This window comes from Mytilus californianus, unplaced genomic scaffold (assembly GCF_021869535.1).
Source record: "Mytilus californianus isolate M0D057914Y unplaced genomic scaffold, xbMytCali1.0.p SCAF_12, whole genome shotgun sequence".
Lineage (NCBI taxonomy): Eukaryota > Metazoa > Mollusca > Bivalvia > Mytilida > Mytilidae > Mytilus > Mytilus californianus.
This window is the reverse complement of record NW_026262604.1, coordinates 52,361,141-52,422,088: the sequence shown is the minus strand read 5'-3', so window position 1 is coordinate 52,422,088 and position 60,948 is coordinate 52,361,141. Positions and strand designations below refer to the sequence as shown.

At 32.6% G+C, this 60,948-nt stretch overlaps 1 protein-coding gene across 2 annotated transcripts; it reads right to left on the bottom strand.

Annotated features, from left to right (window-relative positions):
- Nucleotides 1-663: 663 nt before the first annotated feature.
- On the bottom strand, nucleotides 664-25,800 carry LOC127721987 (putative histone-lysine N-methyltransferase 1). 2 transcript variants are annotated; one of them, XM_052228828.1, is made up of 6 exons: nucleotides 24,806-25,800; nucleotides 24,303-24,441; nucleotides 21,514-21,571; nucleotides 18,353-18,418; nucleotides 2,357-2,489; nucleotides 664-957 (listed from the first exon to the last, which is right to left on the bottom strand). In XM_052228828.1, the coding sequence occupies exons 1-6, from the start codon at nucleotides 25,453-25,455 to the stop codon at nucleotides 720-722; spliced, it is 1,284 nt and encodes a 427-aa protein (XP_052084788.1). In that variant the 5' UTR covers nucleotides 25,456-25,800; the 3' UTR covers nucleotides 664-719. The 2 variants fall into 2 exon arrangements, with proteins under 2 accessions (XP_052084788.1, XP_052084789.1); XM_052228829.1 differs by having other exon boundaries at nucleotides 24,357-24,441.
- Nucleotides 25,801-60,948: the final 35,148 nt, after the last annotated feature.

The following is a 60,948-nucleotide window of genomic DNA, read 5'->3' as shown; positions in this document are numbered from 1 at the left end:
TTTCTGTGTCATTTGGTCTCTTGTGGAGAGTTGTCTCATTGGCAATCATATCACATCTTCTTATTTATAATTATAACGTATTATTGGTTAACTAAAACGTGTGTGTTGTACCATTTGGAATTTTAAAATCTACCAGAAAGCAAATTGAGTTTCCATACTTGTGATCAGGGCTTGTTTTAACAAATGACCTTTTTCTAAACCTTTAATTCTTTGATTTGTTTTTTAAAATTGAACAAATAATGTTAGTATGCAATGGAGTACGACCTAGCTCTCCAATAACACATATATTACATGATTGTATCGTTAAAAGTGTCCACACAGATCAAATTTAGTCCATGATAGCGGACTGCATACATATACATTATACAAGTCAACGAAAATCAACCCAAAGATCTTCTGATTCTCAAGTGCTCCTTACATCTTGACTAAAACAATGCCTAACTAAATCTGCATTTAATTCGAGTGTACCGTCCATACAACGTTTGCTTTAAACATATAAATAATCGCATTGAACACATTCAATTGGTGGTAAAAGGGTTAAAAAATTAATGTATTAATGAATGAATAGGAATCAAATCGAAGTTAACAGCAGTGATCATTTGTATCTAATGTTATCTGTAGTATCTATCTTATCTCTGCTTGACCCCCCCCCCCCCCCCCCCACCCCTGGTGCTTAATTCCTGATCCGTGGTTTGAATAATTATGTACCAGAGTGTTCATTAAGACTTTAAAGCCTGCCTCATGTATTTTTCAGGATTAATGTTGGTTTGTAAGGCATATCTCCATGCCATGAAAGCCCTTTTCACTTGTTGTTTTGAATGGCGCTTAGGCTTTTTTGAAACACATTGAAAACATTTAGCGTAATGTTTGTTTGTCAGTCTGTTTATTTCTACTGTTGTTGACTTTGATGTGATGGTATCAGCTGCATGCTTTTTTATGTGAAGGAAAAAATGATATCTGAAAATAAAAGATATACATATGAGATGGCAATTTGTTGATCGTTTAGAGCGATCTAGTGCACATCATATTGCACAAGACACCTGTCTTTCCAAGTGAGTATGTCGACTTATACATACATTTTGGTTTGTTTTATGTTACTGTGTAAAATTGACGTACATGTAGACACCCCACATATATATGGCCTTACGTGTATATATTTTTTGAACGATCATTGATGAGGGTGTGGATGGGGGTGAACAGAATAGAGAATAATGGACAAAAAAAAATAAAGAATGGAGAATAATGAGGTGCTAAAATATAAAGAAGAGAAAGTAATAGGCAAAAAGTAGAAAGATTAGAGAAATATGACATAACAAATTAAAGAATACAGAAATAAAGGACCCCCATCCAAACCCTAATTGATATTTCTTGTGGTGAATATGACGGATATTGTGTCATATGTAAACAAGACGCTTCTTCAACATCCAAACATATATGTTTGCAATGAAGTGTGACAAGATTGTTTTATATACATTCAATTATAAATCTTCATATTTCTGTGTAACTACATGTATGAGTATGGAAAGAAAAAAACGAAACTTTGCGTTTAAAGAACCAAAGAATTTCTAACACATTTTGAATTTGGCAAAACTAAACAAGCCTTCAGCAAGTTCTGTCATGAATTTTTAGCAGCATGCTTTTCATCCTCATTTTGTAATTTTTCATAGACGTTTCTCGACCTCTGTCGATCGAAGGTTACTGACCATTAGTGACCAATATTAGGGAAGTGTTGAGCTCTCACAAAGGTGTTTAAAGCCGCCACAGTACATGTCTGACCGAAGCCAGCAATCAGTGTCTAATAGTTGTTGCTGGTTGCTGTCTGCTATGATAGATTTTTTTTTTATCATTGTTGTATTATAAATCAGGTTGTTGGTTTTCACTCCTCTCACAATATGGTGTCTTATATCTTACTATACGGTATGGAAAGGCAGTACGGTGTCCTGTAAGTGTTTACATCTTTTTCAAATGGTTTTTAAATGAAACATGTATATATATTTGTCTCATTGACAATCGAATTGACGTCTCCCTATTTTTGTATTCACAATTTATATACACGACGGATGCCACATGTGGAGCAGGATCGGTTTACCCTTGTGAAGTAATTGAGATCACCTCGGTTTCTTGCGGGGGTTCGTATTGCTCAGTCTTTAGTTTTCTATGTTGTATTTTGTATCATTTGTTTGTCTTTCCGTTTTTCCAATAGCGTTGTCAGTTTGTCTTGGACTTATGAGTTTGAATATCACTTTGATGTCTTCCGCTTCCCTTAAGTAATGAAACTCATTGTGTATTTATGTAACTTTTTTAAAGGATACGACCCTTTATGCCTTATATATCAAATATAGATTAACTTACTCACCTATAGTTTATAAACCATTTATTTACGGTTTGAATTGTCAATGTTTTTGTTAAAAGTCTTTTCTTGTCTTTCTCTTTTGGAAATATATTCGACTGGAACATTTGTTTGCTACATTTCAAGGCATTCTGCATATCTAAAGTAAGCAAAAGGTAAACATATTTAATGATTTTAACTTATTAAAATTTTAAATGATCTACATATATATACTATTATAAATCATAGTTTACCTCTAGATTGGTTCTCTTGACAAAAAGTATTAATTTTTTTTGCTGTGCTTTTTATATTTAATAATTAGAAGACGCTCACACAAACCATCTTTCTAACGCTACTGGTTCGTTCCCTCATGCAGCATCTGGGTTTTTGAACCATCTTAGTCCCCAAGATATAACTATGTAAGCCATCTTGGATCGTAAAATAGCTGTAAACTATCGGTCTGTATGTATATAGTTAATGAAATAAGCTAAGTTTGAGACAGAAATGCAATTCATTGCTCAGACTTTGTCTTGGACTCATGAGTTTGAATATCACTTTGATGTCTTCCGCTTTTGGTTTAAGACTTTTGGTTTAAATGAAAAACAATGAGTAAGTGTATCTTATTATTACAATGGGTTTTACAAATACAGATTATTTCTTGATTGATTCAAACTTTGTTAACTTAATTAAGGAAGAAAATTAAGATAATTTGTTTTTAAGTTCAGTAAATTTTCTGTTTTGTCTTATAGCAAGAAATAGCTCGTTGATCACTTTTCTTTTGATTTTCTTACAGTCCCTGTAACGTAAAAGTTAACACTTTTTTCATTCGGGAATCGTACGTACAGCGTTCGGGAATCGTTCGTATAGAGTTCGGTCATCGTTCGTACATCATTCGTATAGCGTTCGTACAACGTTCGGTCAGCGTTCGTTCATCGTTCGTTCATCGTATGGTAAATGTCATCGTTTAGGGTTTTGTATATCGTATGGTTCATGGTATCGTTAAGCGTTTTATTTGTCGTATGTAACATGGTATGGTTTAGCGTTTAGCGTTTCGTTTATCGTATGGTTTAGCGTTTAGCGTTTCGTTTATCGTCTGGTTTAGCGTTTAGTTTATCGTATGGTTTAGCGTTTCATCTATCGTATGGTATATCGTTTTGTTAGGCGTATGATATATGTTTTATTTCAGAAAGTTATTTCAATTATTATTTTGAGTTAAAATAATTTAACATAAAAAAAAGCGGGAAAAAAACAGTTATTAGATTGGATTGATTTATAGTTGGTTGCGTACTTGTATATCCCAAACAACCAAACGGATGCCCCACTTTGGCAAGGTTTTTTTTTACTGCCAGCCGAAAGAAGACTTGTAGTGACCATATTTATATCCCCTTGTCACCCTTTGGACTAAATTAGACTGGAAAGATTGGATTGGAGACATTTCACTTATTAATTAAAGCAAATAAGTTATCTTAATTATTATATTTTTTGTTTTATACAAATTGCGTAATTCTTGATGTCTTTTTGTAATTTTGAATCATTGTGTTAATTACATTTCAAATTTGATCTTATAAAATGTTAAAAAAAAAATAACCTAAACAATATCCTTAGTTCAATGGAACGAGAACTATCTATTTTACATAAACAAATTTAGTCGTAAAAATAGTATTGGTTGTAAACGTTTTATCTTGATTGAGAAACGTTTAGCAATGTAATAAACTTACTTTGAATGTATTATAACTTAATGTAGATTTGGAACTGTATACCATTTCTTACCGGTAGAAAAAAAATCTGCAACTAATATCATTACACTATGGAATACCCTGCTATATAAAACGAGGGGAAAACATTTCCTTCCATCAATACAGTAAATAAAAAACCCAGTTTTTATCAAGGTAATCGATATCATGCAAAAACAATATCTAGACTTAGGTTGGGTACTACTTTATTACCTGGTCAGCTAGGCCAGTACATCCGCAATGTACCTCCAATATGCAATACATGCGGCATTAAAGAGGATATAGAACACGTACTAGTTAACTGTATTAATCACTCACAAGCCAGACAAAATTTACAATCAAACTTGGATAAGGTTCAAATACAAAATGTTAATACCAAAATATTGCTAGATCCTCCTAAAGATAAACAACAATATGTCTGGTCGTGCTTGGTTCAATATTTAACAGAAATTGATAACCATAAATTTATATAAGTATTAAAAAAAATAAAAGTAATATAAATAAAATAAATAAAATACACTGCAAGCGTTATCTGGGTCAGTGACTCAAAATGGAGTCAGGCCGTAACCGGCAGTAATAAAACAATTTTTACAACAATAACAGGACGTACTAAAGAAAAGATCGTTAAGAATACCAATTACACTGCAAGAGTTATCCGGGTCAGTGACTCAGAAATGGAGTCAGGCTGTAACCGGCAGTACAGCAGGCTCTTCAAGACGGCTTAACAACACATCGGTAAGAAGACCAACTACACTGCAAGAGTTATCCGGGTCAGTGACTCAGAAATGGAGTCAGGCCGTAACCGGCAGTACAGCAAGCTCTTCAAGACGGCTTAACAACACATCGGTAAGAAGACCAACTGCACTGCAAGAGTTATCCGGGTCAGTGACTCAGAAATGGAGTCAGGCCGTAACCGGTAGTACAGCAGGCTCTTCAAGACGGCTCAACAAAACATCGTTAAGAAGATCAACTACACTGCAAGAGTTTTCCGGGTCAGTGACTCAGAAATGGAGTCAGGCCGTAACCGGCAGTACAGCAAGCTCTTCAAGACGAATTAAAATCGAAATAAATTTATAATCTAAAAAATTATATATTATACAATATAAAAAGTTAGAATGCATGTGCCATTCTTAAAAGAACTATGAGAGACTGTTATATACAATTATAAAACAACAGAATTAAAACATAATTTTGTTATTTACACAAAACATAAAAGTGCAATATCACCATGCACATTCAAGGATAAAACCTGTTACATGTACATAAAAAAATAACAATGATTTTTTAACAGTATAAGATACTATTTCGTCGCAATAAAATATTATGGCAGGTTTTGGCAACAGAACTACAAACATTTTCATTTTTGAACAAAAATATAAATTTTTCATCATCTGACAAAGTTAAAAACATATTATTATGTTGAATTATATCAATAAATAAAGACTGCCTTAAATCTTCATATAATGGACATGTTAACAGTACATGTTTTTCATCTTCTATATCATCACAATTGAAACATAATCTTTTATCCAAATCTAATCTTTCGTAACGACCAGTTTCAATTTTTAAAGGTGCTACTCCACATCTAACAATAAGGGTTTATCCTTCAGTATTATAAAATTGCTTCAGTCATTTAATATATTTTATTTTTGTTGGTCATGTATAATATTTTCAGAATGATAATATAATTGCATCATTTTGAAGCGTTATTTATATAATTATTTAATATTTATTTAACTTGCAAACCGATTTGATTGGCCAATAACTGTTGAAACACATGACGGCATAATAATATTATACATGAGCGTTTTGGAAAAATTCGGCAGATATTTAATCAACGGCTCCAAGGAAAGTTTTCTTGTAGGGTAAAAGAAGGGGGAAGATAGACCTCTAAGGAGTAAAGCTTTAAAATTTGTATAACCTTTAAATTGTTTAACTTTTCATATACAGACTTTCTCCTCAATTGCTAATATGGAGAATAGCGTTTTAATGCCTTATCATTGTTTCTGTTAAATCAAAGACATGTAATACATGTATTCTATTTTTTCTGAATAAAATTATTCACAATGATATATGGAAATTCGGGACGATTTAGAAATTGGCATGTTGTGTATACACCTTTCTATTGGTAAACACTATATATGTTGCCCACTCGATGTCCCTGTGTGTTTTTTGTTGTTTGATTGCTGTCTTATTGTCGTTAAACCCACCATGATCTCCTACTTTTTAAGTTCTGTTTAATGTACGTTTAAATCGGTTTAAAACAAACTGAGTTTTGCTCAGAGGAAGAGTAATAGAAGAGGTTTGTATATAAATGCTTAGTGCAAAGTAAACAATAAAAAAAAAGTTTCACTTTTCAATTTTCAACTCCCCAAAATTTTAAACTGTATTGATTTTGAAGACGTGTCTCATCTAAACGAAGTCTGAATGGTCTCCAACTTACCAGTTTATTGTTTACCTGTTTTGCACATACCTAAATATAAACCTCATCACATTTGATCCCAAAATTATCAATAAAATTGAATTTGTCGTAGTAAATTTCATTGAGCACAAAACAAATCCAAACCAGATTTGAATTATATGGATATTCATTTTTTTTTTTAAGAAATATGAAGAAAAATAATAATTATCTTGTTTGACTTTGAAACACGGAGTTAATACTTTAAATTGCATTGTGCACAAAATACCATAAAATCTTCCTAGGAATGAGAAACTCTTTCTTCATAGAAATGTATGAAATAGTTTACACTAGACATTAAACAACCAACAATCAATCAACTAAAATATATTCAAGGGATTATTATTATGCATGTATATGTATATAAATGCCAGGTACCGTATAAATATATTGAATAATCAACAAAATATAGTGCTGTCAAAAAGACACATTATCATTAGGATATCAAAATAATTCACGGTTTTTTTTTCAAAATGATTAGCAAACAATCCGCTTTCCGCATTTTTCAATTTCCGTGCTATCGCTCCGTGTCGGTTAATAATTTTTAGAATAAAGTTAAAAAATCGATCTACGTAACACACTATATAATATATATAGAAGTCACAGTAAACATTAAACTTATGCATGGCGGAAAAGAAATATACGAAAACAATGTGCATGCAGCCTCTCAAATAATATTTAAAAAAATGACATTTAATTTATAAAACTTAGGACTTTAATTTTTGTATTTTTGGTGGGATGTTGAAGTCTCTAGAATATAGAAAATACACGAGAAAACCTCTTAGTACACTATCAAAATGTGATTGGTGTCCATTGTACTATATATTGTTTAAGCATTTAGTGTATTCTTATTCATTTGGACATCTGTGTCCCTGGCTCTGAACAAGAAATTGCGAGGATGTTATGCTTTTACCTTTTTTTACCGTCAATTTACCTTTAAAAGATTTTTAAACAGAATGTTATATATATAATTTTTAAATTGGTGTTTTTCCTTGTGAAAACAAAATGGTCCTAAAGCTAAATGTCGTCGTCAGATGTCTAGTGTCTCATAAGTCTATCTAGTCTGGGTATTTGTCTTATTTTATTATTGTGAAATGTATATTACAAATTTATATAATTTGTATATAACTTGGTAGACAAGTATGTGACACTTGAATAAAATAAATTTTCTCTCTGTATAATGGAAGGCGCTAAACACTTTAGAATATACACCACTTGCTGTTTTCTTTACCTGGACACAGATCTTATTACGTAACAAGTACGAATAATGTAAAATTATCGATATGGTATATTCAGTAGAATAAACATGGTATCTCTGGACTGGGGTATTTAAGATAATTTGATCTGAAAATGGGTGTACATTTATTTGTGTTTTATGATAAAAAAAAAAATGCACATTACCATCGTATTTTCACAAAATCTTGAAAATGTGTTGACTTGGAGCATTTATATATATTTTCAAAACCTGAGACAAATCACTGATTTTCAATTATAGATCTATCTTATTATTATCAGCAGTGGGCAAAGTATTTGAAAGAATTGTATTTAAAAATGTATTTAGACGTTACGCACGTTCCCAATAAAACTATACGCTTTTGACGTTCTTCGAAAGAAAGTTTCAAACGTTAAAGCTTACAAACTGCTTATGTGAAAATGCCGCTTAAAAAGACCGTAGAATTTACATTCTTCCAACAAGTATTCATTTTGCCGAGATTTTCTAAGTTGCTTCTTTATATGTTTTCATTTTTTTAAGCTGGGCTTAGCATTAATAAATGCAAAATTTCATAGAATTAAAACAAAATTTCACACATGCAAATTTTTTAATTTTGCGATAAATTGTCTCCAACAATAATATGTAGCACTGAATAACAATTTGATTTCTTGTAATATGATTTAAAATCTGTTTTGTAAATTATTAAGCGTCTTTTATTTTCAACATTCAAAATGTTTTGAAACTTTAAAACTGAGTTTGACACTATGAGTGAAACAAATGCCGGAAAATCTGAGGCTACATGTACATCTAAGGACGAGCGTGCTTCCAGCATATCACATTGACTGTCTTTGCTTATAACCTTTCATGTCTTATTTTCTTAATTTTCTTTTTACTATTTGTGTATTATCAGTTTCTTCTCTTTCTTAAAATTTAGCAATGTTCTCTTTGCCAGAAGACGTCTCCAATTTTATTTATTTTTTAATAAAAAGTGGCTTATATACTAGTAGTATAATCCATAGTATTTATTTTATCAGTTAATACTCGAATAAGTCAACAATCTTAATATCAATTACAATTTTATGGAAAGTGTTAAAAAATGCATTTTTTTTAAAAACTTTATAAAATGTGCATTAAGTTTGAAAAAGAAATACGTGCTCTTATGATGATGCCATTGTCAACTTTCAATATTTCAAGGTTGGTCGGGGGTCTAATTTTTGTTTAAAAGAAAATGTTTTCATTGATTACAATTTTTAAATCAGGATTGTTCTATCGGGCAAATAATTAAGAAAAAATCAGTTTATGAAGGAATTTACACATTTTGTACAGTAAATCAGGCCGTTAGTTTTCTCGTTTGAATTGTTTTACATTTGTCATTTCGGGGCTTTTTATAGCTAACTATGAGGATAGGGTTTTGCTCATTGTTAACGTCTTTGTCATCTGGTCTTTGATGAAAGTTTGTCTCGTTTGCAATCATACGGCCACATCTTCTTTTAATAATTACAATAAATTGATCTATTCTGTGATTTATTAAGAAAACGAGGACGATGATTTCGTATTGTTTTTTGCTTTCGGAAAACATGTGTTCATCTGAAATATTTTTTTCACAAACAAAAGCTTAAAATAAGGGACGGCGATCCATACTTTTTTTTATTATATGTTTGAAATTATAGAATTTGGCAAAGTATGGAAAACTCTTTTTATATAGACCAATATCTACCTAACAGATTAACAGCAGGCCGAAATCTGATTTTTAAATATATAATTACTTTTAAGTGACCAGATGTGTATTTTTAAGTAACTGCAATATATACACATAGATGAATGTTTTCTGAAATGAACAAATATGGATCAGGAATGCATTTCATGCACTTTTTATACTATAAATTATTTTTGGTTTAGCGCTTCCATTTCTAGTCAAGATATTACTGAGTATCGGTTTACACTAAATCTTTTTTGAAATTTTTTTTAAAATCATTTCCAAATGGATACTTTTTCGATTTGAATGGTTTTGATTTTGTTTTTACATTGTTTTACAAGTATAAAAATCAATATTCACGCCATGTTGTGTTCTGCGAAAATAAAAAAAAAAATCTACTGTATTCAAAAATTGAAAATTTGCACGCAGTAGATTGATTGGTTTATTTATTTGGTGTCTAACGCCACATTCGTCACTATTGGCTATTTCGTGGCGGTTTTATTGGATGAGGAAGCCGGAGTGCTTGAGGTAACCACCGAGCCACACTGCAGGCTTTTTGAGGTTGATTTAATGATAAAGAAGAGGAAAATGGTATGTCAATTTGTTATCTATACAATCAAACCTGCCGAAGAAACCACCTGTATTCAGCAAAAAACTGTGTTATAAGACCATTAATTGTAGGTCCCTATGTAGTGCATTTCATATAGATTGAACGTGTAAAAAACCACCAGTCATATGAAACCACAATTTTGCTCTCCCTTTAGTGGTCTCTTAAGACAGTTTTCAATGTATATACACAGCGGATTCAATGTAGTCTATTTATTAGAATTTGAATTCTCTCTTCCTTTTTTTATAAATTGGATATTCATGTAAAAAAAATAAACTTCACGCAAAGTATACGCTTTGACAAAATAAGGAAATGAAGAAATTTTGGAAGATGTGGGGTCCAGTAAATGGGGAATTTTTTTCGAACGAGTTGGGAGTGTCTGTAAATTAATATACTGGAGCCCGCTACATGTTTGTGTGCAATCCATCATATTCGTCGGACAACTATACTCTCTCTCTCTCTCAAATAAATGTAAAAGAAAAGTTTCAATCTTAATATACTAGTCACATCGCATGCCTATGTAACAGGCAATTCTGTTGGAGATTCGAGAAAATAAACTCCATTCTGCCTTACTACTTCTAGATGTAATAAATTATAACCTTCTATTTCATACATATGACTAGCGATTTTTCTACTCACAATAGATTAAAAAAATGATCGTAAGCTGTACTGAAATTCGTGATATACCTTTTTTTTTGTTAGATGAGTCACTGACACAAAAAAATGATTGCAGGTTATACTGAAATGTTCGTGACTAAGGAGCACTTTTTCTCATAAGATTTTTTTGTGAGATATTTTATTCATGCGTTTAGATTCGATTCTTTTAATAGCAACGCTAGGCATTAGGGATTTGGTGTACAGCTTGATTTAGAATCGTTTATAATCTGGCTTAGAGGGATAATTAAGATTGATCGCATTTTCATTTTCAATGTAGCTTGCCTTTCTAAAAGTGAGAGCGTGATCATATGTAAACGGTTGACTGCGGATCATTGTCTTTATGCAGTATCCGAGTTAAATATTTCGACATCTTAAATCCTTGATACAATGCGGATCTATATATTGATGCATATTAGACGAGAAATTTATCTTATATAAATCAGACCATTTCATGAAATTATTTTATGCCAAATATGCAAGAAAAGTCATATACAGTTTAGTGTTATTATAACGCGAACGTCAAATTAAGGCTATGGGGACTTGTCATTGGACATCTTAGATCGTTTCTGATTTTCTATCTGTAGCTCAAACAAAAGTACATATCAAACTATTGTTTTATATATACTATGAATTCTTCTCGTTGTTGTTATTGGTGTTCTAATTCTTTTCACATACAAGCTTGTCTTGTTGCTATAGTCTGGAGATTTCAGTTATTTTTGCTAACAAAATGTTTTCCATATCCCATGTTAGGATCCTTGTCAGAAGTTGAAAATTTCATATCTGAATATTTTTCGTTACTTTTGATGGTGGATCTTGATTGTTTCTGTGGGGCTTCCTTCTCCTGTATATGTTTCACCCACGGGGTAAAAATCGGAAAATTGTCGAAACTTATTGGATTTTTATATATTGCATAGTCCGAATTATATACTTAAAAAGATTTTCATTGAAACAATATTGCAAATCTTGAATGTTTTAGTAAAATTCTATTTCGAATGACATCGCTGACCTACATAAATTAATCTGTTTCTAAAATGCAATACATAGTTTACTTCTGACAGATATTTGGTTCTCCTTGAAAAATACTGGGTCATGATATATGTAAATTGCAGTCCCGAGTAATTTGAAAATGTTTATTTGGGGTTAAATGATCAGAAATGCACAATTATATATGTTTTAAATACTTAAAGTATAAACACATTAATTTGTGAATATGATGATACTGATCATTGAAATAAGATCAAAAGACGTAAAAAATGCCAGAGTTTTATATATACATTGTAGTGTATAGACAGCTGTCTATTGTTGCCGGCAGCATGACTCCAGCGTTGTACGGTTATCTTTGTCGTTGGATTGCTGCCTCATTGAAGATTATCCATATCTCCTTTTTTCATATAAATATGAAAGGAATGAGACATCGTACGTAGATTGAGTGGATAGACGTGTTTCATGTACGCAAACTATTTCTGTCCGAGTGCAGAATCTGCTGGCGGTGGTTAACCGGTTGTCATTTATCCATGTTCGTTTTTTTTTTATTTGTTTTAGTTTATTCTTTGCGACGGGATTTTGTTGTTCCTTTACATAAGCCATTGTGATATGCATAAAATATTAAAAAAAAATGTATATTTGGACAGTATTATACGAAAACAAAACGATCACTTCAGAGAAAATAAAAAAAAAAGAGATTAAAGTTGGAACAAATGATGAAATCATATAAGACATTGAAAAGAGGAGACTTCCAGTAATAGTCTTGATGTGCACTCATGGCACCACATGATTTGAGGACCCGTGGGACCTCGATCATAGGTTCCCGGTGGACGTCGATCTGAGTCTTACATATATATGAAATATGGCACTGAATATTGACTAAAGACTTTAAGTGGCTTATAACTTTTGGTTGTTCAATATGAAATGAACTCGAGACATATAGTATACAAATGCCATTCACATTATGCCGTGCGTATTTCTTAAGATAAATAGAACTATAATTAATGCATTCAACTCTTAGTTTCACCATTTCTTCTGAATGAACTACCCCTAAATGGATAAAATAATGTTTGTCCAACTTGCAGACAATAGCAGGCGTTATTTTTTCTCCGATAAAAATTCAATCGAATTGCCTAAATTACATGACTTAAAGGCAATAACTGTTTCATTTTGTTTGCGGGGCATTATCAATTATGACTGGAAACGGCAATTCCCGATAAAAAAATTACGAAGTTTACTGAATCAGAACCACCACCATCACATACATCAATCATCATCATCACCATCACTGATCATCACCTTCATCAACAAAACACGTATAATGTTGTGACCACCGCATATAATGTTTTAACCACTGCATATAATGTTCCGACAACTGCATAATTTTTATAATGTTGTCACGACTGCATATAATGTTGTCACGACTGCATATAATGTTGTAACCACTGCATATAATGTTGTGACCACCCCATATATAAATGTTTTAACCACTGCATATAATGTTCCGACAACTGCATATAATGTTGCCACGACTGCATATAATGTTGTCACGACTGCATATAATGTTGTGACCACTGCATATAATGTAACCACTGCATATAATGTTGTGACCACTGCATATAATGCTGTCGCGGCTGCATATTATGCTGTGACCACTGCATATAATGATAATCATCAACATAAGGCAGTCATGGCGTTCCATAAAATTGAATGTTTTTTCGATCCATATCATTTAACAGGTGTGAAATATTTGAGATCTATAGTAGAATTTCGTTTAATAAAAAGCCTCCGAATTATACTTTGAATTATTTTGTCCATCAGGACATTTTATTGGACACGGGAAAACTGGCGACGTTTTTAAAGTAACACCGCAGTTACATAATGATGACTTCAGAGAGCTTCTTTAGGACATGTACATATTTTCTGATATTATTAAAATCCATTTTTAACCGTTAAATCTTATAAAAAGTGAAGGCAGAAAGTTTGTGTACGGCTTGAATAGCTAATTTGGACATTTTTTCTCATCCATCTCTAAACTCTCCTTCTCTAACAGTAAAAAACGTCTAAAACCCCATTTTACGTTATAGGTATACAATACAGTTGTAAAATTATATAACATTCTACTTACTATTTAATCCGCACTGGGATTTCAAAGACGCGCACAAAATTGTAACAGCGGGACACCCTTAAAATGACGTTATAGGCATCGAAATGAGCATAGTTTTTCATTACATAATGTACAAAGCAAAAACTCATCTATGTTATCGATTTCTTTGGTTTATTTCCTTTCGAATGATATGCAGAACATGGATATTTATTGTATAGGAAAAGAGCTTCAATTTGAATAACCCGCCATCTATCGTATATTTCCAAAGAGACACCAATACCGTGCGCAACGTCTTAATCACTTAATTAGTTATAGTTCAAATAGAAAAAAAAGCGTTTCACCTTTTGAGAATACTAATGCAGGAGTTCTGCAAGGCTCTGTATTGGGTCCCCTACTATTCCTTATTCATGTATATGACATAGCTGGTAATTTGATAAGACTAACTCGATTGTGTGCTGATGAAACATCCCTTTCTTTTTAAAGTAATAGTCCTTACACAATAGAGGATGTCTTAAATAGCGATTTAGAACAAATCTTAGCATTGTCTTAAGATTGGCTTATTGATTTTAACCCTTACAAGACAAATGCTATGCTATGGTTGTACTCAACAAGATTCCGACAATTTAGAACATGTTTAGTTAGAAGCAGGAATATTAGTAACTGGGTTGCCCGTGTTTGCTTGTCGGGAAGTTATATATTTTAAGTGAAACAGCCTGAAATTTGCTAGTGGACAGAAGAAAGTCAAGAAAGCTCACTATGTTCTATTCTTTATATAATGGGACTGCCTCTACGATTTAATGCCACTTTTTGGTCAAATGTCTAATTATAATTTGCGAAACAATTATGTGATACCCAGTTATTGATAGATTTAACCAGAAAATCCCTTTTTTTTCGATCTACTACTATTGAATGGAATAGCCTAAACCCCGACATACGTACGTCCAGAAATATGAATATATTTAAACGAAAGTCTAAATTGATACAGACACCTAAGGTGGCGTAGCTAGGCATTTATTTTTAGTGTACGCCCGAACTTCGAAGATTCGCCTTGTGGCCGCAACATACCCCAGCGTGTCCGTGACAGAGCTAGTGTACACGGGTTCCAGAGATCGAAGCCCCCCCCTCGAAGCTCACGCGTTATCAAGAAAGATATACCGGTATCATCTTTTAAAAAATCATCAATAGTAACATACTTCGGAGACGTATTTGTTTATTTCTTATCTTTACTGTATGCAAAGTAAAGTAAAAGAGACTACCATAGATTTGTTATTAATCCCAAATGCTTGGTGGGTACAAATGCAGTATTCAGGACTTACATTTTTGCATTAAACCACATTTCAAAAGAAATTGGAAAACTGAGCCGGAAGTATTTCTAAGACACTGATTTTTCCTGTTCTATGTAGTTTTCTTACTGGCAAAAATGGAAAATGATTTTATAAATGCTGTCAGGCACCGACCATAGAAAAACAATCGATCTGTTTAAAAAAAGAAATGAAAATAACTGTTTGTTTTTTGTTTTTGGCAAATTAGTAAAATGACCGTTTGATTTAAAATCATTTGAAATTATTTTGAAATAGATTAATGATAGTAATTTATTTACATGTGAAAAAGCTAGACTTTGTGGCGTAGGGATGTAATTGAGTGGTTTTGTGTGCAATTATTTCCCATTATTTCGGCAGTGAAAATCTGCAAGTATTTCATTATGTTGTTTGATTTAAACATTATAACAAAACTAAGAATATGACGGATAAATTTATAGTTAGCTGTTTAACGTCCAGTGGCAACTATTAGATGTATTATTAGGAGGACATTTAAAAAGTTATAAATATGAACAAGGACATCCTTTGTTATGCAAACATGTGTATCACGGCACAAGCGATGACCTTTAGACCCTGTGTAGCATATGTATATTTAGGGTTGCTCCGAATAAAGGGGATATAGATACAGGAAAATAAAGTAAAAAAAATATAAAATAAGAATAGAGTATAACGGGCAAAATAAAAAATAAAGGAAAATGGTCTTAGAAAATTTAAGAATACAGGGAAACGGTCTAGGTTTTGTTTTTAGAAAATTCAAAAATGAAGACGCTCAATTATAATTTCACTTAAGAATTCGAAATTTTTCATTTGCCGGACGCGCTCTTTTTTGATTATTGTTTAAAATCAAGTGCATTTGTAGTAAAAATAATACACTATCGTTTGTACATTGGTAAGGATTTATGTTTGGTGTTGATGAGGCACATAACGGGTAATTGTTTTTATTTGAAATTTCTCATATATTTGATTTTGTTCGACTGATTTGATAGATGAATACAAATATATCAATAATCTAAAAAAAAAGTTTAATTACGATATGTAGATGAAACTGTTATTCAGTCGATGTTTAAATACATGCGATAAAAGAGAATATATAAATATGATTAACAAACTTTTTAAGCAAAAGGCAAACCTTAAGACCCCGAATATACTTTGTAAGAACATTAGATTAATTCCGAATTCCATCTAAAATACATTGTTCATTTAGGTCAAAAGAATGTTAATACCTTAGGCTATTTTCCAAAAAATGTTGACTGAAAACCCTGCAGACTGCAGTTTACTCGCACATTCACCAAGTACCTATTTCCACGGCTATCGTATCTTTTTATTTGTTTAAATTAATTTCAGTGTTTATTTTTCAAACTGTTTATGTAAATAATTTTGGATCAACATCGAGTCAGATTAAGTTATAATTTATTAAATGATTAATTAAAAACTGAAATATGCATCCAATCTAAATGTTACGCCTATGATAACCTATATAAAAAGATTTAACAGAACACAATTCATGTTTTATATATTTTAAAAAACTATATACGCTAAACGAAACTATGTACGCCAAGAAACGATGTACGCTAAACGATACGATATACGCTAAACGAAACGATGTACGCTAAACGATACGATATACGCTAAACGAAACGATGTACGCTAACCGATACGATATACGCTAAACGAAAAGATTGACGCAATACGATACGATGTACGATAAAAGGGAGCATATGTTATCGTTTATGGTATGGTTTATGGTACATGGTTTCGTTCGTACATCATTCGTTCAGCGTTCGTACAACGTTCGGTTAGCGTTTCGTTTGCATTCGTTCACCGTTCGGGAATCGTACGTACATCGTTCGGGCATCGTCCGTACATGATTCGGGCATCGTTCGTATTGTTAACTTTTACGTTACACGGACTGTATATATGTTATAAGAGTTTTCTTGTTGTTTTTATTTGAAAACTCTGTCATGTATTTTCTTTCTATTCACGTGTAGAAATAATGCTTTTCCCCTGTATAATCCTTACAAAATGTACTATTTTCACAAACTGTAACTAGGAAACAAGCTAGGTAAACTATACTTATATATATATATATATTTAGGAAAAAGCGCAATATAAACTATATTTTGACAAAGTATGAAAACATTCTGTCATCTTTCGTTTGTACCCTCTAACTTCTTTGAGGCACCGACCATTCATCTTGTATAATAGAACACACAATACTTTTTACTTCAGCGATTTTTTTCTCAAGAAAGTTAGAATTTAACAATTATTACAAAAATGTAAAAAAAGAACACGCCCCTCCCCTCTTACACACACAAAAAAGATCAATGGTTCATGATTACTGAATGCTTATATCTGTTTTGTTTTTTATAGATGTAAGGACCAGTTATTCTTCTATAACCAATTATCGATCAGGACACATTGACCACATAATTATGTAATTTCGCAAAAAATTGTTAAATGGTTCTGGTCAAAACAATGAATATGGAGGATATATACGTCATTAGCTTATGACATGCGCCCTGCATGATGTCATTGTGAAAAATGACAAAAATACTAGTGATCTCAGTGCACATTGAAATTGTAAATTAAACTATGCAACTCGAAATATAGAATTGTACGTGACTAAACACAGATGTTCTCCTCTTGCATATAACTTACTGTAACAGTCAAATACTTAAATAGGAATTTATTGTTCACATTCTGTGTGCCAATTTTCACAATTATAGAGCATAGGTGTTAAAATTTGAGGAAATAACTTTAATATTCATGCAGGTCTGGATGGGATTAAAGAATAGAGAATAATGGGCCAAGTCTACAGAAAATGGGTAAAAAAAACAAAAATTGACCAAAAAAATTAAAATAAAGAATAGACAAAAATAAACAAAAATTGAACAAAAAATAAAGAATAGACAAAAATAAACAAAAAATAAACAACAGACAAAATTTAAAAAAAAATAGACAAAAAATAAAGAATAGACAAACATAGACAAAAAATAAAGAAAAGACAAAAATAGACAAAAAATTAAAGACAAAAAATAAAGAATAGACAAAAAATAAAGAATAGAGAAAAATGGGGTGCTGAAACGTTAACATAAAGAATAGATAGACATAATACATATAGAGAGAATATAAAATAATGGTCAAAATAAATAAATGATAGAAACAAATGGTCTAAAACGTTACAGATTAAAGACAGTGAGGACCCCATGGCCACCCAGACCCTCATTCATGTTATCTTAGAATACATACCATTCCTTAAATGTGCGTGACATTTACAGCTACACGTTCTACACTGACAACAACCTTGATTACTATCTAGATAATAAAATGTAACTTGAAATGAAAAAATGATATAGTACAAGAAATGAAATTTAATCATACTGTTTACTAGTGAATAATTCATTATACGATCTTGAATCAATATAAATAGATCGTTTTTAAAAAAAAAGATGCGGAAGATACCAAAGAGATATTCAAAACTCATAAGCCCAGGAAAACAGACAACGCCATGGCATAACGAATAAGTCCAGGAAAACTGACAACGCCATGGCATAACTCATAAGTCCAGGAAAACTGACAACGCCATGGCATAACGCATAAGTCGAGGAAAACTGACAACGCCATGGCATAACTCATAAGTCCAGGAAAACTGACAACGCCATGGCATAACGCATAAGTCCAGGAAAACTGACAACGCCATGGCATAACTCACAAGTCCAGGAAAACTGACAACGCCATGGCATAACGCATAAGTCCAGGAAAACTGACAACGCCATGGCATAACTCATAAGTCCAGGAAAACTGACAACGCCATGGCATAACGCATAAGTCCAGGAAAACTGACAACGCCATGGCATAACGCATAAGTCCAGGAAAACTGACAACGCCATGGCATAACAAAGAAGACGACGAGAAGACTCACAAGTTCACAAAACACTACACCAATAACGACTGTTAAACCATGATAAGAATTAACCAGTTTCTATTGTCAATAATTGTTTACAAAAATGTTCCACTTAACATCAATCTCGATATAATACACACAAACAGTAATTATAACGAGCAAAATATGGATAAGAAGATTTTGGTTTAACGTCTAGTGGCAAATGTGACATGCATTCATGTATCAAGACGGGATCATGTTGATGTGATATGAATATGAACATGAACCCTGATTTACAAGACCGACTCGTTGATTCAGTTTTTACCGTGCTATTTCAATACAGTGGAGATCACTTCTAACCTCTCATTAAAACTGTCAGAATAATCTATCATAGAACTGTTCTAAACTAAATCAGTTCCAACTTCACTTTTAGAGTGAAGGGCATATATTGATATAAATATTGATTTTGTTACTAGTAAATTAAAACCAAACTGATATTATTGTTATTTACATATGCACATTCACCGTTCTATAATTTGTCGATACCTGTATTTTTGACAGTGCACAAGGTCACGTTCTTCTCTGACTATTAATGACGTATTTACACAAAATCCATTGGATGTTGGATGTGTACTGAATGATATTTTAGTCTTAGATACATTTGTACATGATTTGTTTATTAGTTGTTGTTGGTTTTGAACTAGCTGTCAGTAACTGCGAGTACTCTCAGATCTATATTTGTTTATGTTGTTGGGATGTATAAATATCCTGCTATTCCGGTATGTGATTTGTTACATGTTTTTTTTTTTGCTTTGTATCGATCTGAGGAGTTAAGCCCTTTTTAACTGTTTTATAGTTTTTAATATGTTGTGCTGTTATACCACTGTCCCAGGTTAGGGGAGGGTTGGCGCCCGCAAACATGTTTAACCCGCCACATTTTGTATGTGCCAGTCTCAAGTCAGGCGCCTGTAATTTCAGTGGTTGTCTGTTGTTGCTGTATATCATATTTGTTTTTTGCTCATTGTTTTGTGCATAAATCAGGCCGTTAGTTTTCTCGTTTGAATTCTTTTACATTTGTCATTACGGGGCGTTTTATAGCTGACTATGCGGTGGTGGTTTTGCTCATTGTTGATGGTCGTACGGTAACCTATAGTTGTTAACTTCTATCTCATTTGGTCTCTTGTGGAGAGTTGTCTAATTGGAAATTATACCACATCTTTTTATTTTTATAACACCATCCACAATGATCTCAAAGCCAACAAAATAGTTGCAAGCGTTGTCGTGCTTCGCATACCCCAGTTCGTAATTCAAGTTATCGGAAAAAAAAGAAGCAGCACTAGTAAACCAATTTTGATCTGAACAGCTCTTAAAAAACTAAATAATAAACCATAACGTCAATTTCAGTTTTTCAGGAAATTTTCAGATTTATCCACTGCGGTAAATTCAGTACTGTTCAGACATTTCGCTTGAAGTCAATTAACTTAAAGATCTGTTTAGTAAATGTTCAGACATTTCAGTAGCTACTATTTACCTGTACAGATCAACATCATACTGAATTGTCTGATATGCTACTGAACAGTACTGTATTGACTGCAAGCGAACTGTCTGAACAGTACTGAATTTACTGCAGTAGATACGTTTGTAAGTCTGAAAATTGACCGAAAAGCTAAACATGACTGCATAATTAATTGTTTCCGACTTTTAAGATCCTGTTAAGATAAAAATGACAAGTGTAGGTGTTTGGCAGAACCGAGAAACGCTCACACGTTTCAACTCATAAGTGTCAAGCTGGTGACCATATACGAAGTCATTCTATAGTACCCTAGAAAAGTGCGACAAAAATATGAAATCATTCAACTTTTTAAAAAATCCATGTAAAAAGTAAGTTCGTATCTGACAAATCTAAAAATCACACATTTCAACTCTTCACTGTCAGGCTGGTGACCAAATACGAAGTTCTTGTCTTCCGCAGTATACGAGAAAGGTGGGACAGAAATGATTGTTGGACGAATTGGTTATGACTAAGGATTGGAAGGAAAATTTCCTGATACAAGACGCTACATATTTACATAAAAATTATGTTATTTAAGGTTATATACCAACACATGTCTGGAAGAATGATACACATGTGTACAAGTTTTTGTTTTCAATTTTTGCTTAACTCGAGTTTAAAAAATATCTTGCGCAAGTTCGTTTCTTTTCAAGAGGTAATGAAAAGAAAGAAATATCAAAGGCGATTGGTAATTCAAACACATATGTTGAACAGTCTACAATAAACCCCTAAAAAACTAATTTAAAAGATGATCAACACAAACTCTATCAAAAACCGGTACTGATCTTATGTGCTCCGGAAGGGTATGCAGCTCTTGCTCCTCAAAAAGCAACCCGTCTTCTTACTCATTTAAAGTATTTGCGTTGAAATATTTTATCCTGACCTAATATATATCTATAAAAAAATGCGATATTTAAAAGCCATGTTTTGAAATTGTATCGGCTGTAAATTTTGTATTTTGATGATTATTTCTACCTTCGTTAACGCTCCCTGTCTGTGTACTTTTCTCGACTGTCATTTTACCATCTTGAGACTGAAAAATAGATAGCGACTTTTTTGTTAACATAGGACCCTTTATATTTACTTTTAAATATCAGTAATCTCTTATATATAGAGAACGGAAAAATTCAAGATTCTAGTTCATACCGAAGATATTACTTTCGCTTTTAGCTAAAGAATATCAACAATTATAGCGCTGTTCCTTTGGTTGTTGTTTTTCAGGTGAAATTTGCATTTACAGAGACTAATATAATACAATAATAGCCAATGTATAAGGTCCATATGAGGATATATCGACAAAAGAAGTTATATTGACTGGGGACGAGGTCCGAAGTAGATATATCAATGTCTCAACTTCATACAAAGGCTACAATTGTTATATTATTATTGTCAATGCGCTAGAAGTAGAGCAGAAATTCATTTGATTTATTGCTACGATTGCATCTCAAAGTATTCAGGTTTTTACATTTATATTCTTTCTATTTTCAAAATAAACGTGCAATATTACTTTTCAATCTGCCGTTTACAGTCTACACTTGAAAGTATAGTTGAACATGTGACGACTTTTGAACGTTTCATCAAATAAGTTAGAATATACACATTAATATCAAGTAACTAAGGTTTGCTTGCTTTACTGGGTGGACCTTATAACTACTAAATCCTATTGAAACAGTATCAATGATTACTAGCCAGTCATCAGCGGCGGATTCTGGATTTTTGAAAGGGGCGTAATTCCATTAAACGGATTATATAAAATGTTGACGATTTTATGCTAAAAAATCATATAAATCGTGAAAAAAAACCATAATACAATCATTTTGACGATCGTGGGTGGAGGGGGAGGGGGGGGGGGGCGTACGCCCTCCTGGCCTTCTGGATCCTCCACTGCTCATGCAAACTATAAAACGAACAAGAAAAAACTTACTTTTTCATATTATAAATTTAGAAGTTTATCATAAATTTTGGTTTACCTAACAAAGAAGCAGACAAAACATTTACGCACAAAAACTTACGCAAATAGTTACTAACAATAATATTAATATTTTTTAAATGGAATAACCAAATTAAACATAGGAACAATTTCCCCCTATAAGTGTTTCACTCACAGGGTAAAAATATGAAGTTGTTTAAGCCCACTGCAATTTGAATAATAAGGCACCTATACTATATACCTTAAGATATTATCAAAAACTTTTACATGGTTCCATAGAATCAAAATGTAATCAAGATTTACATGCTTTTGTTGGATTTTGTGTCGAAAGTCACCACTTACCAAATTCATTTGTTTGTAAAACAATATATTGAGTTATCTCCCTTAGAATGGAGGTGTTGGTTAAGAACGTTCATCTTTTTCTTTTATTTGAGTAATTACTAAACATTTGCCAAAATCTGTCAAAATTGCAGTTTCTAGCCATCTTTAGGAATTTATAATTTGGTTAGACGTTCAGAAATTTTCCAAAATGCTGTTAAAACTGTTAAGTACACATACGAATTAATGATACTGTAGGGTTTATAGATATAAGAAGATGTGGTATGAGTACCAATGAGACAACTCTCCATCCAAATCAAAATTTATAAAAGTAAACCTTTATAGGTCAAAGTACGATCTTCAACACGGAGCCTTGGCTCACGCCGAACAGTAAGCTATAAAGGGCCCCAAAAATTACTAGTGTAAAACCATTCAAACGGGAAAACCAACGGTCTAATCTATATAAAAAACGAAAAACGAGAAACACTTATGAACCACATCAACAAACGACAACTACTGAACATCAGATTCCTGACTTAGAACAGGTGCAAACAAATGCAGCGGGTTTAAACGTTTTAATGGTACCAAACCTTCACCCTTTTTCTGAAACAATAGTGTAACATCACAACATAGAAAGACAAACTATAAAATATCAACTGAAATAGCTTAACTCAATCAAAGGACATATTAACACCAGTGAACATACACTGAACAAATAAATTTGACCTATGATACAATGTAAATACAAAATAAATAAACTAAGGGAAGAATGATAAAAGTTACATGTTATACCGGTATGAAATGTTAAACAATTTAAGAAAAAAACAGATATAACCCTGAATAACATTAAATAACAAAAAAGCATTACAATTAGTATCAACAGGTCAAATAAACAAGAAAGTATGATTTGAGAGTACTCGCAGTTACTGACAGCTAGTTAAAAGCCAAAACAATTAATAATAAAAAATCATGCATCAGAGACTAAAATCAACTAAAACACATCCCAGGGATTTAGTATTTTAACGTCATGGAGAGTCAAAGAAGACATCACTTGTGCAATGCCAAAAATAAATGTATCGACAGACAGTAGGATAGTTAGGAGTTTAACTTCTTTATAGATCAAAATGAACGTGGGTGTGTCTTTATACATCCCGTTTGAAAAGAATACAAATTTAGTTATGTTTTAATTTGCTGATGACAAAATCGATATTAGTGCCAATGTAAACTATATTCAAAGATCTAATTACAACATTAGTAAGATAACATTTACTAATAAGTTTGTTTAAAGGTTCGATGAGTTTACACGGATCACATAGTGATTTCCGCGCTTTAAGTACAATATTACCGTAAAATTTAGGATGTGAAATACCGTTTTTAATCAGTTTTCTACAGGTACAGCCAAATTTAGTACAGATTGATGGACTTTAAGAAAAGAGCCCTAGTGTGAAATCAATCCAGGAAGCATTGGCTATACTTCTTTACCTAAAGTGTAAAGGACAAATATAATGTTACTCACAAGGAAGCGGTTGTTATTCTCAGGTGTTCTAGGTGATTCCTTCACAGTTTTCACCTTAGTTTCTAATCTTCGCAAAATATCACTCTGCATCAGTAATTTGTGTCTAACAGATTCAGTATGTGCAACGTGATCAATTTCCCTGAAAAAGTTAATCAGCTAATTTCGTAACATGTCTTTTAAATAAATGACTTTAAAATAAGAAGATATGATATGATTGCCAATGAGACAACTCTCCACCAGAGACCAAATGACGTAGAAGTTAATAATTATAGGTCACCGTACGGCCTTAAACAATAAGCAAAACCAATACCGCATAGCAAGGTATAAAAGGCCCCGAAATGACAAACGTACATCAACTCAAAGGAAAAAACTAGTATACATAAAATGTATCATGATTCTTAAGGGTAAGTTGTCAATACTTAGATTTTAACTTTTCGTTCTTTATGTCACCTTCAAGCACACAGCACTTACTAGTATAATGTCGATAGTAATTTTTAACTTACTTAGTTTCGTTATCTTTTTTCTCCTCCTCTTCCTTCTTGGCGCACATTTTATCCGGTCCCCTTTTCACTCCTTTCTCCTGCTCTTTCCACTCGTCGCCATTCTTCTCGTCGTCCAGGGACTCAATCTCCTCATCGTCATCGTCGTCTTTATAATAATCACTGTCTTCCTCCTCCTCGTCATCGTCGTCGTCATTTTCATTATTGCTGTAGTCGTCTTCCTCCTCTTCGTCGTCGTCGTCATCGTCATCATCGTTCTCATCCTCCTCGTCATAATCATCTGTGTAATAATCTTTGTTATCATCCTTCTCGTCATCATCACGTTTTCGTTTAAACCTGACGTTTTTTAACTGTAGTAATGTCTGTATAGATTGTTGTTTGTCAGAATAGTTTTGTTTTGTTTTAGTTAATTTAGACCCATATTTCTTCATAGAATTCCGTAAATCTAAGTCTATGATATCGTTAACACAGTCTGTGTCCATGCAATCATTATATTGACCATTTGGTAGATTAAGTGGGTCGTGTAATATGAGGTGATCTTGCAAATCATTTAAGTTATCAAACATTTGAAGGCAAAACGAGCATACACAAGTATTTTCTCTTTTGTCTTGTTGAACTTTCATGAATTTGTTCAGTGTATCCTTTTGCATCATGTGACTGTTTATCCGTAGAACTGATAGGGAAAATATATCCAGTTTTTTGTCCGTAGAATTGTTAAGGAAAATATTCCTAGGTTCTGGACCGTTTAATTGTTAAGGAATATATTTCAAGCTTTTTGTCCGTAAAATAGTTAAGAACAATTTTCCAAGCTTTTTTCCCGTAGAATTGTTAAAGGAAAATATTTCCAGATTTTTGTCCGTGGAAATGTTAAGGAAAATATTTCCAGATTTTTTCCCGTAGAATTGTTAAGGGAAATATTCTCAGCTTTTGTCCGTAGAATTTTCAAGGAAAATATTCGCAACTTTTTGTCCGTAGAATTGTTAAGGTAAATACTCCAACTTTTTGTTCAGGAAAATATTCCCTGCTTTTCGTCAATAGAACTGTTAAGGACAGTTTTCCCAGTTTTTCGTCCATAAATTGGATAAGGGAAATATTCCTAGCTGAAATGATATTACACATATTAGTTGTATAGATTTAAACCTACAAAATAAAACTATTGCTATAGTACGCGCGGCTCCAACGTTATCTGAAAAAAAGAAAAGTCGTTAATTATCAGATTGCCCAGATTTTTTTTTTTTTATTCTGTTGAAGCTCCATATTTAAGAGGATATTTCACTTTATTAATATTAATATATTCTTCTATTATATTTTAATCGATAAATGTTTCTTCAAAATGTAACATTATGTTATCAGTTGAAATATAATAAATCGACGTCAGACGAGTGTATTTTTACCAGCTGACATACTACACAATAATATTTGGGAGATATTTTGTGCATTGGTAACTACTAACTACATATTTAATAACTAGCTTAACAATAATCACATAGTTATTCTTATTTGTCAAATTATGCGTGCGTTAAAACTGTTTCTGACCAATTTGATTTCGTTTAAAACCACATGAATATATTAATCCACGAACACATGTAGATTAAATTTGTCTCGTGTAATTTTCAGACACATCCATTCGGAACATTGCACTCAGCAGTTTCCATAAACCTATAGATTATAATAAACAATTAATTTCCCCATAGGCGACAATGATAGCCTTTTTCGAGATACAGACTTTAGAAAGCTGATTTTTTTAACGAAACCTTGCTAGAATTAAAGAAAAGTTATTAGGACAGTATTTTTTGGTCCAAAAAATATAGGTTCGCGTTGCTTTTCTTAGCGTAATTTGTACTTATCTCCCATGCCTATCAATTTTGCACTTAAAAATACGTGTCTCATCCTAGCGTTTAAAAGACATCTCAGTTCCGTTAGGGCTAAGGAAAATAATTTATTTGGCCTTTGGTATAATGCAGAATGCACGAAGTCTCTAATTACAAAAAATAACGGGCGCACATATCAACCAATCAGGATTAGCTATACTCTTAATTCTGAATACCATGTTATGCTCATAAAATGGCTGCGCCCATAAAATCTAATGGTGTATTGTAACCTATACGCTATTTAATACTTTCTAGAATCATGCAATTCATAGTTCGTTAGATGCATAAATATATATGCCACACAAAAATCATCTTCAAAACGTTCTGGCATTACTCTCTGAATTTTCACAATTTTTTATCAGAGGTAACCCCAGTCAAAAAATGTGAAAAAAAAATTTCTGATTTTTTCAGTAAATGCGGTACTGCTAAAAAGGGCCTGAAGATAATGTCCACTTTCTCCAATGATTCTTTATATGTCATCAAGTACTGATTATATGGATACCAAAACCGATCCAATATGTAACTACTACGGTGAATTTTGAACAACAGTTTTAAATGAAACCATTTTCGTATAAAAGTACATTTTTGAAACAGACTATAGCATTACAAAATATGAAAAATGTGTAAATATTTGTGTTGAAACATCGAAAACTATTCGTTAACAACGAAATGTCATGCCTATTCTAATTTTTATAGTCTGCCATTCGAGTGAACATTTCAATGTTCGAAGGGGATCGTTTCTGTACATTTTCACTGAATTTGGTAATTTCGATAACAGCACTTGGATCGAGATTGTCATGTTTAAAAATCGATTTGTATATCCAAACTCTAGACGTGTATGTGCTTTTTACAAACAAATCAGCAGAAGTTCAGAAAATGACATATTCTCTCCACAGTAAGTCAAAAGTCGAACACACCCTTGTTTCTAAGGTAAAACGCTATACAAATATGAAACAGACTATAGCTTAAAAAACTAGTTAATCAATAATTCATTTGTCACCAAAAAATACGGTTTCACATCAAATATCAAGTAAAATTACTGTTTTTGACACTTTTTGAGCACTATGATAAAGAAATGTCGACGCTGTATAGATTATAATAAACAATTAATTTCCCCATAGGCGACAATGATAGCCTTTTTCGAGATACAGACTTTAGAAAGCTGATTTTTTTAACGAAACCTTGCTAGAATTAAAGAAAAGTTATTAGGACAGTATTTTTTGGTCCAAAAAATATAGGTTCGCGTTGCTTTTCTTAGCGTAATTTGTACTTATCTCCCATGCCTATCAATTTTGCACTTAAAAATACGTGTCTCATCCTAGCGTTTAAAAGACATCTCAGTTCCGTTAGGGCTAAGGAAAATAATTTATTTGGCCTTTGGTATAATGCAGAATGCACGAAGTCTCTAATTACAAAAAATAACGGGCGCACATATCAACCAATCAGGATTAGCTATACTCTTAGTTCTGAATACCATGTTATGCTCATAAAATGGCTGCGCCCATAAAATCTAATGGTGTATTGTAACCTATAGAAATACACACTCTTCCACTATAACAGCATTGACTGTGATATTTATCTTCCCTTGGTCGTTAAATTTCGAATTTTTGAAATATTTTAAAACATCGTAATCACCAGCAGGTGGTGGGTTTAAATCAATATAAAAATATAAGGAGATGTGGTATGACTACCAAAGAGCAAAGCGACAAACTACCACCAGATACCAAAGACTGTAGATGTAAGCAAATATATAGGTCACTATACGGACAAACAAGCGACAAATTACGACCAGATACCAAAGACCGTAGATGTAAGCAAACATATAGGTCACTATACGGACAAACAAGCGACAAATTGCCACCAGATACCAAAGAACGTTGATGTAAGCAAATATATAGGTCACTATACGGACAAACAAGCGACAAATTACCACCAGATTCCAAAGAACGTTGATGTAAGCAAATATATAGGTCGCTATACGGACAAACAAGCGACAAATTACACCCAGATACCAAAGACCGTTGATGTAAGATGAAAGCAAATATATAGGTCACTATACGGACAAACAAGCGACAAATTACCACCAGATACCAAAGACCGTAGATGTAAGCAAATATATAGGTCAGTATACGGACAAACTAGCGACAAATTACCATCAGATACCAAAGACTGTCGATGTAAGATGTAAGCAAATATATAGGTCACTATTCGGACAAACAAGCGACAAATTACCACCAGATACCAAAGACCGTTGATGTAAGATGAAAGCAAATATATAGGTCACTATACGGATAAACAAGCGACAAATTACCACCAGATACCAAAGAACGTTGATGTAAGCAAATATATAGGTCACTATACGGACAAACAAGCGACAAATTACCAAACAGGCGACAAATTACCACCAGATACATACCAAAGAACGTTGATGCAAGCAAATATATAGGTCACTATACGGACAAACAAGCGACAAATTACCACTAGATACCAAGGACCGTTGATGTAAGCAAATATATGGGTCGCTATACGGACAAACAAGAGAAATATTTCCACCAGATACCAAAGACCGTAGATGTAAGCAAATATATAGGTCGCTATACGGACAAACAAGCGACAAATTACCACCAGATACCAAAGACCGTAGATGTAAGCAAATATATAGGTCACTATACGGACAAACAAGCGACAAATTATCACCAGATACCAAAGACCGTAGATGTAAGCAAATAAATGGGTCGCTATACGGACAAACAAGCGACAAATTACCACCAGATACCAAAGACCGTAGATGTAAGCAAATATATAGGTCGCTATACGGACAAACAAGCGACAAATTACCACCAGATACCAAAGACCGTAGATGTAAGCAAATATATGGGTCACTATACGGACAAACAAGCGACAAATTACCACCAGATACCAAAGACCGTAGATGTAAGCAAATATATGGGTCACTATACGGACAAACAAGCGACAAATTTCCACCAGAAACCAAAGACCGTAGATGTAAGCAAATATATGGGTCACTATACGGACAAACAAGCGACAAATTACCACCAGATACCAAAGAACGTTGATGTAAGCAAATATATAGGTCACTATACGGACAAACAAGCGACAAATTACCACCAGATACCAAAGAACGTTGATGTAAGCAAATATATAGGTCACTATACGGACACACAAGCGACAAATTACCACCAGATACCAAAGAACGTTGATGTAAGCAAATATATAGGTCACTATACGGACAAACAAGCGACAAATTACCACCAGATACCAAAGAACGTTGATGTAAGCAAATATATAGGTCGCTATACGGACAAACAACTATCAACAACTTTTAACAAATATGAGCAAATTCCCTATTGAATATCAAGTTAGGGAGCTACCATTTGATTTTTATGGGGGGTTAGGATGAAATTTGAAAAAAAGGCAGGACAGGAGTTTTGAGTAAAAAAAAGGCAGGATGAGCAACCTAGCCAAAAAAAAAAAAGGCAGGATGACAATTTATGTAAAAAAAAGTCAGGATAAACTAATAAAAAAAGGTAGGACCTAATAGAGTGAAAAAATAAAAAGGCATGACAGATATTACAACTAAAAAAAAATGCAGGACAAAATTTTTCATCCTAGTCCCCCCCCCCCCCCCCCCCCCCCCCCCCCATTAAAATCAAATTGTAGCTCCCTTTTGACAAGATGTCAAACATTTCAAACTAATTTTCTATTTTGTGCATCAACAAAGCTGGGATAATACACGTTATATGAACTTATATCGGATCAGCAAATATAGGCAAACACAGGATAAATGTAAAATGACACTATACTACAGAAGTCTTTTAATCAAAGTGAATGATAAAGTAAAATATTATAATGAACAGTAAATACGAACTAAAATTAAATTTGAAAACTTTAAAAAACACATTGAAATGCGTATCAATTTACCCCAGTAATCTGAAAAAAAACATTTATGTTCTCGTATTTAATGTTATCAAGAGCTCATTCTGTTTGATCTACAAATATTGCATTACGTGACATTCGGGTCTTTTCCCGCTTCAAACATAACGGAAAAGTGTAAAATAACGCTAGCAAAAATTTAAAGTTGTAAAGGAGACAAACAAATATGAAAAAAACTCTACCAAAAGTTCAATTAAATCGTGCTTTAGAAAAAAAAACATAATCAAAGATATCGGTCATTGGACTTATTTTCAAGGTACGATTTAAAAGTCACAATATTATATTTTGTAAGGAAAATACAGGAAAATAACGGTGGTAATAGTTTTATCATAGTATAAATAAAATATCTGAGGATATCTCTAGTAAATTCTTTTAAAAAATAAAAGTCACTGTACTCGTTTTCTTGCAAGTAACAATTAAGATAATGATGCTAAATCACCCCCCCCCCCCTTTTATGACGCAATTTTTTCTTCAAAATTTTTAATCAGGCAGTACTTTTTATTCGTGAAACAAATTGAAAAAAGAAAAATACAAGTATCAAACATCGTTATGTTACTTTTAAAAGATCAATACGAGATGACCAGAAAACAGATCAATACGAGATGACCAGAAAACAGATCAATACGAGATGACCAGAAAACAGATCAATACGAGATGACCAGAAAACAGATCAATACTAGATGACCAGAAAACAGATCAATACGAGATGACCAGAAAACAGATCAATACTAGATGACCAGAAAACAGATCAATACTAGATGACCAGAAAACAGATCAATACTAGATGACCAGAAAACAGATCAATACGAGATGACCAGAAAACAGATCAATACTAGATGACCAGAAAACAGATCAATACTAGATGACCAGAAAACAGATCATCTCTCTCTCTCTCTCTCTCTCTCTCTCTCTCTCTCTCTCTCTCTCTCTCTCTCTCTCTTTTTCTCTCTCTCGCGATGAAAGTAGCGGCGGCGAACCATAGGCATGTGCCAACCAGTGAATATTTATTCTCTTATATTAAAATATAATTATCTTGCCATTTTTTTCTTATAAAACCAAAAGACATGTCTACTGTATAACACCAATGTACATTTAGTACATTTATATTCATATTACAGGTTCACATAATGCCCGCTGAGGGATTAATTTATATTCATATTATAAGTTCACATAATGCCCGCTGAGGAATTAATTTATATTCATATTATAAGTTCACATAATGCCCGCTGAGAATTATATATATATTCATATTACAGGGTCACATAATGCCCGCTGAGGAATTAATTTATATTCATATTACAGGTGTTCACATAATGCCCGCTGAGAATTATATATATATTCATATTACAGGTTCACATAATGTCCGCTGAGAATTATATATATATTCATATTACAGGGTCACATAATGCCCGATGAGGAATTAATTTATATTCATATTACAGGTGTTCACATAATGCCCGCTGAGAATTATATATATATTCATATTACAGGTTCACATAATGCCCGCTGAGGAATTAATTTATATTCATATTACAGGTGTTCACATAATGCCCGCTGAGAATTATATATATATTCATATTACAGGTTCACATAATGCCCGCTGAGGAATTAATTTATATTCATATTACAGGTGTTCACATAATGCCCGCTGAGAATTATATATATATTCATATTACAGGTTCACATAATGTCCGCTGAGAATTATATATATATTCATATTACAGGGTCACATAATGCCCGATGAGGAATTAATTTATATTCATATTACAGGTGTTCACATAATGCCCGCTGAGAATTATATATATATTCATATTACAGGTTCACATAATGTCCGCTGAGAATTATATATATATTCATATTACAGGGTCACATAATGCCCGATGAGGAATTAATTTATATTCATATTACAGGTGTTCACATAATGCCCGCTGAGAATTATATATATATTCATATTACAGGTTCACATAATGCCCGCTGAGGAATTAATTTATATTCATATTACAGGTGTTCACATAATGCCCGCTGAGAATTATATATATATTCATATTACAGGTTCACATAATGCCCGCTGAGGAATTAATTTATATTCATATTACAGGTGTTCACATAATGCCCGCTGAGAATTATATATATATTCATATTACAGGTTCACATAATGTCCGCTGAGAATTATATATATATTCATATTACAGGGTCACATAATGCCCGATGAGGAATTAATTTATATTCATATTACAGGTGTTCACATAATGCCCGCTGAGAATTATATATATATTCATATTACAGGTTCACATAATGTCCGCTGAGAATTATATATATATTCATATTACAGGGTCACATAATGCCCGATGAGGAATTAATTTATATTCATATTACAGGTGTTCACATAATGCCCGCTGAGAATTATATATATATTCATATTACAGGTTCACATAATGTCCGCTGAGAATTATATATATATTCATATTACAGGGTCACATAATACCCGCTGAGAATTATATATATATTCATATTACAGGGACACATAATGCCCGCTGAGGAATTAATTTATATTCATATTACAGGGTCAAATAATGCCCGCTGAGAATTATATATATATTCATATTACAGGTTCACATAATGTCCGCTGAGAATTATATATATATTCATATTACAGGTGTTCACATAATGCCCGCTGAGGAATTAATTTATATTCATATTACAGGGTCACATAATGCCCGCTGAGGAATTAATTTATATTCATATTACAGGGTCAAATAATGCCCGTCGAGGAATTAATTTATATTCATATTACAGGTTCACAAAATGCCCGCTGAGGAATTAATTTATATTCATATTACAGGTTCACATAATGCCCACTGAGGAATTAATTTATATTCATATTACAGGTTCACATAATGCCCGCTGAGAATTATATATATATTCATATTACAGGTTCACATAATGCCCGCTGAGGAATTAATTTATATTCATATTACAGGTGTTCACATAATGCCCGCTGAGAATTATATATATATTCATATTACAGGTTCACATAATGCCCGCTGAGGAATTAATTTATATTCATATTACAGGTGTTCACATAATGCCCGCTGAGAATTATATATATATTCATATTACAGGTTCACATAATGTCCGCTGAGAATTATATATATATTCATATTACAGGGTCACATAATGCCCGATGAGGAATTAATTTATATTCATATTACAGGTGTTCACATAATGCCCGCTGAGAATTATATATATATTCATATTACAGGTTCACATAATGTCCGCTGAGAATTATATATATATTCATATTACAGGGTCACATAATGCCCGATGAGGAATTAATTTATATTCATATTACAGGTGTTCACATAATGCCCGCTGAGAATTATATATATATTCATATTACAGGTTCACATAATGTCCGCTGAGAATTATATATATATTCATATTACAGGGTCACATAATGCCCGATGAGGAATTAATTTATATTCATATTACAGGTGTTCACATAATGCCCGCTGAGAATTATATATATATTCATATTACAGGTTCACATAATGTCCGCTGAGAATTATATATATATTCATATTACAGGGTCACATAATACCCGCTGAGAATTATATATATATTCATATTACAGGGTCACATAATGCCCGCTGAGGAATTAATTTATATTCATATTACAGGTGTTCACATAATGCCCGCTGAGAATTATATATATATTCATATTACAGGTTCACATAATGTCCGCTGAGAATTATATATATATTCATATTACAGGGTCACATAATGCCCGATGAGGAATTAATTTATATTCATATTACAGGTGTTCACATAATGCCCGCTGAGAATTATATATATATTCATATTACAGGTTCACATAATGCCCGCTGAGGAATTAATTTATATTCATATTACAGGTGTTCACATAATGCCCGCTGAGAATTATATATATATTCATATTACAGGTTCACATAATGCCCGCTGAGGAATTAATTTATATTCATATTACAGGTGTTCACATAATGCCCGCTGAGAATTATATATATATTCATATTACAGGTTCACATAATGTCCGCTGAGAATTATATATATATTCATATTACAGGGTCACATAATGCCCGATGAGGAATTAATTTATATTCATATTACAGGTGTTCACATAATGCCCGCTGAGAATTATATATATATTCATATTACAGGTTCACATAATGTCCGCTGAGAATTATATATATATTCATATTACAGGGTCACATAATGCCCGATGAGGAATTAATTTATATTCATATTACAGGTGTTCACATAATGCCCGCTGAGAATTATATATATATTCATATTACAGGTTCACATAATGCCCGCTGAGGAATTAATTTATATTCATATTACAGGTGTTCACATAATGCCCGCTGAGAATTATATATATATTCATATTACAGGTTCACATAATGCCCGCTGAGGAATTAATTTATATTCATATTACAGGTGTTCACATAATGCCCGCTGAGAATTATATATATATTCATATTACAGGTTCACATAATGTCCGCTGAGAATTATATATATATTCATATTACAGGGTCACATAATGCCCGATGAGGAATTAATTTATATTCATATTACAGGTGTTCACATAATGCCCGCTGAGAATTATATATATATTCATATTACAGGTTCACATAATGTCCGCTGAGAATTATATATATATTCATATTACAGGGTCACATAATGCCCGATGAGGAATTAATTTATATTCATATTACAGGTGTTCACATAATGCCCGCTGAGAATTATATATATATTCATATTACAGGTTCACATAATGTCCGCTGAGAATTATATATATATTCATATTACAGGGTCACATAATACCCGCTGAGAATTATATATATATTCATATTACAGGGACACATAATGCCCGCTGAGGAATTAATTTATATTCATATTACAGGGTCAAATAATGCCCGCTGAGAATTATATATATATTCATATTACAGGTTCACATAATGTCCGCTGAGAATTATATATATATTCATATTACAGGTGTTCACATAATGCCCGCTGAGGAATTAATTTATATTCATATTACAGGGTCACATAATGCCCGCTGAGGAATTAATTTATATTCATATTACAGGGTCAAATAATGCCCGTCGAGGAATTAATTTATATTCATATTACAGGTTCACAAAATGCCCGCTGAGGAATTAATTTATATTCATATTACAGGTTCACATAATGCCCACTGAGGAATTAATTTATATTCATATTACAGGTTCACATAATGCCCGCTGAGAATTATATATATATTCATATTACAGGTTCACATAATGTCCGCTGAGAATTATATATATATTCATATTACAGGTTCACATAATGCCCGCTGAGGAATTGTATATATATTCATATTACAGGTTCACATAATGTCCGCTGAGAATTATATATATATTCATATTACAGGTTCACATAATGTCCGCTGAGAATTATATATATATTCATATTACAGGTTCACATAATGTCCGCTGAGAATTATATATATATTCATATTACAGGTTCACATAATGCCCGCTGAGGAATTGTATATATATTCATATTACAGGTTCACATAATGTCCGCTGAGAATTATATATATATTCATATTACAGGGTCACATAATGCCCGCTGAGGAATTAATTTATATTCATATTACAGGGTCACATAATGCCCGCTGAGGAATTAATTTATATTCATATTACAGGGTCAAATAATGCCCGTCGAGGAATTAATTTATATTCATATTACAGGTTCACAAAATGCCCGCTGAGGAATTAATTTATATTCATATTACAGGTTCACATAATGCCCACTGAGGAATTAATTTATATTCATATTACAGGGTCACATAATGTCCGCTGAGAATTATATATATATTCATATTACAGGGTCACATAATGCCCGATGAGGAATTAATTTATATTCATATTACAGGTGTTCACATAATGCCCGCTGAGAATTATATATATATTCATATTACAGGTTCACATAATGCCCGCTGAGGAATTATATTTGTAAACTAAAAGGCTGTATGTTGTAACGTTTTATATATAACAAGAATGTGTCCATAGTACATGGATGCCCTCCCCCTTTTTCATTTTCTGTGTTTAGTGGACCGTGAAATTCGGGTCAAAACTATAATTTGGCATTAAAATTAGAAAGATCATATCATAGGGAACATGTGTACTAAGTTTCAAGTTGATTGGATTCAACTTCATCAAAAACTACCTTGACCAAAAGCTTTAACATGAAGCGGGACAGACAGACGGACGGACGAACAGACGAACAGACGCACATACCAGAAAACATAATGCCCCTACTACTATCATAGGTGCGGCATAAAAATACACACACACACGAAATATGGGACGATGGAGAGAATGATAGGGACGATGGAGAGAATGATATCTTCCATTCACGTTTTGAAAACGCATTTTTCTCTAACAAAAAGTGTTTACTTTATGTAATAAAATTGAGAATGGAAATGGGGAATGTGTCAAAGAGACAACAACCCGACCATAGAACAGACAACAGCCGAAGGTCACCAACAGGTCTTCAATGCAGCGAGAAACTCCCGCACCCGGAGGCGTCCTTCAGCTGGCCCCTCAACAAATATATATACTAGTTCAGTGATAATGAACGCCATACTAAACTCCAAATTGTACACAAGAAACTAAAATTAAAAATAATACAAGACTAACAAAGGCTAGAGGCTCCTGACTTGGGACAGGCGCAAAAATGTGGCGGGGTTAAACATGTTTATGAGATCTCAACCCTCCCCCTATACCTCTAGCCAATGTAGAAAAGTAAACGCATAACAATACGCACATTAAAATTCAGTTCAAGAGAAGTCAAAAACGGTTTATGCAGCTATACTATGCAAACAATGAGACGAATAGATATTCTAACATCTACGTCATGCATTTTGTCTCTGGTGGATAAATGTAGTTGTCTCGCTAAGATTGACAATCATGCCACATCTCCTTATTTTATATGCACGAGGGACACACTATATGAATAACATATAGCTGAGAGGGTGATAGAGCAGATTGTTACCCCGAGAAAACATTGTCAACTTATAATATATATATAAACAAGTCTAAATTGAAAACAACGTTCAAACCTATGATTGCGTTGGATAAAAACCGCATTTTTATACGTGTGCATGCAAAACAAATTTCTTGGTAGAGGGGTCTAAATACAGCACAAACAACATTTCACAAAAGACCAAAAAATGTGATAAAAATATGAAAATTTCAAAAAACTTGAACCACACACTTTATCGGAAAAAATTTCATTGGATATATAGAAGTTTGACAAACACTAACTTTGATCATTGAGAAGCTTAATATTTCCTTGCTGATTTTTACAGAGTTATCTCCCTGCAGTGTTATGTACCACCTTAAGATGAAATACTTGACAAGGTCGCTGATCGAATCATAAGTACTACTATCTGAAACCAATCAAATGTCGATTTTTTTTCACAGATTCATTAAAACTACAGTTAATGTATCAGAAATTTGCCAAATCTATTTACCTCTTCGTGAAATAGCGTACGCATGATAGCTATAGGTATGTTTTCTGTACAAAAATATATGATAGGGTATGTATTTTTGTTATTTAAATACTAGTATATGAAAAGGTTGAGGTACTCAATGGATCAGCTCACCTCTACCACAAAAAGGTCGAAATGCACCCGATAATGGTTCAGGATTAGAACATACAATATTATAAAAAAAATAGCAATACAGACTCATTATTATAGTAAATTCATATAAGTATACAGTGCAGTTTACATTTTAATATCATATACCTAATCTATAAAATGAAAAACTTACATTGCTGTTCACGTATTTAGCTAAATTGTAGTGAAAATATCTGAAAAATATCCTTTTGTTAAATTTAAGATAGTTCGTAATTTTTAATAAGGGTTCGTTCAATAGCAGGAGTCAACTAAACATAAATTATCTATTTTCTATACAAAGAAGTTAATCGTCTAAAACTATAATTACTATGTTGATTTTAAGTATGAATGTACTAAGCAGTCATAGACATTGTCGATTGACCGCAATTTCAATAACAATCTAGTAATTTAGTAAACAAATAAAGAAGGACATTTGTTCTGCTCAATTCACAAAGGATCGTATAGAGTTACATGTGCATTGACATTATTGTCAGTAAAACTGTGTCGTTTCAATTTAAAGTTTAAATATAAGCCAGGTCTATTTTATGATGATTCTGCGCAATATTCTCATTATGATCAATATCCACCATGCATTGGTTAGACATGAGACGGTGTATAAATATATATATTATTTTTTAAATTCAAATAATAATGAATTACTTTTTTTCACATGGTTTTCATCATGCGATAATGTATCATTAAAAAAAATTACGATAATTTATCACAGAAAACAGGGGCTAAACCAAAAAAATGATTAATTTTCGCGAGATTTAAATGTTGTGATTTCTAGTGCAATTTCCAGATCCCGGGGTTTTATTTCGGACTTTATCTTGTCCCAGATTATCAAATTTACGTGAGGATTTTTTTTTTATTATTTCTATTGAACACAAGGTTTAAAGCTAAAAAAGAGGAGAAAGATACCCAAGGGATATTCAAACTCATAAATCGAAAAACAAACTGACAATACCATGGGCAAAAAACGAAAAATCACCAAAAGACAAACAAAAGTACACAATACAGACAGCTAAACACTGAGCTACACGAATCCCAACAAACAGTTGGGGATGATCTCAGGTGCCCCGGAAGGGTAAATAGCAGATCCTGCTCCGCATGTTACACCCGTAGTGTTGCTCCTGCAAAGTAAGTTGATAAGTGATATCCAGTAATTAAGCTAAATCTCGAATGATCACCGTCTGAGTAATGCTTTCAGTACACACATTTTGTTAAATTTGATTGATTGTGGCTTGCTTAAAATCCAGCTGAAATAATTTCATGCATATTCAGGATAAGAAACTATTAAAAATTAAAACAATAGGTGGTTCCTGCAAGCTAACGTAGTCGACCGGGATGAAGGAGGGAAATGTGGACTGCAGCTAGAAATGGAGGTATGTTGTATAAGGGGCAGACAAACAACAGTACACACAACACAACATAGAAAACTAAAGACTGAGCAACACGAACCTAACCAAACACTTGGGATGATCTCATGCAACATGAGACATACAACAGGCCAATAAGTGGAAACAAGATTCTTATAGATAACAAATTGACGACATATGTGACCCGCCATGACATTTTGAGGCTTATGAAAGTATAACGTCACTGTGAAAAAAAACTCCATTAACTATGACTGTTACGTCAAATTTTATAAACATACAAGTTTATTTATATACTGAATTTAAAGTCTGGATTTTGTTTAGCATTTGATATGAAATATGGTTTTAAGTTTTTAGCCTAAAGTAAAAAAAAAAAAACAATGATAAACGGAAACATGAAGTTGAAACACTAAGTACTATATATCTTACCTCCTAAATGCTTCGTCTAAAAAAACATGAACAGTTTAGTAAAGCACCTTTTTCTTCCGTATTCTTTTCATTTAAGAATTGAATGCTTCTTTTTGTAAATTCATTGGGGTGTAAGCGCTTCATTCTAAAAATGTACGCACGGTCAACGCTTTTACAACACTATGAAATTACTAAAAGAAGCATTCAATACTAATCTTATAATTACATTTTTTCGTTATGATCATGAAAACACGATTACTATCAAGTTTTTTTCTTTTATTTACCTGTGTACTTTATTGTGGAAACGTGTGTCATCATGAATGTTTCAATTCATGCAATTCATTTCAGAATTGAATACTTCTTTTTGTAACTTCATTGGGGTGTAAAAGCGTTGACCGAAGTACATTTAGTATGAAGCGCGGAAGCGCTTCATTCTAAAAATGTGCGCACGGTCAACGCATTTACAACCCTATGAAGTTACAAAAAGGAGCATCTAATACTTATAATTACATTTTTAGCTAGGATCATGAAAACACGATTTTTATCAAGTTTTTATTTAATTTACATGTGCACTTTATTGTGGGACCTCGTGTCATCATGAATGATAAATTTCATTGTGTAATGAAGTTAATTAAGGAATAACGCGAGATTGCAGTTAGCCAATCAGAATAACGTATTATAATGAAACATACATCTACATCACGTTTATCTAATGAGTACAGTAGTTATTAAATATCAACTATGCTATATATAATACATTTTGTTTGTTATTAAAACCTCACCAGTGTTACTATCCATCATACAAAGAATGTATAACATAGGAACAGGCAATAAAAAAGTTATACACATTCATGTATGTAGCTATACGATTTAAAGGGTTATTGTATTTGAATATACACGACGGGTTCCACATGTGGATCAGGATCTGCTTACCCTTCCGGAGCACCTGATATCGACCCCTAGTTGTCGGTGGGGTTCGTGTTGCTCAGTCTTTAGTTTTCTATGTTGTGTCTGTTGGTCTTTTTCTTTTTTAGCCATGGTATTGTCAGTTTATTTTCGACTTATGAGTTTGGTATCTTTCCCTCTCTTATTGAATCTCTTTTCATGTATCTTGTTTTATCTAACTCTTTTGAGAATGCTTCCTGATTATGTTTTCTTAGTTCATGATTTTCGTTTGTTCTAATATCTATTTAAATGACAAAGTTATTAAATACAAATACCATCAATTTTACTGAATAAGACTATTGTGATACCTTAAATGGGGGAAATATACTTGTCCTAGTAAAAAGGGTAATTAAACTTCCCTAATCCGTGAGCGAATTACATTAGGAAGTAGACCACTCATTTAATGTCCACAAAAAAGACAAATTGTTGGGGTCCAAATCCTCCAAATATCCATATATAAGTAAACAGAAAGATAAAAAACGATACTAGTCATTTGTCATAGAAGTCAAAAGAAGTCGCAAGATATATCAGCATGGTAGATTTAAAATATAATTTACCTCAATTTGTTTCAAAGTTTGGAAAACTGAAAATGTTCTAATATAGAAACAAAGATATGTGGTATGATTGCCATTCAGATCACTAACCACCATAGGTGTTGACATAAGCAACTATAGGGCACCATACAGCCTTCAACCATGAGTAAAATCCATACCGTACATTTGGTTATGAACAGTACCGGTGTTATATATGCATAGGAAAATGAGAAAACCAAACACATGATAATTGTGTTGTAAAACAATAAACGAAAAACAAAATATGCGGCAAAGGGCACCCAACGACAACCACTAAATAGCAGGCTCCTGTTTGGTCAGTCACTAAAAGAATTAAATATTACATATGTTTGAATAGTATGAAATCCGAATTTCTGAATTTTGTATTTTTTTTTTTTTTTTATCTCTTTAAAAAGGGGAAGAATCTTTTTTTATAGTCCCTGAAATACAATATTTAAAATATCTAAAACAGAATATCACTTTGTTTTCATATTAAATATTCTATTATAGTCTCATTTTGGGGGCCTTTATAGCTTGCTGTTCGGTGTGAGCCAAGGCCCCGTGTTGAAGGCCGTACTTTGACCTATAATTGTTTGTTTTTTACACATTGTGACTTGCGTTATTTCATTTGCACTCATACCACATCTACTTATTTATATCAAAACATAAATACATATAATAAGGTTAAAAGATTAAATACATTGAAACATGAAAACAACTCTTGTAAATATAAAAAGATGTGGTATGATTGCCAATGAGACTATAAAAGGCCCCGAAATGACAAATGTAAAACAATTCAAACGAGGAAACTAACGGCCTAATTTATGTACAAAATAATGAAGGAAAAACAAATATGTAACACATCAACAAACGACAACCACTGAATTACAGGCTCCTGACTTGGGACAGGCACATACAGAATGTGGTGGGGTTAAACTAGTTAGATGGCGCCAAACCCTTTGTAAGTCGAGCGTCACTGATGAGTCCTTTGTAGATGAGACACGCGTCTGGCGTTCACAATTTTAATCGGGCCTGGTTTTCGAAAGTATCCTAAGATATGTCATACGATATACCTTATGACAAATTTTATGACCATCTTATGACTATCATATGATATATCATAGAACGTATTTAAGCTGTCTTAAGATAGTCATACCTGTGATGCTCTTATGACTGTCATAAGTGAACATATTTTTAAATTTTTTATATAATGATTGAAAAATGATAAAAATAACCATACATCTTTTTTAAAAAGTATGAAAATAATAATTATCACCATTCTTATTATTACGAATATTTTATCTTTTTCATTATAATGAACATGAAATTATTTATGAAAAGGAATTGAAATCTGAGTTGATAATTTGTTTAAATTAAGTTTGTATATAATATCTATATATATATATATAACACAATTCTAAAACTATATGTATGATTACACATTAAATGTTAATTAATTGTGATTACTTTTAAGATTTGGTACATCAATTACCCGCTTAACAAAATGCGCGTGCAAATACTTAAAGAAATTACTATATAAGGAAAGAAATAATATATTTATTTACTATACATAATCATGAATAAGACAAGGAGTCCCGTTTACGTCGCAGGAGATTTAAATTTTAATTTCCGAAGTGGAGAAAAATAAATCTTTACTATTTAGCAGACTGGACAACACAACAACAAACAGTGCCAAAATGAGAAAGAGGCTGCATGAACGTTAATAAAATGGTATCTGTGTCTATTTACATAGAGGTGTGCATCCTCTATAATTGAAGCTTCTTATGCGAATGTGTGTACCGTCAATGGCACCGACTACATTTGGCAAGTTTGTCATTTCATAAAAGCCTCTCATAATATTATGAATTCCAGCCTGTACAGTTGCGTTTTTATATATTCTTTTTCTCATGTGATGTCGTAGCCATTATGATAATCATACGACCATCATAAGACATGTAGAGAGGTGTCTTAAGTTAATTTGGACTCTCTCCGATAGTTGTCTCATTGGCAATCATAACACATCCGTATTTTATAGGTGTAATACCACCAAATCATTTTACGTCACATCCGGTTGCATACGAAAAAGGGTCGAAATAAAATATTCCCTTGACTTTGACAGTTGTAGGAAATCCTACATTTCATTGCAGTAAAAACATTTCTGAATCATAGACATATATCTTGGGTCGAAGCACCATTTTTTTTATTTGGTGTTTCTATAGAATATTTTGGAAACTTGAGATTACATGGTTACTAAAGCTTGTACACCCGAAAAAAAGGGGTTAAAATTTGATTGGTTAACTTCTAGTGATGGTTATTATCTTATATACAATGACGTTTTATGTGAAATGTTGCCAGTAGTACTGGACAGGATAAAACTTTACTTATGCCAAGTATTTCTTTTTTTAGAACAAAGATAAATTCTGCACAATTTTTTGAAAATTGCAAATTTAACCAAGACTAATAGGGGAAAACAATGGCGGTATTACATCTTTTATATTAATGTTGTTTGGGAGTATAGGAAAAAATTACAGAATTTGTTCCTACTTTGTAAATTTTTTTTATATCGTGCTATGTCCAACAATACAAAAAATATAATTAATTCGGTCACTGATCTTGATTTTAAGCTACATGTTTTGAATTAAGAATTATATTGGGAAAAGACATGCTATTAATGGAAAGAAAAATGAAAAACTTACTTTTCAAAATACATCTGTCATAAACAACACTCCATGGTCGACATCCCTCGGTTTATCAATTACTAATCATCTAGAGCGGGAACATAATACCATCTATTCAAACAAAGGTAAAGAAAGGTCGATTTGTTATGTACAAGGCCGGATAGAATTAAACCTTCATTCTTTTTATATTGTGTGAAACGAATTTTGAATTACCTTCGAAAAAAGCGTTACCTATCAATTTACTTTAGGTAATGAACATTTAGATGTGAGGAGAGGGAGGGGGGATATGTTTTATTACAATCTGATTTTTTTTAGCAATGACAAGTTATATATTTTTTAGGAACTTTACATTAAATAAAATGACAAAAAATCTAAATCAGAAAATTAGTTTCCTTCTCTCTGACCAAACTATTTTTTTCAAAGTTGGGAATCTGAACATTTTTTTAGGGAAAACAAACATAATACTCCCCCGTTAGAGTTAAATGGTCGTTCCATTATACCTTAAAGTTACCAAGTCATTATGAAAGTCAGTCTGGCGTCTGCATAATAGTTGGGACGTTTTAGTCTAGAGCTTTATAGACAATTTCGGAAAGTCGTTTATACAGACATTTATAACGACATCCGTGCCCTATGGTGAATAAAAATATAGAGGGGTGTATCAAAATGTTAAAATATTCTGAATGATAATGATTGAATATCGATTTTAACAATTATAATTGTACACTTCCCCCCTTTTGATCGGAAAAATATCATTTTTTTGGCATAAATCGTCCAACATTTTTTCGCAACCCCCACTCTGCAGTAAATGTCACAATTTTGGGCTATTACAAAATTCTTGGATCCGTCCTTGACGATAACTTACGATTTTCCGTAGGGGTCACAGAAAGTTTGCTTACCTTACATATTTTGTTCATATCTACTATTTCAAATATGGTACCATGTATCCATGTTCTTTTCCAATACTGAATTTAAATTTATCTTGTAGTTGGAAAATCATAATATCGCATCGGCTACTAAGGACCGGTTGAATATTGAATATCGACTTATAATTTCTGTGTGGGATTTTAGAACATTTGTATTAGTATCACTGTTCGGAGTAAGAACGATAACTCTAGTGTAATGCGACTACCACAGTGGCTGTGCTAGTTTATCACTGAATACACCGTATGAATATAATATTTTGCTGTTGTCAAGGGTTCTAAATTCGATAGCAAGAAATCGAAACTTTCTCTTCCATCTTATTCGCGGACGAGGTGTCGAGCTTTTAAGCGAGCGGTCGAGGTATACCTCTTTTACTTTTAACTAGAATTGAGAATGGAAATAGGGAATCTGTCAATGAGACAACAACCCGACCAACGAGCAGAAAAAAGCCCAAGGCCACCAATGGGTCTTCAACGTAGCGAGCGAGAAATCCCGCACATGGACGCGGGCTTCAGCTGGCCCCTACACAATAATGTATACTAGTTCAGCGAAATGGACGCCACACTAAACTCCGAAACATTAATTTAAATGAATTAAAATGAAAAAATCACATAAGACTAACAAAGGCTATAGGTTCCTGACTTTGGATAGGCGGATAAATGCGGTGGGGTTATTTTTAATATTTCATAAAACTTTAACTGCAAAAGTAAAATCAATGTAAACCCCACACCTAACAGATACAAAAAGATTAAACGATATAAATGATTTTGAACTTCACGAGGTTAATATGTTCTACTTTATATAAATAGCTAGATTGTTGGTTGCTTAACGTCCAGTGGTAAACATTTCGTGTATGTTCAGGACAATAAAGACTAGTGCTTATGCTAGTAGAATAAGCAATATATGTTGCGAATTGTACACCCCATATAAACCCGAAATCGTCAAAACAATATAATAAAAAAAAATGATCAGTCTTGGATTCATGTACTCAATTCCTTTGAAAAACCTCGACAAATGCCTGTAATACTTCAAATCTGCAGCAATGTGACACGTTTTCTCTACATACTATGCCTGTTTTCAGGGTAAGACACCTGTGAATCAGAATGGGTGAAACATGTAAAATCTCAAATCAGCATCAACCTAGAAAAACGGAAAGATCCTATCTACATTTGTACAAGTGCACATTTCTTATTGCTTACTTTTGTCTCGTCGTATGTTGTCCCATGGATCTGGAAACCCCTTAAATATTGATGGTTCGGAATCTCTCTTGTCGTTATATGTAAGTTACATACAGCAGTGTACAGTTGCTGTTTAGGGAGCTACCATTTGATTTTTATAGGGGGGGGGGGGGGGGGCTAGGATGAAATTTGAAAAAAAGGCAGGACAGGAGTTTTGAGTAAAAAGGAAAGGCAGGATGAGACACTTTGCAAAAAAAAAAAGGCAGGATGACAATTTATGTAAAAAAAAGTCCGTATAAATTTATAAAAAAAGCAGGACCTAATAGAGTGAAAAATAAAAAGGCAGGGGACAAATTTTTTCATCCTAGCCCCCATAAAAATCAAATGGTAGCTCCCTTAGTATCTTCCACACTCATGTTTATATCTAAACAGGTAAGTATTCCTCATTCTTGAATCCTATTTGGCAAACCGTCTATTCCAAGAGATGATGGCGGTCATATTTGCAATAAGTCTTAGCAATTATAATTCTAAAAGGATGTAAAATATTGCCCAACTTTGGTAGATTGAATGAGTAAATGAACGCTATGGACATTTTCCATATAACTAAAATTGAGAATGGAAATGGGGAATGTGTCAAAGAGACAACAATCCGACCATAGAGCAGATAACAGCCGAAGGGCACCAATGGGTCTTCAATGCAGCGAGAAACTCCCACACCCGGAGGCGTCCTTCAGCTGGCCCTTAAACAAATATGTATACTAGTTCAGTGATAATGGACGTCATACTAAACTCCAAATTATACACAAGAAACTAAAATTAAAAATGATACAAGACTAACAAAGGCCAGAGGCTCCTGACTTGGAACAGGCGCAAAAATGCGGCGGGGTTAAACATGTTTTTTGAGATCTCAACACTCCCCCTATACCTCTAGCCAATGTAGAAAAAACAAACGTACAACAGTACGCACAGTAAAACTCAGTTTAAGAGAAGTCCGAGTCCGATGTCAGAATAGGAAACAAAAGAAAATAAACAAAATGACAATAATACATAAATAACAACAGACTACTAGCAGTTACTGACATGCCAGGTCCAGACCTCAATTAAACTGATTGAAAGATTATGTCTTCATCATATGAATATCAGGCACAATCCCTCCTGTTAGGGGTTTAGAATTGTACCATCATAAAATATATGAGAAGAACATAACCCGTGTCATGCCAACAACTGGTTTTAGAATAAATATGTTTAATTCCGATGCAAAGACCCTATAAGTGAATCAATATTAAAGCCAAAATATGCAATCTTTAATGACCTGACAACAGTATCGTAACTATATCCCTTCTTAATAAGTCTGTTTAAAGGTTTTGTTAGCTTTTGAGGTGAATACTGACATTTTTGTGCTTTGTAAAGAATATTACCATAAAAGATTGGATGTGAAATACCCGAACGTATAAGATGTCTGCATGTTGAGTTATATTTACGAATGATGTCCTTATACCGATGATAAAATTTAGTAAATGTTTTGACTAGTTCATGATATCGAAAACCCTGGTGTTATAATTTTTCAGTTATACACAAATTTCTCTCGCTAAAATCTAATACGTTGTTACATACACGAGCGAATTGTACAAGTTGAGATATATAAACACCATAAGATGGTGACAAGGGAACGTCACCATCTAAAAATGGATAATCAACGATAGGAAATGAAAAATCATCTCTTTTATCATAAATTTTTGTATCAAGCTTCCCGTTAATGATATAGATATCAAGATCGAGGAAACGACAGTGGTATTAGCTTTATTTAAAGTAAGTTCAACAGGATAAATTTCTTTAGTATACATACTGAAGTCGTCATTATTGAGAGCCAATATATCATCCAAATATCTAAAAGTATTGTTAAATTTTTGTATCAGATGTTGTTTCGATGGGTCTTTGCTGATTTTAGTCATAAATTGTAACTCATAACAATACAAAAACAGGTCCGCAATAAGTGGTGCACAGTTAGTACCCGTTGGAATTCCGATAACTTGACGATATACGGAATCTCCAAAGCGAACAAAATTGTTATCAAGTTAAAATTCAACTACATACATTGTATTTGTAGATGTCTTATTTACCCATTTTTGGAATATATAATACTTCTACATGTTCTAGGATTAAAACAATATTTTGGTCCAGAAAATAAATTACAATGAAAAAATTTCATTCCGGGTACAATGTTCGAACTTTGCACTGTTGATATCACCATTATGACATTCGTTACCAACGACTAGACGATCACAATATAATTGTTCAATTTAAATCGTAAGCACATAATTTTAATTCTTCAGGAAAGCAACATGAATTTGAGCATTATATGACAGACTTATGGCATCTACGCTAGTATTTAATTGACTAAGAACTGCGTAACGGTGTTTAGTCTTTAATATACCAAATCATGTTGCTAAATATTATGTATATAAATTTTGAAGGTTCTAAATTTTGGTATTTAAAATTTTTTAACTTTTCAAAACAAGATAAATAAATTCTGTATATTAATATATGTCTTTTTGAATAAATTAAATATACCAAAATCTATTCAATTTAAATAATTTGTAATGATTAATTATAAAATGAAATACAACATGTATGTATGTACAACAATAAAATCTGGTGTTAAAAAGGGGAGCTAACACCCCATTTAAGTTATCTTAAACTTATGTTAACTTGTCAAATGTCAAAATGAAGAATCTGTCTTTTTGTTATATGTAAGTTACATACAGCGGTGTACAGTTGCTGTTTAGGGAGCTACCATTTGATTTTTATAGGGAGGAGGGGGGGCTAGGATGAAATTTGAAAAATTGGCAGGACAGGAGTTTAGAGTAAAAAAGAAAGGCAGGATGAGATACTTTGCAAAAAGAAAAAGGCAGGATGACAATTTATGTAAAAAAAGTCCGGATAAATTTATAAGAAAAAGGACCTAATACAGTGAAAAATAAAAAGGCAGGGGACAAAATTTTTCATCCTAGCCCCCATAAAAATCAAATGGTAGCTCCCTTAGTATCTTCCACACTCATGTTTATATCTAAACAGGTAAGTATTCCTCATTCTTGTATCTTATTTGGCAAACCGTCTATTCCAAGAGATGATGGCGGTCATATTTGCAATAAGTCTTAGCAATTATAATTCTTAAAGGATGTAAAATATTGCCCAACTTTGGTAGATTGAATGAGTAAATGAACGCTACGCACATTTTCCATATAATTACATACATTGTATCGTACCTGTAGATGTCTTATTTACCCATTTTTGGAACCAATTGTCTCGTAAATCTATAATTATAATAGTTAAATTAAAGAATTAAAAGAAAAGTATATGAACCAATGTACCATATAGAACATTACCAGTAAGATTTTGTCATTAATCAACTTCTATAACCTATGTAAGATATAAAAAATACTTTTTTTGAATTTCACACATGACGATTTATAAAGAGAGTCACAGGTTCAAATTCATCTGACAACTCATCCCAAAAGGTTATTAATTTTTTAGAAGGTAGAATTATAACCATGCACTTATATTTGTTTATTTAAACTTCAAGTCTATAGATATATGTATGTAGCATATAGTTTTCCTGATAGTTATATGATTATTTAGGTGATTTTATTCGGGAAGAAGTATATTACATCGAAGTGGGTTTTTTTCTTCTTCAAATGACTAAAAGTGATATTTTCATGCATACATGGAAAAGAAATATATTAAATTATAATTAAGTAAAAAACATAGTCTTTTTTTTCTAAGATGCTTGGTATTCCAGGATTTTCCATAAAAATTTTGTATTTTTCTTTTCTTTGTACTGTTCGTGTTACTCAATCATTAGTTTTCTGTGTAGTGTTTGTTGCCTTTTCGACCTTTTTCTTTTTGGTCAAGTTATTTTTGAATTTCTTTGACTCTTGGTTTTAGTTGACTTTGGTACTAGTATATCATGTATATTCTCTGCCTCTTTTTTTCTGATTCATCTACCTACGACTGCTTTATAGTTAAATTTATGCGTTATACTTTAATCGAGGATCTAGACATGTAGATTGAAGCTCCATACACGTATTTCTCTCGATCAAACACTGTAATCATCAACCCTTCACATATACTCTCATTTTGAATGATGATAATGCATGAAAGGTTTTTGTCGTGTCGAATATTATTTTTAGAGAACATCAAAATAGCCATGTAAATTTAATTAAATTGTGCACGAATAGAACACCTCACTTTCTATACATTTTTTTATTATTCTATTTTCATTCCACCCTGTATTAGACAAAGTCAAGAAAAGGAAGATTTGTGACGTTTTTTCTGTCAAGCAGTAAAAAAAATGTACTTATTTTGTGTTCCTATATTTTGAAAATGATTTACTAGCGATTCGTATTTAAAGAAAACTTCCTGATTGCTTTAGAATCGTGTCAACGCAATATATATAACACGTAATGTTTTATTTGGTTAACTTATGACGAGGTTTGATAACGATATACTTACACAGTACATCAAAGTCCGCGCATTTACAGCAGTAGACGCAAAAATGAAGACAAGTATTTACATCTTTATGCTAACCATTTATTTGGCTAATGGGTTCTATCCAAGACTTCCACCTCATTGGAAAACGAAAACCCATTTTGATATAACCAATACTGGAATTTTACAAGCAGTTTCTGAGTACATTTACGAGACAAAAAATACCAGTGCTACTTCTTCAGGCTCTGCTTTGAATGCTTTCTTTGGTACAGGTAAGTCTGTATTACTGTCATGCCTGTTACAGCAGCCTAAGTTCTTAAAATTACCTTGGTAAAGGTAGATTGACATATGTAGTTGTGCTTTACTAAAGTCAAAATACTCTGTCACTTAAGAATTGAATATGATTCTTTTTATTTGGGTGTACAAGCATTGTCCGAAGCACATTTTTTATGAAGCGTGGAAGCGCTTCGTACTAAAAATGTGCGCATGATCAAAGCTTTTTCGCCCCAATAAAATTACAAAAAGAAGCATTCAGTTTTTATAAATACATTATTTGCTACAACCATGAGATATCGAATTATACCAAGCTTTTTGCTTGTTTTCCTACGCATTTATGTGACGTTGTCATGGGAAGCACGTGCATGCTGTTATGAATGTTGCATTTTACTAAGAAATAAAATTAAATTATGGAATGCCTTGCGATTGTTGTCAGCAAACCAAAAGGATTGACAAAGATAAATGTCATGTCTGTGGTTTCATTTGGAATAACTGTTACAGTGATTCCTGAAGAAAAAGAAGACACAAGGAGCACGAGAAGCTTCAAAGATTTAGAAAGGGTTTTTAGAGAAAAAAATTAAAGTACAGTTGACATATTTTTGAAAGAATATAACAATAATCTCCAAACTGATCCGGTCCATATAAAAAACCAAGCAATTTCAAGTGACCTTATGAAATTTCCCTCAGTATAATATAGCATTTTGTGTCGTATTGTCTGCAGTAAGTTTTAATCTATATTTATGAGTTACATTTTGTACATGAATTTGTGAGCGCTCAAACTTCTCCCTAACCTGGGACAATCTACAAAAATCAGTTGCAATTGGCTTAACTCAAAAGATCGGTACGACGCACAAAAACAACAAACATAAAAACAATAGACACCCAGTACCGATCTAAGAGTACTCGTAGTTACTGAAAGCTAGTTCAAAGGCAGTTACAACTAATAAATCAATCATGTTCCCCCAGACTAAAGTAATTATACGTTCATATTTTTCATGAAAATTAATATTGTGCCGTTTATTTTATTCGACTTCATGCACCAATTTAGAATTTTGGGTTACATCTAAATCAATGTATTTGACGTTTAGATTGGCCCAATTTGCTTCATAATTGACGAAGATGTGAATTGGTCGGCTTCAGAAACAAGACAAATGCGTATATTTTTTTTCTGAAAATATCCTTTTTGCTCTTTTACAAAGTTCTTTTTGGATAGAAAAAACTAATTTTTCGTTTTGTTTTTGAAATTCACAGTACACTCTATACTCTTATTATTATAACTCTTTTTGTATTTTAGACTACAATGGAATGACAAGGCTATTTGAAACCGTAAGAAAAGTTAGAACTGCAGTTGCAGATACGCAGGAAAACAAAAGAAATATTGGTTATGTCCATTGTAATGCAGATCAAATCAAGCTTGGTACGACTAACCTTGTACATAACATGTTCTTACATTGTAAATACTTAAAACAATTCAAGAAAACATAAAAAAAACCTAACTAGATTTTAGAAGATATTCTAGTTTTATTCAATGATAAAATTGAGAATGGAAATGGGGAATGTGTCAAAGAGACAACAACCCGACCATAGAACAGACAACAGCAGAAGGTCACCAACAGGTCTTCAATGCAGCGAGAAATTCCCGCACCCGGAGGCGTCCTTTAGCTGGCCCCTAAACAAATATATATACTAGTTCAGTAATAATGAACGCCATACTAAACTCCAAATTGTACACAAGAAACTAAAATTGAAAATAATACAAGACTGACAAAGGCTAGAGGCTCCTGACTTGGGACAGGCGCAAAAATGCGGCGGGGTTAAACATGTTTATGAGATCTCAACCCTCCCCCTATACCTCTAGCCAATGTAGAAAAGTAAACGCATAACAATACGCATATTAAAATTCAGTTCAAGAGAAGTCCGAGTCTGATGTCAGAAGATGTAACCAAAGAAAATAAACAAAATGACAATAATACATAAATAACAACAGACAACTAGCAGTTAACTGACATGCCAGCTCCAGACTTCAATTAAACTGATTGAAAGATTATGTCTTCATCATATGAATATCAGGCACAATCCTTCCCGTTAGGGGTTTAGTATCATACCATCATAACATATATGAGAAGAACATAACCAGTGTCATGCCAACAACTGGTTTTTAAATAAATGTGTTTAGTGCCGATGCAAAGACCCTATAAGTGAATCAATATTAACGCCAAAATATGCAATCTTTAATGACCTGACAACAGTATCGTAACTATATCCCTTCTTAATAAGTCTATTTAAAGGTTTTGTTAGCTTTAGAGGTGAATACTGACATTTTTGTGCTTTATAAAGAATATTTCCATAAAAATTTGGATGTGAAATACCTGAACGTATAAGAAGTCTGCATGTTGAGCTATATTTACGAATGATGTCCTTATACCGATGATAAAATTTAGTAAATGTTTGACTAGTTTGTGATATCGAAAACCCTGGTGTAATAATTTTTCAGTAATACATAAATTTCTCTCGTTAAAATCTAAAACATTGTTACATACACGAGCGAATCGTACAAGTTGAGATATATAAACACCGTAAGATGGTGAAAAGGGAACGTCACCATCTAAAAATGGATAATTAACGATAGGAAATGAAAAATCATCTCTTTTATCATATATTTTAGTATTAAGCTTTCCGTTAATGATATAGATATCAAGATCGAGGAAAGGGCAGTGGTCATTGTTGGTATTAGCTTTATTTAAAGTAAGTTCAACAGGATAAATTTCTTAAGTATACATACTGAAGTCATCATTATTGAGAGCCAAAATATCATCCAAATATCTAAAAGTATTATTAAATTTGTGTATCAGATGTTGTTTCGATGGGTCTTTGCTGATTTTTGTCATAAATTGTAACTCATAGCAATACAAAAAAAGGTCCGCAATAAGTGGTGCACAGTTAGTCCCCATTGGAATTCCGATAACCTGACGATATACGGAATCTCCAAAGCGAACAAAAATGTTATCTAGTAAAAATTCAAGGGCATATATAGTATCAAAGCATGTCCAATTGACATAGTTTTTTTGTTTATTGCTACTAAAAAATGACCTTAAAGAGTTTGAACATATATATTCACATTCTGACTTTTTAAATGCCCATTTAATTAGGTGTGTGAATTTTTTCTTAATGAGAATGTGAGGCAATGTGGTATATAGGGTAGAGAAATCAAAACTTTGAACAGATTCAAAATCACCAATATATGCATGCAATTTATCAAGTACTTCCAACGAGTTCTTGACACTCCAAAAGTATGTATATATGGCAGTTGGAATACCGAATTAATTGAAAACAGTAACAATTTAATGTATTTTGAATGATTTAACGTTTTACTATAGTTGTTAACTACTATGTCATTTGGTCTCTGGTGAAGATGTCTTTTTTGTCAATCATACCACATATTCCTATTCTCATAAAAATAATTATGATATCAGTTTAAATATGAGGTATATGTTTTTCCACTAACCTTTATATTAGAAATAAGTCACGAAAAAGTTTCGTTCAAGAAAATGACCCGGTCTGGAGTGAGGGGCGCCCGTATAGTTAATGTATTCTTCTGCTCTATAGTCGTCGCCAGATTGAAGTTTTCTTTATATTTAATTGCAGCACACAGCAGTTTAATTTCATGTAGGAGCAAACTTCTTGAACGAAAAGAGGAATTAAACGAACTTAGAAGACAACTCGGAGAATGTTTGTATACAATTCAATCTTTTTATAGCAATACTAACTGGGTTGAAATGCATGGACGGACGCCTTATTTGGACTTTGGTAAGTTAAAACTTTTCTCATTCTTAGAATGGAACGTATTGTATGTTATCATGTTAATAATGATTGAATTTGATAAAGCATTGGCAGTATAAAAAAGACGTCGAAGGTGGTTATTCGAAAATGCTGAAACAAACATACTGAATTTCATTGTTTAAGAGATCATTTCATAAAATCTGGAAACAAACAACAAATCAATTCCATTGTTTAGTAAATTGATTCAACACTCATATAAACTATACATATCTACTTCAGAAATTTACGCTTAATTAAACTGTATATAAAATAACCTGAAGGGGTAGTGCTATGTTTACCAGGAATTTATTTCACTAATTGTGCATTTAACATAGAGTAAACAATATGTTTAGACTGACCTACTGTTTCATGGTGTAACGCGCATATACATAGATGTGTTTTCATTCGGTAAGAATAATTATGGAATATAATGTTGTGGTAAGGACTTGACAATGTTTTCAACAAAGGCCAAAATAGTCAAATATGTTTCGTTTATTTTTTTTAATTAAAATAGGCAGAACATTTAATTTTACATTTGAATTGTTTTATATTTTTCATGTCGAGCCATTTATAGCTGATTTACGGTATACGTTTTGCTCGTTGTTGAAGGCCGTACGGTGAATAAAAAAAAACCATATGTCATGATGGAGACTCTCATAATATATTTATGTCTCATCTGATGGTTACCAAAATTTTATACTTCAATCATTAATGTTAAATGTGCTGTTATTTCGAATTGAACGAGAAATAAAATTTACTCTAATAACAAATGGTTAATAGTTGTATAAATGGATTCATACCTGATTTAATGTAATTACATTAAAAGGAAATTGAAATCCTGAAATAAGTACCAAACACCAACAGGGTACATGTACGCGTATCATATGAAATATTCATCGCCCTTGACATTCTGAATTATGTCATCATTTGTCTTCTGTATGTGTTTATTTTGTGTGGACATTTTTTAAGGTATTAAAGGAAAACAACTAATGGAAATAGCCAATCCAGAGGAAGATACTTGTATAGACGTACATAACATAGAGTAAGTGAATGTATAAGAAGCATACTATTTGTATTACATTAGTGTTGCGTATAAAGGACATTAACAATAGTGCGTTTGAGGAGTTTTCATGACCACTTTGGGTTCTAATGCAACTCATTCGTTATAAAAACACAGTTTTATTGTGAAAAGTCCATTATTAACTCGTCAATAACTAAGGTAAGCCGTCGTTTCGAATTTCAAAATTAATGAGATTATGCAAAAAATAATCAAATATAGTCTTATTTTCATATGAAGATCTTCTTTTTGGTCAATATTTATTTCTTCCGGAAGCGTCAACAAAGCCAATTATCGCTGGTGGTTAAGTTTTACCGAGAATGCAAGTCTTCATTATGTGTAAATGTTAATGCATGATATTTTTACATTAGCATTATGAGATGGAATGTTTAGTTTATTTTGCATCGAACCGGAAATAACCGTACGGTATTTTCGGTAGAAAATCAAAAATTTGCGAAAATAAAACAAGTTTTAAGTCGACCAAACTAGCATTACAATAAAGTTATTCCATAAATAGTCGATGACAGATCTTAAATACTAATCGCTCTTTTTACATTTTTAATGCATTATGAAATTCTTTTGATCTAGAATCTAAATTTCAAATACAATACAACTTAAACTGTGAATGGATGTTGTGCATTGGTGTCATTTTACAAAATGAGGTCACATGAAAGAAAACATCCACACTGAAGGATGTTCTGTAGCATGTACAATTCCAATTTTGATATGGTGTCATTGAAATGGTGTTCTATGATAAGTTGGTGGTAGTATTAGGTGGTGGTTTACGAACCAGTGGTAAAGAGTCGAGTGATGTAACCAGATGTAACATAATGTTGTATTATATATTTGAATTTAGTTTTCTTACTCTAATACAATAAGGAATTCTGGAAGTAAACATTCTGTCCATTATATGATATGGGAAAACAGAGATAAACATGAACTTAAAAAATGGATGTAGAAAAAAAGTTCTCCCAACTAGTAAAAAACGAAAAAACTATATTCCTAATCAGGGGAGATAAACAAACGGTAGTAGACAGATAAGCGATGCCACTTTTATTACCCTTTGTTTGTTGTGACATACTATAATTTTATGGTCCTTTGTAATATCACACTTTTATGATTCTTTGTGTCGTAATACTTACTACGATCTAGTTATTGAAAATTATTGATTTTATTAAGTAAATAAGAAATTTAAAGAATGTTTCTTTAGTCTATGTATATGTATGTATGTTGGATAAGGTAAATATATTTATTGTATCAATATCGATCCCTGAATTAATAGTCGCCGTAGTCAAATCATGTACATACATGTAATTATGCAGATAATTAGAACAAACAAATATGATTATATGACTGACAAAAAAATATTGAGATTTAAGATAACAATGTCATAATAGCTGCCACTGGACGTTAAGTAAAAACAAAATCAACCAACATCATCAAATTCGTCATACGTCTGTTTACAGCATCTGGCACACACGTTATTCAAATGATGATGATTCTAACATACCCTCTATATCGATCATCACACTTTACTCAAGTCGGTATTGTAAAATTAAAAAATCTCTCTTTCACGTTCAGATCCACGATCTGATCCATGACTTGAGACATGATACATGTTCTTGTATATGGTTTAAAACTTTTCTTTCCTCTTATATTTTCCCACTCCTGACACTTTTGCGGTTCATCATCCTACTCCTCCTTCTCCTCTATAAACTCCTAATAAAATTTTCTCCTCATCCTACTCTGCCATACCTTTTCATACTTTTTCATACTCCTAATACCCTCTCCTCCTCCTCCCCTCAAACATGTTCATTCTCTTCCTCCTCTTCATACCGTTTACTTCTCCTCTTTATACATGTTCATCTCCTTCCTCCTTATACCTTTTCCTTCTCCTTCACCTTCATACCTTTTCATATTCCTCGTATCTCCTCCTCATATTTTTTCTTATCTACTCTTCCATCTCCTCATTCCTTTTCAGATGGTATATTTATAATAGCGATCGATTCACTGTACTCGAGTATGTGGATAAAGGGTCTTTAAATGCGAGAAATTTACAGCGAACAGTAACCAATGAACTAATGTGTAACTTATAGAATAAGTAATCGAAGATATTGAACGTCGAAAAATATCAAACGAGTGAACACATTAACTTACGAATCTTTGTTGCGAATGCATTTATTGTTAGTTTTTCTTTTTATTACAATTTCATTTGAGATTAAATAAAGTAGAACATGCATGGAATATATTTTCTACGCATTTTTACATAGATATAGGAAGATGTGGTATGAGTGCCAATGAGACAACTCTCCATCCAACATGTCCGTTTAGATGCAACTGCGTTGATAGGATCTTGACATCACTCTTTGTTGTTGGATGTCAGAGGAGTGAAAATATCTTACATGTGAAATATCGGTTTTGATATGACTTGGAAATTGCAGTATTTCATTGCAACCAACGAAATAAGTTATCTTTATAAAAGGACCGTTTCTGCATAGGCCTCGAGATCCAAAGTATCGAGGGCATTTCAGAACAGAGAATATTTACCAAGGGTTAATACAGACACAGTACGTGAAACATTCTAGCCATTTGTTTTTACTGCTGTTTGCATTGTTTGGCCTCGGTTATCACCGAGGAGACATCCATACACGTATTCGAAATGCGCTTCTGGTGCAGTTACATTGTACGTTTTATCGGTATTATGATGTTGTAATGCCCTCTTGTATGTATTTTTAGTTATAGATACCGACCGTGCGAGGCCCGCATGGGTAGACAAGGTAGTTAAACACCCCTAGTAGTTATAGAATTTCAATTTTATTTTTGATACACAAGTAACATATTGTATGTCTTCATCCTTTAAACAAATTTAATGCAACTATTTTTCTGTGTTTGTAAATCGGACGCAATATTTATTAAATCCAGCAGGACAACCTCATCAGTAAAGCGCGTGCATCTTCAGCGTTATATCATTATATATGCATCCCTGTGATATCCTTTTAGCTCACCTGGCCCACAGGACCAAGTGAGGTTTTATTATCACTTGGCGTCCGTCGTCCGTCGTCGTCGTCCGTTAACTTTTACAAAAATCTTCTCTGAAACTACTGGACCAAATTTAACTAAACTTGGCCACAATCATCATTAGGGTATCTGATGACCTCGCCTGCCGACCAAGATGGCCGACATGGCTAAATATAGAACATAGGGGTAGAATGCAAATTTTGTCTAATATTTTGAAAACCGTAATAAATAGAGAAAATTTGACAAGGGCAGAAATGTTCAATATGTTGAGCTCTACCAATTGTCTGATAACTTTTTTTTTTCTTTTTCAAATTAATTAATTTTATTGCACCTTTTGTCTGATTACATCAAAACTGTTAGGGGATTTCTAATAGGAGTTATTGCCCTTAAATGACAAATTTTGCCACTTTTTTTTTTAAATTTTTACCTCTTATCTTGAAAACTATAATAGATACATAGAAACTTTAAATTGCAAAAATTATCAGCAAGACCAGATCTACAAAGTAACTTTTGCATGATAGAAATCGTCAGTCGACTCCTTATTAGGGTCATTGCCCTTTGATGACGTTTTTTACCAATTGTTTGCGTTTTTGCCTTAATTTTATATCTTAAAAATCCTAATAGATAGATAGAAACTTAAATAAGCAAAACCGAGTTAGACAAGATCTACAATTAAGACAATATGGAGGAAATTGTCCTACGATTCCTTATTGGAGTTATTGCCCTTTTATGTCAATTTTTACCCTTTTGTTTTTTGCGTTTTGCCTTATATGATAAAAATTATAAAAGATAAATAGAAACTTTTAAAACAAAAAATGATTAGCAAGGCAAGATCTACAAACAAGTCAAATTTTGACAATACAGTCAGTAGACTGTCACTCTTTATTGGAGTGAATACCCTCTTTTGTGTTTTGAGCAAAAACTAAACAGAAAAAAACGATCACCAATACAAGATCAACATAATAGATATTTTTGTTATGAATTCTATTCTCGTCTACAATGAGAGTGTCCTTTGCTGAATATTTACATAGACCTAGGTGAGCGGCATAGGCTCTTTAGAGCCTATAGTTTTAATTTGCTGTCATGTTTTTTTCATTGTTCAAGGTTTACCATCAGATAATGTTTTTTTTTAATTCTTTTTATTTATTTTAATTAAATGGGATTTTTTATGTATGTTCGCTTTTCGTCCTGCAACAAATATAATGCGCATTTTTGAGGGGATAAAGCTAAACATCTAATCAACTACGTTGGTCGACCAGGAAAGAAGGCAAAAATATGGACTTATATCGCTATAAAGAGCATATGCTTAGTAGAAGCAGGCATGTCGCCTTTAATAGGTGACCTATAGACAAAGAGTTATTGAAAGGTAACTTTTTACGTGCACAGAGCATGTCATTTCCTAAAACATTTAATGTTCCAAAAAAACTCATCAAAGGTACTAGGATTAAAATTTGTACGCCAGACGCGTGTTTCGTCTACAAATGACTCATAAGAGACGCTCGAATAAAAAAAAAGTTGAAAAAACCATAACGACCGAAATGGCCTTGACTGACTGTGAAATTAACACCCTAAGCATTAATGTCACTGAGGTACGAGCGAAGTCCAGTTGACCATATAACTAAATTCAATTCGATACTTGCCGCTGATCTGAACGGATTTATTTATTTGTTGTTGTAGTAAAGACTGTAAAGATAACATGTTAGTAATGAACAAACTAACAAGTGGATTTCATCATGGTCGAGGAAATGTTAAACCACCAAGTATGTTACTTTATATAACATAGTTTTAGGCATCATGTGCAAATAATGTGTAAATTCCAGTGTTGTTTGCTGTATTTACTACAGTAATAAATGTAAAGTACAGAAGACAATTTTAACCTGATCGATTTGCTCTTCCGA

Excerpts from the sequence above, each read along its gene's own strand:
- LOC127721987 (XM_052228828.1), bottom strand. The coding sequence starts at position 25,455 with ATGATGCAAAAGGATACACTGAACAAATTCATGAAAGTTCAACAAGAC. Across the intron at positions 24,442-24,805 it reads AAAAAAGATAACGAAACTAA|GGAAATTGATCACGTTGCAC; the intron begins GTAAGTTAAAAA and ends TAACTTTTTCAG. Across the intron at positions 958-2,356 it reads AAATGGTTTATAAACTATAG|ATATCATTTTTTCCTTCACA; the intron begins GTGAGTAAGTTA and ends TTTTATTTTCAG.